Source organism: Ictidomys tridecemlineatus, chromosome 12 (genome assembly GCF_052094955.1).
Source record: "Ictidomys tridecemlineatus isolate mIctTri1 chromosome 12, mIctTri1.hap1, whole genome shotgun sequence".
Lineage (NCBI taxonomy): Eukaryota > Metazoa > Chordata > Mammalia > Rodentia > Sciuridae > Ictidomys > Ictidomys tridecemlineatus.
Window position 1 is genome coordinate 5,033,766 of NC_135488.1, and position 72,089 is coordinate 5,105,854.

The window sequence follows — 72,089 nt, forward strand, 5'->3', positions numbered from 1 at the left end:
GAAGGCCCTTGGCAGCATGTGTCACAAGTCCAGTGCTGAACAGGATATACCCTCTGTGAGAACATGACTGAGTCGACTATCTCCATGTACAAGGGTGGTTCCCTCTGCCCAGAAATTCTCCTGGGCATTGCAACAGGGGAGGGCACTGGGGAATTCTTCTGGAGTAACAGCTCTGGGACATTAGTTTTAGACTTCCTCCTCCACCTTGGAAGAAAAGGAACCTTTGTGATTTTGGTCTCCAAGGCTGAGCTGCTTTTCCAGGCAGCCAAGGACCTCTGACACACCTTCTCCACAGTGTGGGATCTTGGTGTGTGGGCCCCAGCAGCTGAGGACCCTGTCATAGTTTCCCTCAGCACCAAAAAACATCAGTGGCTGTCCTTCCTGAGTGAGCAGCTGCCCTCTGCACACTGTGAGAAGCAGGTGTGTTGGCATGGTGGCCTTTCTGGGTTCTGAAGACCCAGATCTCCATCTACCTTATCTTAATAAGCAGAAGCAAATGGAATGACATAAAATGGGTAGAATCTCAGGATCTCATTGGAGCAGGCACAAAGCCAAAACTTAGAGTTTATCAATGATACCAAGGACAGGACGACTTGTCAGAAAGGGTTTCAGGAGATATATGTCTTTTAACAGGATTATCCTCAAAAAAGAGTATCTTCCTCAAGCAACATGCTGTGGGGTTCACAAGTTGTGGTTTCTTGCAGTTCCAGGGGAGTTTGAATTTGGTTTAATAATTCATTTTACTATTTTATTACTAAAAATATGATGTCACACATTGTCCATCTGAAATAAAAATAAGACACTGATTAAATGAAAAAAACTAAAACATATATTTAGTTGTCAATATTATTTCTGGATCAATGCTAAAATTCTAGGTCAGTTAAATAATAGGCTTTGGATATCAAATATCCTCACGTGTCAATAATATCCAGTTTGTTATTAATGTGTTTTTTTTAAAGAGAGAGTGAGAGAGGAGAGAGAGAGAGAGAGAGAGAAATTTTAATATTTATTTTTTAGTACTCGACGGACACAACATCTTTGTTGGTATGTGGTGCTGAGGATCGAACCCGGGCCGCACACATGTCAGGCGAGCGCGCTACTGCTTGAGCCACATCCCCAGCCCCCAATGTGTTTTTAGAGTTTCTATTACTTTGCCTATCATGTCAAGTTTATGATTTTTTTTCTTATCCTTTCACATTTCTAAATCTGAAGGGTGGGGACATTTGGTTCCTTGTGTATGATCTTCTAGTTGACTACTGTGTTTTCCATTCACAAAACTACAGTATCTGTGATGTTATTTTTGGCTCTTTCTTTTCTTATTTGTCAGATATATTCCTGATTCCCCTCTCATAGTCCAGGCAATTTTCTTCCCTCTTTGCTGATGGCTTTGCCGAGGCCCCTGCAGTCCCATCCAGCTGAACACATTTAATACATCAGGACTTTGACAGGATACTTGAGCTTCCTCAAGCAGGCAAAGGCAGCAGGATGGTGTCCTACACACAGGGTTGCATGTTCCGGAATCTCTGGGCTTCACATGATAAATTTAACTACTGAAGTATTGTCAGATAAATATGTTGGTAAAGTTGATGCTCTAATGTTAAGATATAGTGGGAATTAATGACTACTCCCCATATGGACCTAATTCTGTGCTGATTTCCACACTAATAGGAAATTTTAAAGGACATATTTCAATGTGCATATGAAAAAAATTGTGTGTGTGTGTGTGTGTGTGTGTGTGTGTGTGTGTTCATGATCCATTACTGATTTTTCTGACTGCAGGTGCCTGTGGGGACAAGTTGATGACCCAGTCTCCAGGCTCCCTGGCTGTGTCTGCAGGAGATATGGTCACCATCAGCTGCAAGTCCAGCCAGAGTCTCTTATCCATCCACAAGTACTATGTGGCTTGTCACCAGCAGAAGCCAGGACCAGCTTCTGGGCTATTCCCCTCCTGGGCATCTGCATGGGCAGCTGGCATCTCCTGGAGTTTCAGGGGTAGAGGGTCAGGGGCAGATTTCAGTCTCCTCATCAGCAGCCGCAGGCTGAGGACTTGGCAGATTGTTCCTGTAGCAGCACCACAGTGCTCCTCCCAAGAGCCTCAGCCTCAGACCAAGCCTCCACCAGTCTGAGGGTCAGGGAGCCTTTGCTCAGCTGCATCCTCCTTGCAGGGTTCTGGGCTTCCTGTCTCCTCTGTTTTGACAGGTCACATTTTTTGATTGATTCTTTGGAGGGATTTTAGGGTCCAAGAGAAAATAAGAACACAGACATTCTGAATAATTATTAGTTCAGTAGGAGATCACCAAGCTCAAAGACTGCAAAGGGTCTTCTGGAGACAGTGTTTTTTCAGCTCCCAGGAATCTGCATGTTTCCATGGACAGATGGCATGACTGATCCAACCATTAGTCCTCACCCTCATAGGACAATCTGGTGATGTTCACACTCAGAAGATCACACTCATTCTGACTGTGGAAATAGACAGTAAAGTGTTTCCCTAGTGAGCAAACTCCAGTGAGGTAATAGCCCCCCAATTCCCAGGATTGGAATGTCCAGAGATTTCTTGCTGAGGCTATTAGAATAACTGTGTGGATGCACTACCTGGTATACACAGTGACATCTCGTGAAGGAGAGGGGCTCTTTTGGCATCCATCTGGACCTTATTTCAATGAGCCAGCACTCAGTGTTAGAGGAACACTAGCTGAAGGGTCGTCACTGGTGGGAGCAATATGTAACTTTTGGGTTATTAAAGATATGGCAGAGAGCAGTAAGCACCACTTTTGTCTACCATCCTCTGTCTGTCTGCACTTCCCTGTGTGTCTGTCCTTTGAGCCCCTTCTCCACAGGTGTCCCTGCCCAGGTGCTCCTTACAGAGGACTGATTCTCCCTTTGCCTGCTCCAATCTGAACTTTGTCCGTGTTCATTCCTTGTCCTCCTGGTCTTCTTCTACACATGTGATCTCTTTCCACCTGGATGCTTCCAGGATCAGAGGCTCTACCCAGCAGTTGAAACCCTTTCATGCAGAAAAACCTCTCTCTCTGTGTCTCTCCTTTGTCACACTTCTACTCTCCCTCTTCCTTTGCTGTTACTTTCCAAGCCTCTGCTTCTCAGATGAGCCATTCTGGTGACATTAAATTAAGTGGTCCCTGCTCTGCCTCCTCTTCTGGCCTCCTCTATTTTGTCAACTGTTCTAATAGTTTTCTTTTCATTTTTATAATTCACAAAAAATTGCAGAACAATAAATTCTTGGGCCGTAACTGAATGGAACCCACTCAGATTCCTTAGATTCTTTGCCAGACTCCTGCCCAGGGCCCAGGTTCTGATCCTCCTGCAGTGTCCATGCTCATTCTCTCTGCTCATTCAGAAGGTCCCTGGACACCTCTGTGTTGTCCTCCACATGCCAGGCCAGGCTTCTTCAGCTGACAGGGCCACTCGTGGGTGTGCCCTATGCTGTGACACCAGAGCTCATGTGGCAGCTGGGCCACCCAGGCAGGGAGGTTTTATTTTGGGCTGCACCACTGTGGGAGGATCATGTGTCCCTTGATAGCAGTAATACACCCCAGAATCCTCAGGCTCAATCCTGTTGATTCTCAAAGTGAACTCTGTCCCTGACCCACTGAACCTGTCTGGAACCCCAGTGTACTGGTTGGAAACCTTATATATTAGGCCCTGTGGAGCTTGGCCTGGCTTGTGCACAATCATGTTCAAATACACGTTTCCATTACTGTGTTGAAGGCTCTAACTGGACATGCAGGAGATGGAGGCTGACTGTCCAGCCGTGACAGGCTCAGAGAGAGGAGTCTGGGTCAGCACAACATCCCCACTGTTTCCTGAAAAAAGAGGAAAGCATAATTATTGTCAAGTATTATGAGACATATTTGTATTTCCTTATATATTTCCATAGAAGTAATATTTGTGATTTTGATTTATGTGGCCTAAATATCAGTTTTTAAGAAAGGAATCAAGTTTTCTAAGCCATAAGTGACTGGAGAATTCACCTATAGCATCCCCCTTTTTTCATGCAAAAATATTCATCACAGGCAGGTAATTGCTCTTTCTGGAATGTTCCTCTCTCACACAGACCTACCCAGTGCAAGCACATCCTAGAGGCCAAGACTTGTACCTCTCTAATGAGGACACAAAATCCATGAGCAGAATGGGGGTCCAGGGCTCCCCTCAGTCTTCTGCCTCCTCATCCCCTCTGTCCTCACCAGGGATCCAGGGCAGCAGCAGCCCCCGGAGGTGAGCAGGGAGCCTCATTTTGAGAAGCTGAGCTGAGGAGTCCTGGTGAGTCAAGGCCAGGTTAGAGCTGAGCTTTTATGTAAGCTTTGCAGGAAAGCCGTCCCCAGGGAGCAGCATGCAAAAGCCCTGGTGGGTGCTGAGTGGGGAGAGGGAGGGAGGGAGGGGCCTCATTGTGAGGCCAGATGTCAGTGTTTTTAGAGCCCCTTCTTCCACTCTTTCTTCCTGACCTCTGAGAGAGATTGGGGTTCATGCCCTGACTAGGAGGAACAAGAAAGGTAAAGGTTGACTGGCTGCCTGCACCCAGCCCTCTCTCACTGGAGGACAATCAGATGCACCAGGGAGAACAGTCAAAGCAGGATCTCCTTTTTTGAGAAAACACACACAGTTAATATAATGTAAAGGAGCCAATCAGGGTAAAGGTCTGCAGGGTGGAGAGAATTCAAACATACACCCATCCTTTTTTTTTTCTTTTTAATTTATTTTTTTGTTGGTTGTCAAAACATTACAAAGCTCTTGACATATTTCATACATTAGATTCAAGTGGGTTATGAACTCCCATTTTTATCCCAAATACAGATTGCAGTATCACATCGGTTACATATCCACATTTTTACATAATGCCATATTAGTAACTGTTGTATTCTGCTACCTTTCTTATCCTCTACTATCCCCCCTCCCCTCCCCTCCCATCTTCTATCTCTACCCCATCTACTGTAATTCATTTCTCTCCTTGTTTTTATTTCCATTCCCCTCACAACCTCTTATATGTAATTTTGTATAACAATGAGGGTCTCCTTCCATTTCCATGCAATTTGCCTTTACTCTCCCTTTCCCTCCCACCTCATGTCTCTGTTTAATGTTAATCTTTTCCTCCTGCTCTTCCTCTCTGCTCAGTTCTTAGTTGCTCTCATTATATCAAAGAAGACATTTGGCATTTGTTTTTTAGGTATTGGCTAGCTTCACTTAGCATAATCTGCTCTAATGCCATCAATTTCCCTACAAATTCCATAATTTTGTCATTTTTAGTGCTGTCTAATACTCCATTGCGTATAAAGACCACGTTTTTTTTTTATCCATTCATCTATTGAAGGGCATTTGGGTTGGTTCCACATTGTAGCTATTGTGAATTACGCTGCTATGAACATCGATGTGGCAGTATCCCTGTAGTACGCTCTTTTAAGGTCTTCAGGGTATAGTCTGAGAAGGGCAATAGCTGGGTCAAATGGTAGTTCCATTCCCAGTTTTCCCAGGAATCTCCATACTGCTTTCCAAATTGGCCGCACCAATTTGCAGTCCCACCAGCAATGTACAAGAGTACCCTTTTCCCCACATCCTCACCAGCACTTGTTGTTGTTTGACTTCATAATGGCTGCCAATCTTACTGGAGTGAGATGGTATCTTAGGGTGATTTTGATTTGCATTTCTCTGACTGCTAGCGATGGTGAGCATTTTTTCATGTACTTGTTGATTGATTGTATGTCCTCCCCTGAGAAGTGTTTGTTCAGGTCCGTGGCCCATTTGTTGATTGGGTTATTTGTTATCTTATTGTTTAATTTTTTGAGTTCTTTGTATACTCTGGATATTAGGGCTCTATCTGAAGTGTGAGGAGTAAAAATTTGTTCCCATGATGTTGGCTCCCTATTTACCTCTCTTATTGTTTCTCTTGCTGAGAAAAAAACTTTAGTTTAAATAAGTCCAATTTCTTGATTCTTGTCATTAACTCTTGTGCTATGGGTGTCCTATTGAGGAATTTGGAGCCCAACCCCACAATATGTAGATCGGAGCCAACTTTTTCTTCTATCAGACACAGAGTCTCTGATTTGATATCAAGCTCCTTGATCCATTTTGAGTTAACTTTTGTGCATGGCGAGAGAAGGGGATTCAGTTTCATTTTGTTGCTTATGGATTTCCAGTTTTCCCAGCACCATTTGTTGAAGATCCTAAATTTTCTTCATTGCATGCTTTTAGCCCCTTTATGAAATATAAGATAGTTGTACCTTTGTGGATTAGTCTCTGTTTCCTCTATTCTTTACCATTGGTCCACCCGCCTGTTTTGGTACCAGTACCATGCTGTTTTTGTTACTATTGCTCTGTAGTATAGTTTGAAATCTGGTATCACTATGCCGCCTGATTCACACTTCCTGCTTAGAGTTGCTTTTGCTATTCTGGGTCTTTTATTTTTCCATATGAATTTCATGATTGCTTTATCTATTTCTACAAGAAATGCCATTGGGATTTTGATTGGCATTGCATTAAGCCTATGGAGAACTTTTGGTAATATTGCCATTTTGATGATGTTAGTTCTGCCTATCCATGAACAGGGTATATTTTTCCATCTTCTAAGATCTTCTTCTACTTCTCTTTTTAGGGTTATGTAGTTTTCATTGTATAAATCTTTCACCCCTTTTGTTAGGTTGATTCCCAAGTGTTTTATTTTATTTATGAGGATATTGTGAATGGGGTGTTTTTCCTCATTTACATTTCAGAAGTTTTGTCACTGATATACAGAAATGCCTTTTATTTATGCGTGTTGATTTTACATACTGCCACTCTGCTGAATTCATTTATTAGTTCTAGTAGTTTCTTTGTAGACTCTTTTGGGTCTTCTAGGTATAGAATCATGTCTCCTGCAAATAGTGATAATTTAAGTTCTTCTATTCCTATTTTTATGCCTTCAATTTCTTTTGTCTGTCTAATTGCATTGGCCAGTATTTCGAGAACTATATTGAATAGAAGTTGTGATAGAGGGCATCCCTGTCTTGTTCCAGATTTTAGAGGGAATGCCTTTAATTTTTCTCCATTCAGAATGATGCTAGCCTGAGGCTTAGCATAGATAGCTTTTACAATGTTGAGGTAAGTTCCTGTTATCCCTAGTTTTTCTAATGTTTTGAACATAAAAGGATGCTGTACTTTGTTGAATGCTTTTTTCTTCATCTATCGATATTATTATATGGTTCTTACATATACCCATCCTACAGGAAGTAATGGGACACAAGAGCTGTCCATGAGCGCAGAAGGGTTCTGAGCCTATCCTAGAGGTGGCCCCATTATTCATCACAAACCAAGGCATGCCTTCTGGACAGCAAGTTAAGTTTCCTCTTTTCTGATGCAACATGTCCCATGTTACATCATGCCCTACACCCAGAGACATCAGATGTTTTCTATAGTTGGAGCCAGTACAATAGAGAAACATCGCAGGCTCTCTGTGGTCTGGGTAGAAGGCCCTGTCATGGACGCCTGGCTCTGTGTTGGTCATGGTGTCCAGGGCTGCCACCTAGGACAGTACTGACCCTAGGCTAGGGAGTTTGTCTCCAGGTCAGCCTCTGGGTGAGGATTGCCAAGTGGCTGGCTCTCTCTGAACTAAAGAGAGAAGGTGAAAAGTGCCACCTGACAAGGATCCATCAATGGATTTTCTTCCTGCCACCGCAGGCAGTTGAGCCAGCTGCAGATCTTCTGTGTCTGCTGTTACCTGCAGAAACAAGGGAGTGTCAGGGACAGTGTTTGATGGCAGCTTTTTCTTGCCTAGTGAATGCAATAAGGGCAGAAGAGTTAAAAGAAGAAGATAGGGAAGGATCCTGTGTGTTGGCTGAAGATCCAGCAGCCCTGTTAAGGCAAGAGGAGAAGGGACATGTCCACCTGAGGCAGTGTGTGTGAAATTCCTGAGAGAAAGGTCTGCAAAGTCGTGGATATTCTGTCTTTGTCAACTTCATGTGTGTGATACTCAAGAGTCTTTCCATCACTTCCTCAGGGAAGAACCCCTTGTGGCAACTGGGCAGAATGGACAAAGGGGGACATTCTATGTTTATTCTTTCTCAATGATGAGAGACCATTTATTTCCCCTGCAGCTATTTTCTTTCAGAGTCACTGGACAGCAGGTGTCACAAGTCCTGGGTTTAACAGGAGATTTCCTTAGTAGAAGAGGACTGAGTCCAGGTTCTCCTCGTGTCAGGGTGATTGCATCTGCACTGATGATCTCCTGGGCCTTTCTCCAGTGGGTCACTGGTGAGAGGGTTCTGGACCCACTGCACTGGGACATGGATTTCAGACTCCTTCTTCCCTGGCTGGGATAGAGTGAGCCTTTGTTGTTTTGGCCAACAAGGCTGTGCTGCTTTTCCAGACAGCCCAGGTCCTGACACTCCTTCCACACAGTGGGGAAGTTGGTGTGTGGGCCATGACCAGCCAAGGCCTCTGTCATGGTTTCTCTAGTACCAATAGACCCCTGGGGCTGTCCTTCTTTCTCAAGTGACAGCTTCCCTGAGAACACTGTTAGGAGAGGTGGGTTTGCATGGTGGCCTTTCTGGATTTTTGAGGTGCGGTTCTCTGTGTTTCTTATCTTAATGAGCAGAAGTAAGTAAAATAAAAGAAAATGGGTTGTAGATCCTTTGAGGAGAAAGAAAGCAAAAGCTTTGAGTTTTACAGGGTCCAGAGGGCTGAACACCTTGGTAGGAAGTATGGAGTTCAGGGAGATTTGCTCATCTTTCAAATTCTTTCCTTGGGATTATGGGAATGTCCTCCTGCCTTGGACTGTGGGGCACTCTTATTGCAGAAGCAGATGGGCTTTAAATCAGTCTCTCTCTCTCTCTCTCTCTCTCTCTCTCTCTCTCTCTCTCTCTCTCTCTCTCTCCTTTTTTTTTTTTTGTGGTGTGGGGTATTTTACACAGCACCTTGTGCATGTGAGGCAAGTACTCTACTAACTGAGCTATCACCAGCCCCCAGGTAAAGTGTGAATCTGATTGATTATAATGTTTTATAAATAAAAAAGTGATGTCACCATATTATTTCTCTTGGGTAAAAATGATTGATCACGTTGAATAAATGAAAATATTAACATTTACTTGGTTGTTAATAACATTTCTGATTTAATGCTAAAATATCATGAAATGTTAAATAGTTTGCTTTGGATATTAAATGTCCTCTGTTGTCAATAATATTTAGTTTCTTAATGTGTTTTATGTTTTTTGTTCCATGTCCTGGCCCATCATGTCATTTTGTAATTGTTTTTTAAATATGCTTTTATAGCTGCAAATCTGACATCTGGGAGGAATCTTTACTGTATTATTTCTGTTATTTTCATTTCTACTCAAGTGCTCCTCCTGATTTTGGATGTAGAACTTCTGACTCTGTGGTCTTGTGTGAGGATTCAAGAGGACTTGGGGTGGCTGTGCCTCCTCAGAGGCTCCACATGTCTGCTCAGCAGTAAGGCTCTAACTGAGGCAGGCTGGTGGCCCTTCCCCTCTCCAACATGCACCTTGGAATAGCAGCCTTTGCAGGGTGGGGGCCAGACCCTCTTCACAGGGATTCTGCTTCTCCCTTCCCCTCCTTACTTATTCAGAGTCTGCTGCAGTCCTGGCAGTCCTGGAGGATGGTGTCCAGGGTTTTGGTCACACTGAACCTAGCTGAGAGCCTGACACTTGGCTTCAATGGGGCCCTGCAGGGCTCCCAGTAGTGGGATCTGGGCTGCCTTCTGGCTGTGGCTACAGAGCCAGGTTCTGAACTCTGGTGTAAGCAGTGCTGTCAGGGCCTCAGGGCCAAGGTGACCACACCTCAGGCCTTTCCTGGTCACGTGGGATGGAAACTGGCCCCAAGGTTTTCACTTCCCTTTGTCTCCCTGTCTTTTTTAGCCTTTCCTCCATTTTCCTCCCTTCTTTCATCTCCTCATTTTTGTTGTTGTTGATGTTTTTCTAGAATTTTAATATTATACAGTAATTCTTGATGTTAGGTGTCACTTCTGCATAACTAAACCCTTTTAAATTCACTTCCTACCGTTTCTGAACTCTATCTCCCTACTTATTTACATATTCAGTATTTTAGTTTGTGTTCATAGCCTACCATTTCTCTGAAAATCTATGTATTAAAATCTATTTCCTCTTACTTCTGAAATCAGTCTCTCTCTCTCTCTCTCTCTCTCTCTCTCTCTCTCTCTCTCTTTCTTTCTCTCTCTCTCACTCACTCTCTATCTCTCCCTCTCATCATTTCCTGTTTATTTCCATAATTTAACAAAATTGTGAAACAACAAAAACCTGGGCCAAATCTAAGTGTCCACTGCAGGTCAAGGTCTTTGGCTCCTAGTGAGGATCTTCCCATTCTTCACATGTTTTCCTGACTTCAGCTGTGCTCATTCTCCCACAGGCCATTCTCTAGTTCCTTAGCTCTGTCACCATAGACACAGGTGGTGGCATATTCCTGACCTTTCCTCATCCTTTGTCCACTCTCTATTCAAGTCCATTCGTGGGCAGTTATTACTGATGTTGTGACTTGAGGAGGTCACGTCCCTTCCACCTTGAGTGTCAAGACAGAATTTGATCCAATTTTAACTGCAGGGCAACAGCGCACCACCTTGCTAGCCTAGTGACCTCTCCATCTCTGATTGTTCCCAGATGGGGGGTGGGCTCTACAGGGTGAGGGACAGAAAGAGTGGAGTGTGCAACTCACTGCATCCCTGCTGGGTCCTTGGAACAATAATGGAGAAGCACAAGACTGAGGTCAAGCACTGGCAGCCATTTCTATGATTGTCCTCTATTAATGGTTGCAGGCTAAGTCATCTATATGAATTTGTGATTAGGTTTGAATCCCAATTTCAAAAAGAACAGCATTATCAAGAACAAGTGGAATTCTAGAAGTTCCCTAAACCATTGCCCTCCCTGGACCAGAGTCCTTCCCAGGGCCCAGGTCCTGCTCCTGCTGCAGTGTCCACACTCATCTTGTCCTGTCATAAGGGGCCTGGACACCTCTGTGTTGTCCTCCACATGCCAGGCCAGGCTGCTGCAGCTGACAGGGCCCATGCATGGGTATTCCCTGAGCTGTTGCTGACCCAGTTGTGGTCCAAAGCCCTCAGCTGCACCTGTTTCTCTTTTCTCAGGATTAGTGAGTGTGAACTCCAGCTAGTAGGTATCTTGAGGAGGAAAGATTTCTTATTTTGATATTTTAAAAACTTATTTCTCCAAAATGGTCCCTGTGAGAAGACCATTAAGAATAGACACTCCTTCAGGTGAACAGCATCAGAAATGTACCTCCAGGTGTTTTCTAACTCAGTTTTCCAGGTCCTTGTGTTTCTCAGTTTCTTTTCAAGTGAGAGAAAATTTAGATTTTCTATTGCTTTATGGACAAATGTAAACCCATGAAGGAACAAGTAATGTAATCATAGGACTTTCAATGTTTTTAATACTAAAGAACAAAAAAAGTTTAAAATAATAGTCCAGTTTCTCTAGCAGCAAATTAATATCAGAAGAGCCTACCAAACCCAAATAAAGCAGAATTAAGGATGTCAAATTATAAATATCAAATCCTGAAAGAGGTTCTCAAGATGGTGGGTCAGAGGAAGGCAGCACTGTCCACCTGCCCCTCAGCTAAGAACTGTCAATGGGAAGCTGTAACTACCCACAGGGACTCTGCCTCAGAGCTCCTCTGGGAGCCACACATCCCCTGTGAGCATTCTGCAGCCTATAGGACCCTGTACTGTGAGACAGAGCTGAGAGCTGCTGCAACCAGCTTTGGCTGAACTTTTCCTGAACTTCATGCTCATACCACTTTTGGAGAGCTCACAAAGCTGTTTTGTCAAATGTCTTTCAATTAGGATGTTTGTCTACCACTCATGGTAGAAGTTAGCTGCAGCATCTCTGGTAGGAATTTAGAAATGATGCTCTTCTGTTAGTGCTCCCTAGTAGGTGGTGCCTGATTTCAATCTGTCTCACTACTACAGATGTTCACATTAATTTCTGGGTTCAAGGAATGTTCCAGACTTCTATCCTGTAGTTCTTCTTTGGATATATGAAATGAGCATGAGGTTGGGGTGTGACTGAGTGGCAGAGCACTTACCTAGCATGCCCAAGGTCCTCACTGTGATCCCTCTCCAACAATAGAGCTCAAAAAGAGTTAACATGAAATTGTTGAAAAGTTCCTCAATCCTTTACAGATATCCCATTCCTCTTCAAAATATCAGTATCAGGCTAAACTCATGGATAATCTTTTGTTTAATGGGTCAATTTTTCATAATTAAAATCTTGATTCTCAAGATTATTCAGACCTGGCCAGTGAGAGGCTCAATCCATGTAGTTTCTCTTAACTTTTGCCAGGGTCTCATCATTTTTGGAGGTCATCTAGTGTTCCCAACTCAAGGTGGTGGAGGGGTTTCTTATCCTAAGATTCTTTTAGTGGCAATTAAATCTGGGCACTGTGAGTACGTGTTGGGAGCATGGGCTATTGTGCCTGGGTTAAAGAGGATATGTACATAACTCTCTCCATCAGCCCACCTATGTACCTCAACATCTATGATCTCCTTATCTATCTGCATGCACACTCCTGTCTATTCTTACATACAATTCTCAGTTTATTCTGATATTTCTGATTCTAGTCAAAACCTTGTTTGTTCTAGTGATGTCCCTTTTTGTTTGGCATCCCTTCCACCTAAGTGAGAATCATGGCTCTGATTGTCTCTAGTGCATTGTTTCCCACCAACATTTCTCTGACTGAAAGCAAACTCTTAACATGGGCATGCCTCCATTAGACAGCCTCATGCCCATGTGTGAATGTTCCCTGATCCTGCTCTGATACCCCTTGCCAGGACACAGCCCACTTTACATACAGGTACAGATGCTCTGTCAATTTCCATTTGTCACTGTGAAAAAAAAAAAAAAACATTTGTCACTGTGAAGAAAACCTTTAGAGGAGGGAAGAGTTACTCTGGTTCATGGTTTTAGACCATGATCAGCTGGCTCCAAGGCAGAAGTATCATGGCAGAAGGGCTTGGTGGAGGAAAGCTGCTCAGCCATGAATCCAGGAAGGTATGAGGAAGGGCTCGGGGTAAATAAGCACCCTCCAGGGCACAATCTCAGTGACCTCCTTCTTCCCACAGGGTTCTATCGCCCCCCCAAAAAATCATTTAAATTATTCACCCATCAAATGGATGAATATCTTATTGAGGTCTTCACCCCATGGGACTTTGGGGGACCCTTTATATGTAAACTGTAACAGAAGCCCTCCTCCCACTGCCTATGTCAACCACCTGCCCACTGGGGCCACACTGCAATGTGCTTTCTTTATCATGCTCCACATTTGACCTGCACAGGGGCCTGCACTAACACCATCTGCATGACAGGACATTCTCCTCACCTTGCTCAAGTGTCCCCTCCACAACCCAGGTGTCCTCTTTGCTTCAGCAGCTTGGAGGGTGTTCCAGTCCAGTCCTCAGACACACCTTTCTCCTCACGAATCATGTGACCCCAGCCTTGCACCAGCCTCTGGGTACAGTGTTCCCTTAGGACCTGGGTGAGATTTGGTGACAGAATAAAGACAGGTTAGGAAACACGGTAGACTCAGGGCAGAGGAGCACCTGGTCCAGGAGAACTTTAGCTTCTGAAGCCAAACCTCAGGTGGAGGTGGGGGAGGGACACATGCAATAATGAGAGGATCTCAGGGAAGAGGTGGCCTGATGGGTAATTCAGCCTGCAGACAGAAAGAGAGCTGACCTTTCAGGTGTGGAAGGGCCACCTCCTGACATTGGCAGCCAAGGTCAGAGGAAGTGTTGGTGCCTTCAGAATGGAGCAGAACTAGAGCTCAACTGGGATGAAGGGACAGAAAAGGCACATGGTCAATGTTCTTCCCTTCCTTACCAACCTTGTTTCCTGCCCTTGATGTGTTTTGTCCCTTTTTGTTGCTACCTCTTACCCCCCTTTGCATTTCTGGATGGTAACACTGAGGATTTTTCATTCCCAGGTCTTCAAGGAGTCAGGTGTAGAGGATGCCTCTCTGGAATAAATATTGTGCTCAGGTATAAAAAGGAAGAGGTCAGATACTCCTCTTGCAGGGTGTGGGGCTGTGACAGAGCTCAGAAATCTCTTCTTGGTTGGAGAGTGAACAGGAGAAGTGTGTCCTGAACCTTAATGAGACCAAGAGGTCTCCCTGCTCACAGGTATTAAGGATGGTTCTCTCTTGTGCCTCAGGAAACAAATTTTCTCTAGGCAAATCTGTGATGCCCTGGCCTATGCTGGGACCCATGGGGACACTTGGCCAAGCATGAGAGGAGCCTCCCTGCAGCTGCACCCAGCCTTCCCAGCCCTGCTGATTTGCATGTGCCCACAGCACAGCCCACTGCCCTGAGGACTTCTTAAGAGGTTGCTCACACCCTGTGCAGGAGTCAGTCCCTGTCAGGACACAGCATGGCCATGAGGGCCCCTGCTCAGCTCCTGGGGCTCCTGCTGCTCTGGCTCTCAGGTAAGTAGGGACAGCACTGGGGATTTGCTCAGACCAATTTCATCATTGCTGTCTGGTGTCCAGGAAAATCCTCTTATGACATTATTAATTGTGTGCATATTTCTTCTCATGTGTTCTATTCTAGGTGCCAAATGTGACATCACAATGACCCAGTCTCCAACCTCCCTGTCTAAATCTCAAGGAGAAACAGTCGCCATCAGGTGCCAGGCCAGTGAGGGCATTAGCAATTACTTAAACTGGTACCAGCAGAAACCAGGGCAAGCTCCTAAGCTCCTGATCTATTATACCAACAGTTTGCAATCTGGGGTCCCCTCGAGGTTCAGTGGCAGTGGATCTGGGACAGATTATTCTCTCACCATCAGCAGCCTTGAGCCTGAAGATTTTGCCACTTATTACTGTCAACAAGGTATCAGTTTCCCTCCCACAATGACACAGGCCATGACAAAAACCTCCCAGGGAGCAGAAGTGTGAGGCCAGGCTACACCAGCTGCTCCTCCTGCTGACTCCACCTGCTGAGGGCACTGCTCAGAGGCAGCCAGACTCTGAGGGCCGCTGGGGGGGTGGGGTTCTAGGCCTGGAGAAGTTCCTCTGCACCCTGTTTCTTTCTCCTTGTTAGGCCCAGTACTCAGCCATCAGATCAGGCCCGCATGAGTGGGTGCCCCTAAGGTGTGTGCCCTACGCTGTGCAGTAGTGCTCCACCAACCAGTGAGTGACAGGAAGCTAAAAGAAGGCAAATCAGGAGAAGCACCATGAGGAGTTCCTACCCTGTGGGTGCAGAACTCTGGTGCTGGGTGAGCTCAGCCATGCTGCCCAGGGGAACAGAATTGGTGTTCAGAGACAGAAAAATGAAGACAGTCAGTTTTTATGATAGAGATGATACTATAAAAACTGTTGAAAGACCTCTCCATAGGAAATGTTCTCTGTCAGCCTCATATGCAAATAGTCACCTGGTGCATAAAGTGTGCTCAACATCAGGAAACATCAGAGAGTGAAAGTTGTAACAAACCACCAGAAACCTTCAACAGAAATACCGTAAAACTGACCCATAAATAGCATCAAGCAGCCTGAGGAATGATTTAGAATATGCTCATGTGTTTGGAAATGTGAAGTGGTACCTGAGTTTGACCATGTATGCACCTGTGATCCAGGCCTTCCACTCAGAGTACATGAAGATTTGCACAGATTTTATGTACAGGGACCACACAGCATTATCTGTGATAACTGAAACCTTAGTCATCTAAATGTTAATCAATAGTAGAATGGATAAATAAAAAAAGGGAAGTCCATCCAATGAAATAGTATACACCAGTGAAAAAATTTACTGCATTCAGCAACCCATCAAGAGTACACAAGAAATAGATACACAAGAGCTCATTACCCATAGTTTTATTCTTTGAGGATGAAAAACTGGCAAACTTTTGATAATTATTTAAGGTTAGCTTAGAAATTGCATGAGAAAAAAGGGGATCAATGACTGGTTATTCTTGCTTGAGAGTCTTGTACCTAACATTTTGCAGACTTTATTCTCTTTTCCTCCTCCTGAGAAATCTCTGATAGGCACATGGAATTTCCCTTGTATGTTATGAGTTGCTTTTCTCTTGTGGCCTTCAAAACTATCTCTATAAATTTCCATATTTTGTTTATGTTTTACTGTGACCATCTTTAGCTTTGTTCTATTTGGAAACTTCAAGCATTCAGTTAATTTGAATGTCCATATTCCTCCTATCGTCTGGGAAATTTTCAAGAATTATTACTTTTAACAATTTTTTCCTCATTAAATGTCTCCTATTTTTACGGATTACATATATGCCTTTCTTGTTTTTTTTTTATCTTTCCCACACAGCTAGTATGTTTTATCCATGCCATTTTTTTATATTCTCTTATGAGGGTATAGTTTCACCCACTCTAATTCACAGGGCCTTTCTACTTCAGGGTGGAGTTTGCTTTTGAGCTCTCTATACCATTTTCTCATCTCAGTATCTTCTTCAGCTCTGGAATTTCTTTCTTTCTTTTCTTTAAGAGAGAGTGAGAGAGGGAGAGAGAGAGAGAGAATTTTAATATTTTATTTTATTTTTTGTTATCAGCAGACACAACATCTTTGTTTGTATGTGGTGCTGAGGATCGAACCCGGGCTGCATGCATGCAAGGCGAGCATGCTACTGATTGAGCCACATCCTAAGCCCATAGCTCTAGAATTTTTGTCTGAAGGAAAAATTAATACAACCATAAGATTTTCTTTGTAGCAAAATAGATTTATATATGTCAGAACAAAAGTGAGTTTGAGAAGCCTGGAATGATTTGAGGCATGCCAAGACAGGAGGGTGGATGGTGTGTGTGGTCACTACTTTGACATGTGTCTCTTTCTTACTTTATCTTGTTTTTTTTCAATGCTGGGCATAAAATCCAGGGCCTCATGCCACCCGGGAAACACTCTACCACTGAGATACACCTAGCTCATGGCTCATAACTGAAACTCCAGGAATGTGGCTGGGCAGACATAGATTTCATGGATCCGTCCTACTTATATCTTGAGCAATTAGACAAATCAAGAGAGGAGAGACAATATGGCCCTGCCCTGCAAGTATCCTAGAGAAGGACCATGACAGTGGGGTGGGGAGAGGAAGGAGGAAAAGAATCTGACATGTAGGCCTTAACTATGGGGAAACAGAGTCAGAGACAAGGGATCCAATGAGAAATCCCCTCAGCACAGCCCTCAGGTTCCAACAAGCAGAGAGGATTTTATTTATTCACATCTCACTGAGCTAAGATAAAGAAACCAGAATCCCCATCTTGAAGCATCTGAAGAGATATATTCAGAGAATTTAAAATACTTCTTTTATTCTGGGACTCTTGTCTCCTGCTTTTTGCTTGAATCAGGACTGAGAAGGAGGAAGGACACAACATTAGCCCTTGACACCTGGTTTAGACCTCAGCTCTGCCTTACCTCATTGAGTAACCTGGGTGAACATTTCTGCTCTGGCTTCTTCCCGGTTCCCAGGAGTGACAGCTGGTTACTGGGCTTCTGAGTATGAGTGTCTGTGTCATGGGGTGGACAGGTGGCTGAACTGTCTTTATGGAGCTGCAAGACATCAGAGTTGAGAGCAGAGGGCACAGGACCTTGTGGACACAGGCGAGGCTCACCTCAGGTTCCTATCACTGAATTATCTGCTAGGATGTTCCATTCGTTGCCCACCAGAGGGCGATGTGCATCTGCAAATAAACTCACCAGAGCCTCAGCCCTGGAGAGGCTGATCTAGTTTGCAAGCATAAATTAAATTTCACATTTTAACTGGTTAGACGACAACATTATAGAAAATTAAGACACCATGGTCTCTCAAAGCTGACACTCAGATTTCCTTTTATCCACTCATGGCACTCTGGTCCGGTGGATGTCACCACTTCCCATATGTCATAGCTTGTACCAAACAATCTTGCTCAGGCTGTGTTCTGGAGGGCCAGGCAGGGACTATTACACAGAGTCACATGGGGACTCACACTGAGGAGGCGCCATCCCCTGTGTTTGCACCACGTGGAGCACATGGCCTCTACCTGATGCTGTGGTAAATGAAGACTGGAAAGTGAGTGACTTATTGAAGGTCATTTTACCTGTTACAAAAAACTCTTTCTTATGGAGAAAAAGATATCACTGTTTACCAAGAGAAACAGTATAAGAAATAACAAGGAACAACTCTGTAGTTTGCCAGAAAAAAAAAAAAAACTATACCTAACCTCCTCTTCAAGCTGCTAATATAAGCACAGGACTTCAGTGTGTCTGCTCACCCAGTGCAGCACTGTTGCTCTCCATAGACAACAGAAAGTGTGGTTCTCAATACTTAATTGACAGTCTGGCTATTTCTCTGTGTTCCCCATGTTCTTCTGTGTGAACTAGTGCCCTACCCAGCAGCTTAATGTGTTAGCATTTTACTGTTCCCCATCTTTCTGTGACAGAGGAATCAGGAGGGGCTTCCCTGGTAGTTCTGGCTCAAGGTTTGTCCCCAGGTGTTGTGGGCTGTTAACCATGGGGCAGCCATGTAAGGACTTCTCTGGTGGGTCTCCAGGGGCCTCCCCTATGTTGGCCAGCTAAGGCTGCCATTGGCAAGGCCTTGGGTTCTCACTGTGGCCCTGCCTTGGGCTACCTGGTGTTCCTCACCAGGGGTCCTCTGGCTTCCTCTGGAGCAGTTATCCTCCCAGAGTGGTCAGCAGGCAGGAGTCTCAGTGTCCTGACCTCTGGAGTCACTGACTCTACTTTTTGGTCCTGGATTGGTAACAGACCAGCCCTGTCCTGTGTGTGGGGAGAGTGTTGAGCAGCAGAGGGGACACAGGAGGCAGGCCACTAGAGCCTCCTGGTGGCTAGATCTCTTTCTGACTATCCCCCTGGAGGCCTCCTGCCTGGAAGATCCTCTCAGCTTTCCTAGCAGCAGGATTCTGCAGGAAACAGTTGTCAACTGTGCTGTCCTCAGGCATTTGACTGTGATGTGTTAAACAACCGATGATCCCTGTTCTAATTTTGAGTACACAGTGGATTACATATTAAAACAACATTTAAATAAGGAAAAAAATTCACAAACTCAATCTTATATTTCAATCCTCTGTGAAACTGAGCCTTTCCTCTGCTGCCACCTGTCTTTACATGGAAGAGTCATGTGGTCATTCCTGTCCTGTGAAAGGGCAGATGACATGTTCTCCAGGTTCTGTGTTTAAAGGTTTCTACATTTTCCTTGGAAATGCTGATTTTCTTACTATAGAATTTGGTTGGACCTGGTTTTTCAGTACTCTCAGGAGGGGTTTCTGTTTCTCTCCCTCCACTGCCTTCCTCTCTTCCTCCCTCCCCTCCCTCCCTCCTCCCTCCTCCCTCTTTCTTTATCTGCTTTGTTGTTTCCAGCTTGTTTCATTATTTGACCAGGATTATTAATCTAGGATAATTAGCTTTACATTTTTAGTACTAAATCCATTCAAGTAATTTGAGTTAGAATAAAAGCTCTTCCTTAATCCTCTGCCTATGCACAGTGTCAGAGGCTCTGCTCAGCCCCACAGTCCAGGAAGTTTGCTCCTCATGAGCTATTGTCTTCACAGAGGCCCCTGCAGCCCTGTTAGTGCCCGCATGTCATAAAGGAGGACTTTTTCATGAGACCTGAGCTTGAGTCAGGCAGGCAGGGGCAGCAGGATGGTGTCCCAGACCCTGGTGTGCATGTTACTGTGGCTCTGGGCCTCATGTGAGAAACTTAAGTACTTCAGTGGCCTCATAGTAATACTCTGTGGAGTTGGAATACCAATTATCAGATGGAGCTGGAAACAGCGGCCACTTCCATATGGGTCTTACTGTTTGCTGAATCACAAGACCCTGGCAAAGGGATTGTAAATGGTATTTCAAAATAAAAATGATATATTGTGTGTGTGTGAGTGTGTGTGTGTATGTGAGTCTGTGTGTGTGTGTGTGTGTGTGTGTGTGTGTGTTCATAGTTCATTGTTTCCTGATTACAAGGCTCTCTGGCTGTGTCTGCAGGAGATATGGTCACCATCAGCTAGAAGTCTAACCAGAGTCTCTTATCCAACCAAAGCACAACAGGGCCTGGAAGCAGCAGAAACCAGGACAGGCTCCTGGCCTGATCCTCTCCCAAGTGTCCCCATGGACAGCTGGGTTCCCAATGAGGTTTAGTGGCAGTGGGTCAGGGATAGCTTTCCTCCGCAAGCTCCAGGGTGTGGCAGAGGATTACTCTTAGCACCACCACATGCTCCACACACAGAGCTTCAGACTCAGATGTCAACCTCCTGCCAGGCCAAGGGTCAGCAAGTCTTTGCCAGCTGCTTCCTCCTCAGAGGACATTCAAGTCTTCTTTTTGCTGAGATGTCACATGTTTCTGATTCAATCCTTGGATAGTTTGTGGGGCCCAGGAAAAATAAAACTAAGAAAACATGCCTGTTTTAGATCCTAAACAAATTAAAAATAGGACTACTCAGTGACCCAACTATCCCTCTGATGGACATTAACTCAAGAAACCAGGTCACCAACTGATAAAGATGACAACACTGCCATGATCACTGCAGAATTCTCCACAGTGTCTATGAGGAGAGAGAGGCTGACTTGGTGGTTGACAGGACAAAGGAATAGGCTCTTTGCAGGACAAAGACAGTAGAGGCACAATTAGGAGGTCATTGCCAACACCCAGATGGGTTGGTGGGGTCCTTGGTGCAGGGAGATTAAGGTGGGTGAAGCAGCCTTTGGTGCAGGCGTGCATTTTGGAGATGGAGGTGAACAGCCTGCTGTGGTTAGGTCAAGGAATGTGAGAGAAAGAATCTCAACATGACTCTGAGATCTTGCTTTGAAAAACTAGCAGGGTGTAGTTGTCATTTGTTCTGAGAGAGAGGACTGTGGGGAGAGTGACATTGGGGAGGAGATGAGACATGTGGCACTGAATGTTCGGGCTGGCCATGTGCATTAGACTGGCAGTATGTTGCTGAGTAGCCCACAGAGTGATTGAGGCTGGTGTTCAGGGGTGAGGTCTGCCCTGGGGACTGAGCTCTGATGACCACTGCAGTGAGGGCTGAATAGAACAGAGGCCCAGGGCCTGAGTTTTGGGACAGGTGGATAGGGAGGACCAGGAGGGTGATTGGGAAGGTGCAGTGGAAAGGAGAGCAGCAGGAAAGAGTGATGTCCTGAGGCTCAGGAAGAAAGTGCCTGGAGGAGGATGGTGCTCTCATGTTGTAAGTGACATTGGTGGGTCTAGTAGGATGAGGATTGGTGTGGAAACTGGGCTGGGCAGTGTGAATTTCTCAGGTCAGCTGGTAGAATTTGTACTGCCTTAGATCCATCCTGCTAGATGGGAAAACACAGGAATAACATGAAAATCAAGGGAAAGACATGGCCCAATCAAACTAAGATGCTCCAACAGCAGAATCCACTGATAGCACAGTAGAATCAATATCCAAGAAGAAGTTCAGATTGCACATAGGTAATTTGATCTGTGAGGTAAGGGATAGTGTAAAGAGTGAAATTGAAGAAGATATACAGAAAGAAAACAAATCACTTCATTAAAGAGTTAGAGATTGTGAGAAAAATATAAGTAGAAATCCTAAAAATGAAGAAATCAATAAACCAAATTTCATATTCAAAAGAAGGCATCACCAACACAGAGCCCACATGGAAGACTGAACCTGAGACAATGAAGACAAAATATAATGTCTTGAAAGTAGAATGGAGAATTTCCTTGATTTCTTTATTTTCTTTGCATTAATCATTTCTTTATGATTGTGTTTCCTCATAGTAGCTTGTTAATTATACATGAGTATATATTCTTGCAGGGAATGTTACCTCATATTTCTTTAAACAATATTACAAATCTAAGTTTCAGGTTGAGTGTGGGGAAGAGAACCCAGCTGACCTGGGCAGTGGCATGGAGCCTCCTTGACAGGACAGGAGCTTAACCCTGGCACCAGGCTGAGATTCTCCCTGGACATGTGCTGTGCTCAGGGAGAAAAAAGGGGCTGGGTCAGAATGCGGAGGATACCACCCCCATTTTCAGGGGACTGTCCCAGGATTCTGCCTGCTCTGGTTTCTGTGGACAGTAGATGGCACCTGGGCTCCCACTGCATCTCCTGCTGACCTTCCCACCCAGCTCTGCCTTTGGGTCAACATCATATTCACCTTGACCATAATGGCTCTCCTGAGTGACCATCTCCCTCCAGTCATGCCCAGGCATCTGAGGTGGGCAGATGCTCTCAGGTCCCCTTGGACAGAATGGGAACCCCGGAGCTCAACCTCCTTCCCATTATTCTTACTCATTTCTTCTGTCCTCACCTGGATTCAGAGCATTAGCAGCCTTGGTTGCCCAACTAGAAAACTGTGAGATGACCTAAGGGGCTTCTAGCCAGGATAATTAGGAATTACTGAGGCAGTAAAGACCCAGCGTTTGCAGGACGCCAGGGACAACCTTCCACCTCTGGGAGTCTAATAAGTGACTTTTCCAACTCTGATCCTTCCCCCACATGGAGACAGGCAGTCCAGTGGTTCCAGGCAGGAATACTGGAGACTGTGTCATCACTGTACCACTGCTGAATTCTGTAATTGTGGGGACCACATTGAGTGACCTCGCTCCCAGTCCTGATCACCACTGGAAACTGAAAGATCATTGTAGTCTGTCAGGGTAGTGCCATGACTCCTAACTTAGTCTTTTCTCTTTGTGGGGCGGTTCCCTAGGGTTGAGTTACACTCACCTGTTTCCTTTGTAATCCTACCCTTTGCCCTGTTAGGGATAGAAGTTTCCATGGAAACTCCCTTTGTGTGTCCCCTTCTTTTGCTTTGCCTTTGGGTGTAGCCTTCCTAAATAAAAGTCAATCTGCTGACAGAAGACACCACAAAGCTGACTCCACACCCTGAATCATGACCCCTTACCTCATTTAAATGGTTTCTTCTCAATAAAAGGGTTCAGAACTTGCTCCTCTCTCTCATTTTACAGATGCCTAAGATCAGAAAAGCTGCCATAGGACACATAGAAAAAGGCATTAATCTGTTCTGTGTGGTTATTTTGTGCAGCCCAGTTCACCTGGATTGACCTTGAGTGTTTAGTTGTGGAATGTGACATGTAATAATGAGAGAAATACAAAATTAATAAGTTAATTTTATGCTTTTCATTTTATTAATTATTGCTGGGTCAGAAGTGCACTCAGGTACTCTCCCCATGTTCAGGGGGTTCCATGTGCACTACTATTCTCCTGGGACTATTCCCAAGGTGTCTTGGGGAGAAGGTCTTTTTCCCTACACAGGGACATTTATTTCAGCCCTCCTCATCCACAGGTGGGACAGAGGGAGCCTGTGTTGTGTTGGCCAACATGGGTGTGCTGCTCTTTTCCCCAGCCCAGGACCTCTGACACACCCTCTCCACTGAGTGAAACATGGGCCACCAGCAACCAAGGACCCTGCCATGTGTCTCTTAGTTTAACTGAACCTCTGTGGCTGTCCTGCCCTGAGTGGACAGCATCCTCTGAACCTGTGAAACATACCTGTTTTCAGTTTCCCCAGGCTGCGATCTTCCTGTGCTTTTTCTGAATGAGCAGAAGAAAAGGAAATGAAGGAGAATGGGTTGGAACTCACTGGGAAATAACAGGAAAAGTGCAGAGTCTCAGAAAGTTCCAGAACACAGGACCCCTTGGGAGAAAGTAGTGGGCAGATCACTCCTCTGTCTTCTCCTTTCACTAAGGACATCCTCAGGGTGTTACTTGCGGGTTCTCATGATGGACCTGAGCCATCTTAGGTGCAGGTTAAATCTGGTTATCTCAACTGATTTCCATAGTTTATGCCTGATTTACTGAAAAAGATATTTTCTAGGTAAGTAGATTTCCTTTTTTCATGACTCTACTTCAGTGCCCTATTTACTGTTTCAAATGCTCCTATTGGTGCATTGGAGTTCTGCAAAACAGGTGGTTCCCTGGGCACAATCTGCAGGCATGGGATTCACTGTGCTCCATCTTAGTCCCTGGTGCCCCTTCTTTCCCTTTCTTCCATCCCCACTTCCTCCCCCTCTTCTCTCTTGTCTTCCTTCTGTTTATTCATCTGTTCCTTTGTCATTGGTGGGCTCTAGAACTCTGTGGATTTGGGCTCACTACTGTGTTGTGCTATCTGTGTCCAAGCACATGTTGTCATGTGGTGCATTCCTTCCACATTTCCTCCCTGTCCAAGTCCCCTGACCCTCCATCTCTGTCTCCTTTGCCCTGGTTGTCCTTCTCTCCTATGACACATCACAACACTTTCCCCTTCATTTGCTCTAGCTTTTGCACAGGAGGGTGATATTGGACCGTCACCTTCCAGAATCTGTCTCTTTCACTTATCATGATGTTCTCCATTTCCATCCATTTTGCTGAAATCTCACCGTTTCCTTCTTCTTTAAGGCCCCGAGTTTATCCAGGATTTTGTGTGTGTGGAGAGATCAGGAGGATCTCTGTGGCAGAAGAAGGCAGAACCTGACCACACTGCAGAGAGAGCAGAGAGCTGAGGGTCCCCTCAGCCATGAGACACGTGGGACAATTGCTTCTTGTGTTTAGTTTTCTGATCCTTCTGATCAGATATGGCAGTTTGATGTCTCTCCTAGTTTTCTGTGGCTGAGCAACAAATCCCCCCCCCATTGAGCAGTGTATTCCTGCCCAGGCCTGTCCCTCAGGAGTCCCTGCTTTGTCCTCAGCTCAGCCTGAGAAGACTGAAAAGGAGCAGTCAGTGGGCAGCTCTCCTTGCTGAAGTTCAGGGTCTTCTTTCAGGTCCAGGGACTGAGGCAGAGTCATGTTTCCAGAGTTTTAGGTTGAGGTCCCAATTTCCCTGTGGCCATTATCACAGAGCTCCTTGACACTTCCCTAATTTTCACCTCCAAGAACAGCATTAGAGCATGTCCTCACATCCAGCGTTCATGGCCTAAGATCCTCATTCTTCTGCCTCCATGTGCAGATGGACAGGCTTCAGTGATGAAGATAGATCTAGTATGCACTCTCTCCCTCTTTTAAATTCAACTTTTTTGATAATGTTGCCAAAATCTTTCATTTGAAATTCCTGTTTGAGCACCTGAGGAATGGGATGATATAGGACCTGGGGTTTGGGGCCAACAAGTTGGAATCCTGTCCACATACCATCATTTTTTTTTCACTTACCATAATGACTAGATCCCTGTTGGATATTCAGAAGCAGGTGCTGTTTGAAGGAATCAGTTTTAATAAGATCAGATGATTCCAGGTAAGCAGAAGATAAAGGTAACCTGCAGTTGGCACAGGAATGACAATGGCTTCCCCCTTCTTCCTGTGTGTCAGCTGCACCAGGCACTAAGTACTCAGGAACACATGGCCTGCTTCTCTCCTGGACCCACAGGTGCTCATTGCCCTCAGCAGAGGCCTCAGGCTCCCTGGCAGAGCTCCATAGCCTCCCAGCCTCAGGCTCTATCTGCCTCCATATACTGACTCATGTCTTCTTTCCCCAGGACCAGCCCATCCCTCTCCCCACCCTGAGCAAGGCTGGGATGGGGGAACAGGTCATTGAGTGGCCTCCTATGCTGCCCAACCAGGCATCAATCTTGGTCAGTTCACCTATGGATTTCCACCTTAGACCTACAGGCGCATACACCTTGGTGCTTTCTCATTTCCAAGTTTATCCTGATGTCCCATGCTCATGTCTTCATAGAACCCAGACCTCTGTCCTTACTGGGGGCTGGCTGTAACCTCTTCTGGCCCCCAGGTTTGTTCCCAACTGGAAAAGGCATGGCACATTCAAGTCAATCCCCACCCTCCCAGAGATGATTAAAAACTTGATTCTGCAAGGTAAGGGTTGTGTGTGATTTGGATTAGGTCCTTCACTTTCCCCACACCTCAGTTTCTCATCTGCACTGAGAAAGTAATGACATCTCTCTTAGAAAGTTGCCTGAGGAGAAACTCATGTAGCATATGTGAATTAGGTAGCTTAGGGCCTGGGGACATACTACAGTTCTTAGTAATCACTGGTTTGTGCTGTTAGATCTTTTTTCATGGGAAGCAAATAAATATGTGGTTGATGGTCGCTGGTTTTTTATAATATTGTCCTTCATAGAGTAACCAGCATCATCTTAAAATAACAAAGCAGCTGAGCTTGTTCATGTACCTGAATCCCCATTGACTCAGGGTGCTGAGGCCACAGGATCACAAGTGAGAAGCCAACCTGTGCAACTTGGCCAGATCCTTATCAAGGTAAAAATAAATAGCAAAACCCCAAACACGTAACCTCCCTACAGTTTTCTCAGTGAGCTTAGGAGATTTCTGTCTTCCTAGGCAAACATCTGTGGTTCCCACCCTTGACCTCTTGGTTGGAACCTCATGGATCACTCTGTCAACTTCTGTTCCCTGGATCTGAGCTCCCAGAGTCAGAAGAGACTGATCTATGAGGTTGGAAAAGGCACTTTATTATTATTACTATTAATATTTTTGAAGTTCTGAGGATCAAACCCTGAGTTTCCCACATGCTAAATAGTACAGATCACCAACCACAGCCTGACAACTGGGAGGTTAGTGAGCTCTGCAGGTGGCTGCAGTGATCAGCCCTGCCCCCTGCTGCTGCCTGGTGGTGTTCCTCAGGAGGCCCTGTCCCTGGAGCCTTCTGCTTCCACCTCCTGTGTGACCATGAAGTGTGCTGAGTTCTTTCTCTCTAAGGACCTCAGCCTCCTCTTGCAGAACACAGTGCTACTGACCTTTTCCTCTTTTCCATGAGATTCTGGCCCTATTCAGAGTCCTGGAGCTCTCTCTTGAGAAGTCTGGTTGGAGGGTTTGAACTATCAGTCTTTCCCTTGGGGGATCCAGAATCCCTTCATCTTCCATGTGGAGGGTGTTGTTTCCAGGCCACACTCCTCTTCAATGAAGACTGGGGACTCTAGTGTTTAGAACTGAGCTGTGCTCTTGGCATCCTAACACACACTCCAGATTATGCTGATGCCAGGAAGGCATTTGCCTTGGAGGCCAATTTTTAGGAAGTTCCAATGTTGGTATTGGCATGAATTGTATGTTAATGCAATAGTGAAATATCTAAAGTGAATCTAAAAATATTTCAATATTTAAAAAGTAAGACTTTAAAGAAACTCAAGATCTATATTGTGCACAAAGACATATCAATAACTAAATTTTGGATTGTGGCATTTTGGGTTTGAAGGACACTTTCATTTGTGAAATATCTTTTCTCTGTCACCAGGAGATGGAAGGTGAGGGAAGAGTAGTAAGCCTGTAGTTAAAGACCATCTCAGCAGCAGAAATCACTGCTGCAGTGCACAGATCCATGAGCTGTCAGGGGTTGGTCTCCCAGAGGCCAGAGCTCTAGGAATCCTGTTGGATGAACAAAGCCCTGGCCCTGGCACACACATGTTCTATGTGAGCCTGCTTCTTGCAGGTAATATGAAGACAAAGGACAGGCGAGGGGGAGGGCTCTTTCATAGCTCAACACCCTGAGATACTGAAGCAGCTCTGCAGCTTGGCTGAGATCATAGTCCTCAAAAAGAGGAAGGCAAGCTTCCTGGAATGTGCCACCTTTAGGAAAACATGCAGTTTGAAGGACTGGCCAGCTGATGGCAGTAGTGAGCACTCATCTTTCAAGATCCCCTTCAGATCCTGCAGCTGTTCAGGGAGCTCTCTGACCCTGCATGAAAAGGTTTCTGGAACATGCCAGGAACATGCTGGTGAGCTGGAGAGTGCAGCAACACTGGGCATTGGTGGACTCGAGATGCTGCTGTAGACTCTGGTCCTGGTGCTAATGATACCGTTAGAGGGAGGTTTCTTTATGCCTCTTCTCATGTAAGGGTAGGCAAATTTGTAGCTCACTAGGTGGTGTGAGCTGGGCACCATGAAGCCACCCGACCTCATGGAGCATCTCTCTCGAGTAGCCTCTTACTTGGATGTCTCATGGAAGAAGTGTTATGTGTAAGTTAACACACAGGTACAGGATAACAGGCATAGATTTTTCTTTATTTGCTATGAGAAAAGGGACAAAGTTTACAAGCTAAGCTTTAAACTGCTCCAATAGGCAAGAGTGAGAGAGGAAGGTATTTATTTATTTTACAGTGTTGTATGAACAAAAAGTAAGGCCCATCTTAGGCATCTAATAGAATAAATTCAGAGTATTTACAGAGTATTTATACTAGTTTATGTCGGACACCTTTTACCTGCAGTTTTTCTGGACTCCAAACTGGAGAAGGAGTATGGACCCAAGATTTGCCCTTGACACCTGGTTTTGGCCTCAGCTATGCCTGAACTCAGAGAGTGACCTAGATAGACTTATCTGGTCTGGGCTCTTTCCGAGTTCCCAGGAGTGACAGCTGGTTTCTGGGCTTTTCTCTGAGTGTGAGTCTCTATCATGAGGTGGACAGGTGGCTGAGCTGTTTTCGTTGAGTTACAGAACATCAGTCTGGAGAGCAGAGGGCACAGGACCCTGTGGACACAGAGCTGGGTCACCTCCAGGTTCTTCTTATTTAATTCTGTGCTGGAATGTTCCACTTCTTGCCCACCAGAGGGCAACATGAACCTGCAAATAAACACCATAGCCTCAACCCTGGAAATGCTGATCTATTATACAAGTATGAATTTTATTTTAAATTTTAACTCATAAGACAGCAACAATATAGAAAATGAGAAGGACTCCATGGTCTCTCACTGCTGTCATGCAGGTTTTCTGTTGTGCCTTCATATCACTCAGGAAATGTTGATGTCCCCAATTCCCACATGTCATACCTGGCACCACAGAATTTTGCTCATGCTGTGTGCTCCTGGACCAGGCAGGGGCTGCTCCACAAAGTCCATGAAGTTACCCAGGCTGGGGAGGCTCCATCCTCTTGTATTTGCAGAATGCGGAGGCCTCTAGGTGCAGCTGTGGCAGAGGAGGCCTGGAAAGGGAGTGGCTTATTGAAGGTTAATTTTAATTGTTAGAGAAAACTGGTTTCTTCAAAAATTACTCTTCAACAAGACAAACTTTGAAAGAGAATACAAAATAACAACTCTTTATTTCTCCAGAAGTAACTCATATCCAGGATCACCATTAGATTCCACGGACAGGTAAGGAACTGTTCAATTCTAGAATCCACTGCCCTCCTGTATATGTGTTAGTATTATGCACTGTACTTCAGTGTGTATGTCCACACTGTGGCATGCTGTTTATTTATGCAGTCAATAGAAGATAAAGTCCTACCAATACTTTAAGCAACTTCTTATTATTTCTGTGCATGCACAGCGTGCATATTGCCTAACCCAGCAGCTAGGCTATAAGCATTTTACTCTCTCAGCTCTTCCTGGGAATGAGGAATCCCACAGTGGCTTCCCTGGGTGGACTTAGCTCATAGGGCTTGTCTTGGGAATGTTGGAGGGATGTTAGTCAGTGGGGGAGCAAATGCCTTGCGGGCACAAGCCCTGGTTTCCATCCCCTGTGCCATAGAAATGATTTTTTTCACTTTTTGTACAGTGTAATCTTTTAATTACATTTTCTGCTCTTTTTACCTGCACTGTTTCCAACCTCCCCTGGTGTATATAGACCTCTGTCTGCACAAAGTCCTGTCTTGCTGACATGCAGCCAATATGAACTTCCATTCATCCCCTAGCTGATGCCTTCCTGTGTCCATCCTTCAGCCCTCCTCATATCTCTGTTTTAGGGATTGGTTCCTTTATGAGCAGAGTCTTTAGCATTTCCTCCATGGAGAAGGGACATCTAACTCCCTGGTTTTAATCAAAATTTTCCTCCACCATGATTTCTTTTCCTTCACCTCTGGGATTGCAAATATTTTTAGAACTACTTACTGAGAAATTTTTATTTTAATTTTAAACAATTGTGTTTTCTTTTTCTTTCACATAAATAAACATCCTCATATGAAATTAAATATGTAAAACAAAAAACAAAAAAATAGGTACGTTGGGATTTCAGTGGCATTCACTATGAGCCACATTATGTTGTAGTCAACTTCACCTGAGATACCATTTTTCTTTTTACACATAAGCAGGAATATTTTGTATTTTCCAATACAAACCTTCACATATGTTCCCAAAGCATAATACCATGCTGATATGCCCTGTTATTGGAACAAAAAATGTAATAGAGAAGTTGTAAATGAAATATATTGAAAAAGAGTATTCTATATACTTATAATGAATATTAATTTATAAAAATCACATTCATTATTTAATATTATTAACTAAAAATGATTACTGTCACTTTTTAGTTTTCATTAATTTTCAACATGATGTAATCATGGGATGTACATTCATCGATTGATGTGCCCTTTATGTTTTTTGATTCCAAGGCTTACATCCCCACATTATATTATAATTAAAACCAAAAGAAACTTCCACTTTCAATTACAAAGGAGTAGGTCCTAAATCAGGCATTGCATCATCTTCAACAGAGAACCAAAGTAAAATCATATTCATAATAATAGTGACCCCAGGGAGATGAAGTTGGTGTGAAGATGAGAAGTTCCAGAGAAGGAACAGCCCATTATAGGTCAGTTGCTGCTCAACTCTCATTATAATTTTCAGATAAATTTTCCAAATTTGATAGTCCCCAGAGATGGTTGTTGGTCTATGCGGTGGACTCTATAGAAGAACAGAGTCCAGTGGACTTTTTCAGTGGCATGAAGCCTCCTTAATCGATGGGAAAGAAGCTAAGCCCTGGACACAAGACTGGGATTCTCCCTGGACATGTGCTGAGGACAGGGAGGGGAATGGGGATGGGTCAGAAAGCGGAGAAATATTTCCCCATTCCCTTGGGTCTCTCCTGAGGATGCTGCCTGCTTGTGGGTTCTGCTGGCCAGTGGTTTGCACCTGGGCTCCATCTATATCTCCTGCTGACCTTTGCAGCCCAGCTCTGCCTTTTGGTCAACATCAGCTTCACCTTGACCATAAGGGCTCTCCTGTGTGACCATCCCTCTCAAATCATGCCCAGGAATCTGAGGAGGGAAGAGACCCCTTTTGGAAGCTAATATGTGCCCTGTTGATCTGACTGGGACCATGTGAAATGACCTGGGGGTGTCTACACTGTACTTTGAAGAATCATGGAGACAGTAGAGACCCAGAGTCTGCATGATGCCCTCTTCCTTTCCACCTGTAGGGCCCAAGAACAAAACCTTCCATCTCTAGGTGATTAGCTCCTTGGTATCTGCTCTGAGCCTGTGTCTTCTCCTGATCCATCTTACTCCATTCCCCAGAGGGTTAGACTCTGGGGCAAATGGATGCTAGAACCACACTTATTGTGAGTTAAAGTGTTGAGTGAGGAAGGTTAAAGGGAGGTTGGGCTGCTCAAGGTGAAAGGAGAGGAGGTTGAGGCAAGGCTGTGGGGAGTCCCTGAAGAGGGAGGCAGTGAAGCAGATGGATATCAGGATGCTTTGCTCTTAGCGGAAAAGTTGCAGATAGTGAGGGCAATGAACCAGGCAACAAGTAGAGTCAAAGGACGCCAAGAACCAGGATCAGAAAATAACTATAAAACATAAAAAAGAGAAATGAAACACAAAAAGCAAAATAACAGAATGAAACACAACCCCCAAACAAACCACAAAACAATGAAAAAAAATCATTACCAAGAAAAACACAAAGAACGAGTAAAGGAGTAATGGAAGGGACAGAAATTATGCAATTGGGACAAAACCTGGGAAACATACTGAAGTGGCAACCCCCTCTCCACCGAAAATCTTAACTGAGCTCCTCCAGAAACCCTGACCATGCCTGCTCTTAGACCATCAGGAAAAATTCTGAAAAAGGTTTTCAGGCAGGAAACATGTTCCTAAATCAAAGTGTGGTAAGAAAGTGCAACCAGGCTTTGCAGAGGCCTTTGCACCTCAGAGAACATGGGGTCCTTGAAAACCAGAGGGAAGGAGAGGGGAGAAAACCTCTCCCCTTCCTGGGCACTGCTTTTCTCAGACAGTGTTCTTGATTTATTTTTTTCCAGGCCTGGGTTAACTGCCAAGGACAGTAGGAAAAAGAAAAAACACTACTTCTATGGGGACTTCTACCCTCCCCCCAGGCACTGGGAAGAGAGTTCTGAACATATCAGAACTCGGGGTTCAGAGGAAGAATCCTTAGGCGAGAGCCATCTCTGAACCCCGCAGCCAATAAACATGCTTCTTATATTCCTCAGTGTTCAGTCTCATCCATCCCTACAACAATATTATACTTGTACATAGATGGACCAATCAGCAAATGTAGCCACAATAACAGTTAAAACATACATAATTAAAAAAGACAATGAAAAAAAGGACAATTCTAAATGAAAATGTTTAACTGTTTCCAGGGTATAGCTGGAGTTGAGTGTTTACAGAAGAACAGAGACCATTTGACTTTTGCAGTGGCATGAAGCCTCCTTAATGGATGGCACAGAAGCTAAGCCGTGGACACCACATTGGGATTCTCCAGTGCTCCACATTGTCCTTCTGTCAGCTTCTTCTTGGGCTGTGCACCTTGTAGAGGGTGCCAGGGCTGGGCCATGTTAAACCAAACCTCCCTTTGTGATGTTCTCCCTCCCCATGCTGAAGAGATTGGAAGTGGAGCCAGCTGAAAGGCCTCTCTTGCTCTCTGTTCTCCTGTACAGAACTGGAGTTACCTTCTGTGGGGATTTTTTTCTGACATCTTAGATTGTTGCTTTTCCTGAGTGGATTTAATGCAGAGATCCCTTTGGGTGGTTCTGGCTGCTGGGGACTGTTCTACATGGAGTCATGCTTGGTGCTTGTCCTCTAGAGTGTTTACATCACTGCACCCCTGGGACTGAGGAGATATCAGGCTCAGCTGGGTGTCCGGGCTTTGTGTCTCCTCATGGTCCTTATACTCTGGGTATAAGTTGTATGAAGGTTTTCTGTCACCTGCCCACCACCAAAATATGTGTATCCACATTTCCATCCCTAATGGAATCATGTCCCTCTGGTCCACCTCCCTGATTACTCTCAGTGGGTTGTCACACCACAGGGCTCCAAAGTTGATTGAATGTCACTCTCCTGCCCACAGTGTGATCCCATCTGCAGGGACAATTTCTCCCATTATTTTAGGAGGTCATTCTCCTGCTGCAGGATTCAAGGAGGAGCAGACTACAATCACCTCTGTACCTCTGAGCTGAATCCCCCTGGGTCTGCTATTTAGTGACCATCTTGTGACTGTTAATCCCCAGGTGGCTTCAGGTCACATGGTAAAACTGGAAGTGTCTGTTAAGGCCTCTTGAGTGCTCATAGAGACCAGAGGGTCATAAACCTGGAGCTGGACCTGCACTGGAGTTCTTCATTCAGAAGGTTAGGACCACAGAGCTCACTTTTGTGCTGTGCTGTGTGTGTGTGTGTGTGTGTGTGTGTTTCTCTTTCCTCTGTGTTGGCTTGTCTCTGTGGTGACCCACAGCACTGTCCCTGCTGAGGTCAGGTGGATTTGCTTACATCCTCTGTTCACTGCCCTCTATCTTGGGACTTCTCAGAATCTCTCACTTTTAATGATGATATTTAATGTTTGTCTTTGAGCACCCACCACACTGTGAACTGTATCCCTGTCATTCAAATTCCAAACAGCAGATGTCTTTCTCTGACATTCCATCTGCTGCTGATATTACCTCTTCTAATGTTAAATTGACCTGTATTGTTTGTGGTCCTTTCTTTTCTTGTCTTTTTATACTGCTCACATCTCTTTCCAGCTTTGTGAAACTGTTGTGTTATTGATTTTCCCCCCTGCATATTTAAATTGCTCTTGTATAGTTCCAAAGTCTCTCTTTTGTGGAGAAAGACAATATTAACAGTTCCCAATATCAATAGTACATCATTTAAGCACAAGTTTTCATTAATACATTCATAGCTAGACTCTATGTCTACAGATGTTGGCTTCAATTATCATTTAAAACTATAATCATTAGTTTTATAAAATGTTTGTGGTAGCATGTGGAAAACTGAATTTCAGGTGTGGGATGTTATGTTTAGGGGGAAAGGAGTGAGGGTATGGGGTTAATCTAACTTAGCAACTGGTTTGAGCTCTAACCAAAGATGGGTAATTTATGGAAGAATGTACAGATTCAAACTCCTAAATGTATTTAGAAGATTGCCCTATGTATAAATAGTAAAATTTAGGGGTTTGAAAGTGGGATAGAGGGAGTAATAAGGAAAAAATAACAAGGAAAGAAAGAGAAAAAATGGAGAGGGAAAAAGAAAATAAGAGAAAAAAGAAAGAAAAAATGGGTGGTAGGGAGGTGGGGCATATGCAATTCCTCTATATTATATTATTCTGGTGATTCAGTTGTTAAAGACCTTTGTCATGCACAATTCTTGGTTTCACATATGTTGAGATTATGAGGACCAGAGGGGGAAGGGTAGAGGAGACTGCATGAATGGATGAAAAGAGAGAGAGAAGAGAAAGCAAAAAAATAAATAAATAAATAAAAAAGTCTCTCTGAACTCTATTTCTTTTCTTCCAGTAGGTGGACTTGTCTATTCCTAGCTTGAGTCTCAGCATTCAGGTTGGTGGAGGTAGCCAGTGTGAGAGGACTTGAGCTTTCACCTGTAGCCTCTCTATTCTTAGTCTCTGAGATGGAAACCAGGTGCCTGTACAGTTGTTGTTTTGCATTGGTATCTACATCCCACCTCCAAAGCTTGTGGGAAAAATTTTGAGTTATTGCAGCTTAGGGTTGGGGAGTTGGAAACTGGGTACCAGATCCGCTGCAGAATCACGCTGGTAGCCACGCCCACCGGTTGATGGTTTTAAGGGAAGGTGGGATTTTCCAAGATGAGTTCCATCCGTTTTTCTCGTAAGGTGTTTGATGAGGTGGGGGGTGTTGGGGAGACCTTATGTTTGTCCAGAACTTGGTCTGGTGACCCCTAAGCCAAGCCTCTGCTTTCTGTGCATCCTCAGGTCTGCACCCCAGGGCCCCACGCCAGCCCCTCCTCAGGGTCTGCCAGGCGCCAGAAGCAGCTGGGCCCTTCCTCCAGGTCTACCACAGGCCAGAGGCAAGTAGGCTCCTCCTGCCTCCTGGTCTGGTCTGGTCTGCCTACCACGTGGGCTGGCAGGGCTGGCCCCTCCTGCCTCCTGGTGGGGTTTCAGTCATTTGTCTCTTAAGGGAAAGGTTTGTTGTAGCACATACTTGTTTTGCTTTAATGGGCTCCATGCTTATGCCTTAGCTTTTCCTAATCCCATTGTAAAAGTAAAAATTATTTTTGCATACTGAATTATTTTCATCATTTTCAGTTTGCTCTGTGAAATTTCCCCCTGATCTCAGATTCATGGATAATATTTGAAATATCATCTCCACATATCATGAATCAATCCCTTTGTGGAAACATAATGAGAGTGGGATAATAGTGCCTATAAGAGGGTACTGTTGTCTGTTGTCAGCTGTCCATGCTCACCATCACCTTGGGGAGCATAGATCACAGAATCCATTTTTCTTTTATGGGTTCCCATAGAATTGCCCAACTGGGGCACTCGTGTGATACAGAAACCAAAGTGAAAAATTCTACACCCACAAGCACTTATTGTCAAAGGCATAGACAGAGGAGAAATCAGTTGAATCACCAGGTTATAAGGTACAGGATGCTGAGAGGATCATCTGCAGTTTGGACTTTTCTGGAGGACTCTGAGAATACAAAATTAGGCAGTATTTTGGGGGGGAAACCAGGAATTTAACTCAGGAGCACTCAACCACTGAGCCACGTCCACAGCCCTATTTTTGTGTTTTATTTCGAGATAGGGTCTCACTGAGATGCTTAGCACCTTGCTTTATTTATTTATTTTTTGAGGCTACGTTGAACTCGAGATCCTCCTGCCTCAGCAACCCAAGCCACTGGGATTACAGTTATGTACTACCATGCCCAGCACAAAGTAGGCAGTTTTTATAGACAGAGGAGATATCAGCAGAATTTCCAGGTTATGAGGTGAGGAAAACGAGGCTAAGAGAACCACCTCCAGTATGGAGCTCCCCAAAGCACTCTGAAAATACAAAATTAGGCAATCTTTACCTACACTGACAGATGAGTTCAGGATTATGGGGACAAACAGAGAATCCCCTATTTCTAAGACCAATATCCCTAACAGCCAGAACTGCTAATTAAATTATTGTCTACTAATACAGTCCTGCTTTGAGTATCTGTTAGCTGTATAATTGCATGTGATATTGTACCACTATGTAGACTGCCAACATACAGAGTAGTCTCTGTGTCATTTAGGAAATAAGGAGAGACACACTCTGGTCTGCTCAAATGGAGCTGAGGGGAAGGAAAAATGGTGAATACATAAAGGGGTACCCTCTCCACTTCCAGGCAATGTGCTTCAGCACCTGGCTGCCTCTGAGGAGTACCCTCAGCAGGTGGAGGCAGCAGGAGGAGAAATTGGGGCATCCCAGCCTCACACTTCTGCTTTCCTGGGACATTGATGTCATGGCATGTGTCACCTTGGGCAGCAAACTGCTATGCCATTGACAGTAATAAGTGGCAACATCTTCAGGCTCCAGGCTGCTCATGCTGGATGTTAAATCTGTTCTGGATCCTCTGCCTCTGACCCTGGATGGGACCTCATATTGGAAAAAGTTTGCAGAATACATCAGGAAATTCGAGCTATGCCTGCTTCCTGTTGATATCAGTGTCATAACTAAGGCTCTGACTCGCCTGGTGGGACATTGTGATTAACTGTAGACCTGAATTCTGATTATCTATATCCACATTTGGTGTTCCTTGGATTTACACACTATAGCTCCTCCTCTGTATTCTTTAATAATCAGATCAATATCTTCAGAAAGAGAGGTCCCCTCTCTGCCAAAGCTCCTCAATGACACCCTTGGATATACAATTGTCTTCTTATATTTATGGAGAATTACTACTAAATTCTTCTTCCATTTATGAAGACTGTGTCATCTGGATGTCACATCGGACATCTGAGATTGGAAACATAAAAACCAATATCCACATACTGAACCTTGTTATGAGAGAATGCATTTATAGACCAAGTACAATGAACCTCACTGTGCTGGGTAAATCTCCAAGGGTTGAAACTTACTGCTTTAAAATAAAAGTAGCAGGATCCCCAGGAGTCACATTGGCACCCTTATGTCCATGCTGTGTTCTGACTGGAACTGACTTCTGCACAGATGTTGACCATCCAAAGAAGAAGTACTCAGGGCTGTATTCTGGACACATGCAAATCCACAGGGCTTGGCAGGGTTTGGCACAGATGCAGGACCAGCTCTTCTCACTCATTCAACAGAAATTCATTGTCTGCCCTTTCCTCTGGGCATCACATATTTGCTCACAGAATATGTTCTAATTTGAGGGGGACAAGAAATAGCCTCAGTCTTGCCCCCTCTGCGTGGCCTGTTAGTTCCCTCTCTTTCAGTTTCATCACATTCTGAGCTTGCTAGATTTCATCTATGACAGAAACTGTCCATTATGACACAGTTCCATCATATGCATGAGTGTTCTAGCTCCTTTTCTTGGTATTCATCATATCACTGAGGCCAGAGCAGCTTCCTTTTGACTCTGATTCCCTGAAACTGTGGTTCACACAGGGAAGCATTAGGAAAACATGGAGAGCCACAATCTATTTTAAAGTGTGTTACCTACCTGATACAACTGTTATGTACAGCTAAGCATCTTTCTTCTTCCATCTCTGAAGGCTTGTTCCCACTGCTTGCATCAAAACCATCCAAGATCAGGGATTTCTCCCTTCCCATCTGAGCACTATGAGCTTCTGTCCTAGCTGCTCATGATTACACATGTCCATGACTGTTGTCCCTGGATGCTCAGGTTCATGCTTCTGCTCACTATAGTCCCATAACCCAAGTCACTGTCTTTAGAAATGGAGGTCCTTCTTCTAACAAATGCTCATTAATGCCCTTGAATGTCCTGTGATTCCTAAGTGAGAAATTCTGCCATCACCAAGTATCTAGCAGTTCCTTAAAGAACCCAATTCTAATGGCTATTTTAGGACTGCAGGACTCAAGAATGGTAAGGGAGAAACATGTGTGAGTGCGGTCTCATTGGTCCTGAGGGTTAGTTTTACTTTTGGCTCACTGTGGGCATCCAAGAAAGAGTAAAGGGCAAAGTACTCAGAGGGATGATGTTCCTATGTAAGGATCAGAGTCCAGACATGGGGACATTCTATGAGGCACAAAGTAGAGATGGCTGAGAAGTGGTGTCAGAGTGCAGCAGATGTGTGGGTGTGTTGGGAGGAGTGGGGACAATCTCCAGAACCCACATTTCCATTCATTCCCTGCTGAACTCTTTTTCACTTGCTTACCTGCTTCTTTATCTCTTTACTCTGCTTAAATCCAGGGGCCCTGCATGCAGTCATTAATACCTCTGCTCCATTCTAAACTAGAAGAGATGGACAAAATTAGAATATGCAGGTTTCAGGAACTTTGTAGATTCAAGGGTATCAATGAGGAGCATTGCAGAGAGGGAACCTCCCTTTCTGAAGACTTTGATTTGATTACTATATAATACAGAGGAGGAGCTGTGATCTGTGAAGATAAAATGTGGATATAGGTAATCACAAGCAGAGATAAGAAGGTCACTCTTATTTCTCTGGTGGACAGAGACACTTCCTGACCTGGGATGACATGGATGACAGCATTCATGGACAATCTCTTGCTTAGCTGGAGATGAGAAGAAGAATAAGAATGCTCATTCTTATAAATTGTGATATCCCCCACTGTATTTATATTGATTTTTCTCATTCACAGTAAGGTCACCAAGGAAATGGAGCAAAAAGAAGCTGATCTCATCTCACTAATATCTGTGGGTGCTGAAGCAACCCTCATTTAACTTTCTTGCAGTTATTGGATTTCTTTCCTGACTGACAGCACCTCTTAGGATGAAAAGGAGGCCAAGGAAGCACATGGCCACCTTCCAGAGATCAAATAATCCTCTACACTCAGGGCACAAGGAGGATGCTGTCCTTTGTCACTCAAAAGAAACACATTATCCACAGCCAAGTCCATGGTGACCTGTTTACTCTAGTGACACTTGGGTATGCTGGACCTGTGCTGAGTGACTTGCAGAAGCCTGCCCTGGACCTGTGCCCAACTCTGCCAAGCCCTGCTAATTTGCATGTGCCCACAGCACAGCACACTGATCTGAGGACTTATTAATATGCTGGTCACATCTTGTGAAGGAGTTGGTCTGAGACAGGACACAGCATGGCCATGAGGGCCCCTACTCAGTTCCTGGGGCTCCTGCTGCTCTGGCTCCCAGGTAAGGAGGGACAGCACTGAGGAGTTCATCAGCCTACTGTGTTCAGGGTTGCTGGCAAACATAGAAGTGCCTTTTAATGTGAATATTTTTTTGTTTGTTCATATGTTTTCAATATCAGGTGTGAGATGTGACATCCAGATGACACAGCCTACCTCCTCCCTGTCTGCATCTCAAGGAGACAGAGTCACAATCACCTGCAGGGCCAGTCAGAGCATTAGCAATGCTTTAGCCTGGTACCAAAAGAAACCAGGGAAAGCTCCTAAGCCCCTCATCTATGTTTTAAACTGTTTGCAACCTGGGGTTCCCTGGAGTTTCAGTGGTGGTGGATATGGGACAGATTCCACACTCATCAGCAGCAGCCTGGAGCCTGAAGATTTTGGAACTGATTACTGTCAGCAGTATTATAGTTCCCCTCCCACAGTGACACAGGCCATGACAGAAACCTCCCAGGGAGCAGAAGTGTGATGCTGGGCTGCTCCAGCTGCTCCTCCTGCTGCCTCCACCTGCTGAGGGCACTGCCCAGAGACACCAGGGGATTTAATAGAAAGAGCCAAAGAGGATTCTCTGTACCCCCATTCCTTGCTTTTTCTCTGCCCAAGGGAAACAGACATGAATATGCTCCCCTGAAATCAATGAAAGCATTTGTTAGACATGGGGAATTGGGTAATGGTTTCCATTTGATTCATATAACAAAACACAAGCCTCTAATGGTGTCCCAAGTGAGAATTTTCTAGGTGATACAAACAGACATCTAATCTGCCCTGTAATGTCTTGGGGCCTGGTAGTCAGAGAAGCTGACACAAGAAACTGGAATCCTTGCTCTCACCCAGAATCTAGAGAGAATATTCTACTGAAATTAAAGAGTGCCCAACCCTGGGGTCCTCAGAGCTGTGCAGAATGCGTGAGGTTGTGTTCTGAAGCTTCCCATGGACTCTAGTACTCCCCCAGGTGATTCTCCTCTTCCCCTGCCTCCATGTGAGACCTGCATAGACAATGAATGATGGACTTTTATGGCTTCCAAATGTCAAGGAATTGCCTCCACTGAGACATTCTTTCGGAAATCAATAAACACCCATGTTCCGATCCTGAGATTCTAGGAATATTACCTTACATCAACAAAGGGAGGTGGGATTATGGTAAAGATTCACGACATGGAGATTTTCCTGAATATTTTTCAGGAGACCAATATAATCACTAGGGTTCTTAAAGTGTGAAGAAAGGATGGTCACAGTCAGGCGGTGGGACAATGATGAGAGGTCTTGAGAGAAGGAAGAAGGATAAGAAGAAGGAAGTGAGAGAAGCCAGGAGCTGGAAAGCCTGGAGCTGGATTCTGTCCTCAGGAGTCTGCAGAAAACACCCAGACCTCCTGCTCTGGTTTCAGCTCACTGGGAATCTGAGCTCCAGGTCTGTGAGATAACCAGCTATGCTGCTATAAGCCTGGGAGGTGATGGTGGTATGTAGGGACAGCAGTAGGTACTGAGGCAAGGGAAGGGACAGAGACCCCCTGACAGCCATCCACTGCCCTTCAAACATTGTCACATTACAGTCATTTGGTTTCTACTTTGACATGAGACAGAAAACCTTTTACCCTAAGAATGGATCTTTCCAGAGCTCTTCTGAGGTGGAAATTCCTAGATAAATCTCCCCCCATGTGGGGTCTGCTCATAGCTTGAGAGTTTTGCTTGCTCTCTGCTTATTGGTCTCCATGTCAGCCATATGGATTAGATTCACAGGGGAGAGTGAGAGGGGAGGAGTAGGCCAGCATTGGGGACAGAGTGCAGGAGGGAGGGTCAGGTCAGTGCAAGGCACACCCCTGCCCACTTCTGGAATGAAGGCAGGTAGGGCAGGGAGGGGTGCAGGGCTGTGTTTTGCAGAAGAATCTGCAGAGGCCTGAGTTTCAGGTCTGGTCAGCAGGGAGTGTGCAGAGGCAGCAGGAGCAGAGATTTCCTGACTTCAGTTTGGATTCTCTCCTCCCACCTCACAGGCCATGCTGCACCTTTGGGAAGACTGTGGCCTCATGGAAGACATACCTGGGTTCAGAGCCAACCCCAGGCCTCACAGTCCACATGACATTGTTCACCCCGCTGTTCTGGGATGTCTGCTTCCCTCCTCTGTGGAAAGCCACAGCAAAAATATCAGAGGGTGTCCCAGGATGAACCAAATGACTCACCTTGAAATATGATGCTGTAAACACACAGTAACAGAGTCTGTGTTAAGCCCCTTTGAATATCTCAAAATGAGGACACTGTGTGATGTCCCAGTAGTGAGATGTCTTCTTCAACTGGCCACCACCACTGTTCATTCTACAGAAAGCAGGAGCCTCTCTGCACTGTAGGATTCCACGTGAATGGAGTTTTGGGACTATAGTGAGCAGAAACATGAACCTGAGCATTCAGGGAAAGCAGGCATAGACATGTGTAATCATGATCAGCTAGAACAGAAGCTCATAGTGCTCAGATGGGAAGGGAGAAATTCCTGATCTTGGATGGCTTCAGAAGCTCTACATTTCTGATCCTGGGTGGAAATCAGGCGGCCAAACACCAGGGTCATTTAGTCTTGGTTACTGTGAATTTCTTCACTGTGAACCCACCCATGAGAACACTTCTCCTTGGTACTGCCTTCTTATCTCAAGGGTGTTCTCTTTTTTTGTAATCTTACTCCTTGTGGTCATAGCCAACAGAGGGGCAACAGAGAAAACACTAGGCTTTTTCCCCAAAACATTCATTGAAACCTATCCTTGGCTTTATGGTCTTAGGGTTCATTCCTAGCTGCTATGGAGGTCCCACTGGTGACTGCAGGAGCCAGCCCAGGATCTGCTGCTGTCCTTAGGATGGCTAATCTCTTTAACTTCAGAGATACTACAGTCTTAAGCATTTTGGTTTAAAAGGTGATGATCACTGTCCATCTCTCTGGCATCCTTAGCACTATTGAGAGGAACTCGCAGGACAGAGGTGATGGTCAAACAGGAGCTCTGGTCCTCTTGCTCTCAGTTCTGACTGGACCTCACCTCTAAGGGAACAACAGGAACTCTCCCAGTTCTAGCACCAGCTTCACAAATCATTGTATCTCCAGAACTTGCAAAGAGTTTAGGTTAGACTCTCCAATTAATACAGAAATATATGGCTTGGGTTGTGAGAAGGAGATGACTCAGGCTTCAGTGGTGAAGCAGAGAATCAGTACCTTCCAGGATCTGCATTTATTCCCTACATCATTGACCTCCGTACAATAAGATAATGAAAGACTTAAACTTCCTTTCTTTTTCTATAGTATGAAGTTCCAACTCAGAATACCTAACATGGCTACCCCATACTCTATGAACCCCCATTCTCCTCAGATGTGATGATCTATTCAATCAGAAGTGGAATTGTCATCTAAAGAGGGGATGCAGATGAGCCTCACTCTCCCTTTCTCCAAAACCTCCCTGTGACCTCAGAGCCTGGTGCCTCTGAGCAATGCCCTCAGCAGGTGGAGGCAGCAGGAGGAGCAGTTGGGGCAGCCCAGCCTCACACTTCTGCTCCCTGGGATGTTGTGTCATGGCCTGTGTCACCTGGAGCCTGAAGATGTTTCCAATTATTATTTTCATACTATAGACAGTAATAATTGGCAACATATCAGACTCCAGGCTGCTGATGGTGAGAGTGAAATATGTCCCAGATCCACTGCCTCTGAACCTCAAGGGGACCCCAGATTTCAGATTGAATGCACCATAGATGAGACACTTAGGAGCTTACCTGGTTTTTGCTGGTAGTAGTTTAACTAACTTCTAATGGCCTGACTTGCCAGGCACATGATGGTGACTCTTTCTCCTCAAGATTTAGACAGGTAGGATGAAGACTGGGTCATTGTGATGTCACATCTGGTACCTGAAGTTAGACACATGAAAAAAATATATGCACAATTAATAGTGTTATAAGAGGATTTCCCTCAAGATCCCATCAGCACTGACCACACTGTGATTAGTAAATCCTCAGTGCTCTCCCTCCTTACCTGGGAGGCAGAGCAGCAGAAGCCCCAGGAGCTAAGCAGGGGCCCTCATGGCCATGCTGTGTCCTGACTGGGACTGACTCCTGCACAGGATGTGAGCAGCCTCTTAAGAAGTCTTCAGGGCAGTGGACTGTGCTATTCGCATGTGCAAATCATCAGGGCTGGGCAGGCTGGGCACAGCTTCAAGGCAGGCTCCTCTCAGTCACTCAGCACAGAAACATCATCCCCCCTTGTTGCAGGGCAACACAGATATTCTGCTTCTCTCTGGGGCCACAAGACCACCTCTGTCTAGTACCCCTGAGTAGCTTATTTTCTTGATCTCTTCCAAGCTTAGTGCTTGCTTTCTCCCATCTATGACAGGGGCTGTCCTGATGGCACAATCCCAGACACTGCAGGACAGTTTACCAGCTACTTTCCATTACACTTTCAGGAACCACTGACACAGAGAAGCTTTCTCTTTGCTCTCATTCCCCAATGATTATGATTTGAAGTAGAGAGGCAATAAGAAAATATGGGAAGTCACACTTTATAAGGGAGGGTGTCATCTTCTTTTATTCAATCTCATGACTACAGCTAAGAAAGTTGTCTTCCTCCTTTTATAAATTCTCTGTCCAACTACTTCCACCTAAAGCCAAGGATTATTTTCCTTCCCATATGAGGAGCATGAGCTTTCTCTCTAGCTCAGCTTGAGATGATATATGTGCATGACTTGTGTTCCCTGGCTGCTCAGAATATTGCTCCTCTGTCAACCCAAGTCATTGCCTTCAGAAGTAGAGATTCTATGTCCACCAAGTGCCACTGATATTCTTTTGTGTTCCCTAAACTGCATATTCCACATCTCAAATGTCAGTCAGCTCCTAATAGAACTTGATTATCAGTGTCTAGTTTAGAACAATGGGGACCAGGCAGTGTGTAAGGAAAGCATGTGGGTGTGTGAATCCCTGCATGGGGACTTGCAGTCTCAGTGGGGTCCTGCGGGTGTCCCCACATGGAGGAGTGGTAGTTTTGTCCAGGTGTGGGTGTCCAAGAGGGGTGAGACAAAGAGGACACTTGGAGGGATAGGAGTCCCCTGCATAGGAGACAGCGCAGGCATGATGAGAAAGACACCCATGCAGGGAGACAGATATGATGGTGGCCAAAGAGGGATGTCAGAGTGGAGCAGGTGGTGGGTATGTTAGAGAGAGTGGGTGCAAGGAGGGGTAGGTGAGAATGACAGCTGGGGACTGGTTTTGAACAGGGGGAATCGTTATGATTTGGATGTGAGGTGTTTCCCAAAAGTTCACTTGTGAGATAATGCAAGAAGGTTCAGAGAAGAAATGATTAGGTTGTGAGGCTCTTAAGCCAATCAGTAAAATAATCCTCTGTTGGGATTAGCTGAGTGGTAACTGTAAGCTGGTAGGGAGTGGGTGGAGGAGGTGGGTGATTCAGGGAATGTATTTAGTGTATGTATTTTATATCTGTCAAGTGGAGTCTCTCTCTCTCTCTCTCTCTCTCTCTCTCTCTCTCTCTCTATCTATCTATCTATCTATCTTTCTCTCTCTCTATCTCTATCTCTCTGCTTGGGGATCATCATGTGAGTTGCTTCCCTTTGCCACACTCTGCTCTCAAGTTGTTCTGCCTCTCCTCAAGTCACAATGAATGCGGCTGCTTGAGACCTCTGAAAACATGAGCCCGTATGTAAAATCTTTCTCCCATAAAATTGTTCTAGTCTGATCCTTTGGTCACAGCAGTGAAAAAGGTGATAAACAGGAATTGATCAAAATGCCAATTCATTTATGATAACTAGATCCAAGATTCTCAGTGTTATAGAAAGGAGTTACTTACTTGAAAGGAGGCTACTTGAATAAAACCTATGATTTTAGACCATAATCAAAGATATCACTGTATACTCACTACTCTGGTAGAGTATAACATAAACACCTTACAGAATTAGATATATATGTCTCTGTCTGTTAGTGCATACATAAATAGATAATTTTCCTAGACTAGAATAAATAGTATTTTAGTCTCAAAAATACCTATGGTTTCTAAATATCATTATTCTTTTGTAAAAAGAACCATCAATCCTTGAAGAAATGTCTATCACAGAATCTAAAATAGGACATGGAGATGGAGCTTGTCCATCTGAGAACTAAGGTACACTAAAGGAACAAAGTGGTAATAGCCTATCAAAAGAGAAATCAGTTTCAATGGGACTCCAACTAGCTACACTGGAAATATTTGAGCATGAAAAGAATTAATGATGAATATATGTTATAAACCACTGAATAAAATATAAATCTATGAATTGATACTTCTATCTTAATAAAGAAATGGATATTCAAGAAGCATCAAGGATGTTTGCTGCGCCCCTCCCCTGACTCAGGCAATGGCAAGGCCCTACTGAGGTGGATGGTGCAAGGCGTCCATCCTCTGGAGGAGCACAGTATGTTTCTGGGAATGGGCTGGTTTGTTTTTGTATTCCTTTAATAAGTATAGTTGCAATTTCTCATATGACCTTTAAGTATGAAGGAAAAATCATGACTTTGCCAATTAATGCAACTACTTCTAAAGCATAGATTTGTTTGCTCTAAATGCAATGATTCAGCTGTGGAGTGTAAATTGTTAATGTCTAATGAAAAACTCCCTGTATTCCTGTCAAGGAAGTTTTCTAGAAATTAAATTAAAATCTAGAGAAGAAAAATTAATGTTAAGAAGACAGATTAGTGCTTAGTACTGGGCAACTTGTTCTTGTTCCTGTGCACAATGATTTGTGCTCTTATTCCTGTTTGATTAAAAGTAACAAGTCAACCACTTGCCATAACCATGGCAACGGTTCCAGTCAGTAAGTCAAGAAAGAATAGTCAAGGTATAGGCCAATAGTTTGGGACATTTCTAACTATTATTAAAAGTTAACAAAGCAGAAACAGTTCAAAACAAAACTCGAACTGAAAGTACAAATGCTTGCTAATGCATAAGCCAAGATACATTCTTCTATTCTAATTGTAGCTACGTAATATTTTGTTTCTTTGAATAATGATTCCTGTTTTGTAACCACAAAGTACTGTAAGCCTGCCAAAATGAAAAGTGTATATGATCAACTTCACAAGTAAAGATTGGGATCAACACCTTCACTTTGGTGTCTGTGTTGTTTCTCCACCACCTCTTTCGCTGACTCCTCACCATCCGTTCGTCTCCTGAGACCCCCTGTTGGAGCTTGTCTCCGACAGATGTTGTCCACAAATCCCTTCTAATTGTGAAGGATAAAGGTCAATGTGCAGCAGAAAATTCAGGTGACACCACCTGAATCAGGTTCACAGTGTTGCCTCTGGACATTCCTGTGTAGTATAGGCTGAAATGTTGGGGTTGTGACCCCAGTGACACAGGGCATGACAGATTGGAGATAGGGTGCTAGAAATAATAACTATGTAAAGGGAGATCTTCTGTCTGGTTTAATTCAATATACCTGGTGGCCTCATAGAAAGAGGAACTTAGATCTGAGATACACCTGGGAAAGACCATGTGACACTCAGAAGGACAACCACCTGAACTCAGAAAGGCCTCCGAGGAGAACAGCTTGCTGGTACCTTCCTCTCTACCTATGGATCGCACAACTGCTAGACAATACATATTTGCTTTTTAAACCCCAGTCAGTGGTCCTTGCTCAAATCAGTGCAGCAGGTACACTATCACAGACTGACTAGTAAAATGTAATCAAAAGGGGACAGCAATTACTACAGGAGACATTCTACATGGCAATTGGTGTTCTCTTCAAAAGTGACAAGGTCCTGATGTTCAGGGGAACACTGCAAGTGTTCCTGACTGAAAGAGTCTGGAGACCTGCCACTGAAGCTTGTCTGTGAACTAAAACAGCAGCACATCCCGACCAAAGGCAGATGGGGACAGTGACAGGATTTGAGATGAACTTAATAACTGGATGCACAATGTGCTGAGGATGATCTTTCAATTCCTTGTGGTGTTGGATTGTGTAGGAGGAAGTCATCAGGAGGAGACACATGGTAAAATGTGGTGGGCCATCAGGTCTAAGCTGACTCTCAAACAGTGTCAGTGGGAAAGAAGAACTTTGTGCTGCTCATAAATATCTGTAAGTTTGAAGTTTCCTCAAAAATATTCAAATATGAAACATCTATTCCTGAAAAAGAGAAAGGTTTTTCTTATCACTTTAAAATAACCCTGATCAGTTCTTATTGCAATCTGCTATTGTCTGTTACCAAGAGATAAAGCTGGAGTCTTCATCCCCAAACTGGTGATATTAGGAGGTGGTAGAACATTTAGAATCTGTACCTACTCTAAGCTCCCTAGATCAGTGGGGGCACTGCACTCAGAAGGAGTGAAGGCCCTTCTCATGTGACCACAGCTAGTTCCCAGGAGGATGGCTTATGTAGGCCAGCCTGCCTACTCCCTCACCCATCTGTCCATTGGACCAGAGATGTTATCACTGACAGGTGAAACTTCTTCCTCCATTGCATCTTTGGAATAAGACTGGGGTAAATGTCTCCCAAAACTATAATTCTGCCAAACAGCAATTGAGAGCTTTGGAAGGGGAATTCAGCAGCTTGGAACAAGGGGGTACGGGTTGGCTCTCCCACTTCTAACTGGGACTCTGATTTGAAGAACCCACAAGCAGATTATAGTTTAAGGAGTACTGAGTACAGATCAGGGACACAGTGAAAATGATTCACTCCCCCTCTTTTTCTGGAAAAAATCTCATGTTTTAAGAAAAAAAGTTAAGGAGGAAAGATTAAGGAAGAACAGAGTGATCTCTACCAAAAATAAATATTAGAAGAAGTACAAGATGGTCTGCTAAAAGTGGGTCCAGTTTGTCCTTCTAGATGGTGACATAGCACAGATTCTGGGCACTGGCCTGTGTGTTGTGTGGACTCATGAAGCAGGAGCAGGATGGAGTGAAAGACAATGTCCTTCCTAAATAGATGGGTCATGGGACAAAGGCCCATTAATAATGCTGCATGTGACTTTGTTTCCCAAAAAAGTACAGGAGTTCAACTGCACTTGCTTTTCCTCTCTTCCTCTGAGTCTGTCCTTGCTGAAGGACAGGACCTTGACACTCAGTGCCCCACTTGCCCTGAGTGAGCTCAGTGCTCCAGGGCAGGGTGTCAAAAGAGCAGTGTAAAAAATGCTATTTACTCTTTATTGCCTGCCCATCATATTAAAATAAAAATTCCACGAGGCTAGGGTTTCTGCCTGATTAGTTCAAGGCCCTAGGACCAGCACTGGTCATGAGGCTGTTTGTGCACAATGTTATAAACAGTTTTCATCTTGGGTAGGGATAAGTGAAGATCCATCTACCAGAAGTTGGGACATAAAGTTGTTACCTGTTACCCCAGGAGGAACCATTGGAACCTGAGATCCATCAGTGACAGAGGGACTGTGGAGGACACAGGATGCCATTGAGAAGCCGGGGGAGCTGAAGAGCAGTGACAAGGGTGATTCTCACTCAGGTTGTGGCTCCTGTTCTGAGAAGTATCTGTGCTAAGGGAAGCACCAGAGGGCTGGGTGGAGGTGTCCCGATGCCTTCTACTGGCCAAAGAGGAACCTGAAGCATGTATTTGAAGTTTAGAAGAGATCTGGGAAAGAGACAGAGGTTCTACTCTCTGTCCTCATTGTGTCCACTGACAGGAGCATATTCCATGCACCAACACCACATGTAAATGTTTCAATAATGATTGGAAGTTTGTGCTCACCTGCACTGAGAGTGTGATGTAAAACGACTCATTTCTCCCAACTGGAATAGAGTTGAAAGTGGACATTGATGAGAACATTTCATTGGGAAGGTGGATGAAAACCACAGCTGCACCTGGATTTCTGGTCATTTCCTTGGCACATAATCACTTCTCCTTTGTTTCTGGCTCTATTTTATCCTCTCTGACACCTGTCTTCTGGCCTCTCCACACATGCACTTTGCTTGGACACTCTGGTGTTTGTCAGGGCCCCAGGGGCTCAAGGCCAGTTACTCAGAGCTCTGTAAATACACTTTCCCTGGAGATGGGGGCTGGGCACAGATGCTGAGCATCAGCAAGACAGTGACACAGCCAAGGTCCTCCTCTGCATGGTGCTCTCGGGCTCAGCTGAGAGGGTCAAGTGTAATCTTTACAAAGGTACACAGTGACTGTAACATGCACAAAGAAAAATCATATAAACCAACCTGATTCTTTGTTAAGAATCAGAAAATCTACATTTGAGAAATATTTTAATACACTGGTAGTGGGTGTGTGGTCCTTGTACGTTCTTGATTGCAGGGACCTGTGGGGACCTTATGATGATCAGTCTCCAGGCTCCCGGGCTGTGTTTGCCCGAGAGGGGGTCACCAGCAGCAGCAAGCCCAGCCAGTATTTTTATTTTTAATATTTATAGATGGACACAAGATCTTTATTTTATTTTACGTGGTGCTGAGAATCAAGCCCAGTGCCTCATGCATGCTAGGCAAGCACTCACCTCTGAGCCACAAGCCCAGTCCCTCCAGCCAGCATTGTATCCAACCAGAAGGAAACCTTGGACTAGGAAGAGCTGAGACCTGACCCTAACTGCTGACATCCACCAGGGCCCTGGGGCCCCATGGAGGTTCTGTAGCACTCACTGTCTTCAGAGATGGAAGTCCTTCTACCAAGTGCTCATTGATGCCCTTAAATGTTCTGTGATTCCTAAGTGTTCATTTCTGTCATCACCAAGTATCTAGAAGTTCCTTAAAGGACCCAATTCTAATGGCTGTTTTAGGACTGCAGGACTCAAGTAGGGTGAGGGAGAAACATGTGTGAGTGCAGTCTCATTGGTCCTGAAGGTGCCACTAAATGGGGTTAATTGTACCTTTGGCTCACTGTGGGCATCCAAGAAAGAGGGAAGGGCAGAGTACTCAGAGGGATGAGGTGCCTATATAAGAAACGTAAGGAACGAAGTCCAGCATGGTGAGGGGAACACTCTATGAGGCACAAAGATATAGATGGCCAGTTAGTGGTCAGAGTTCAGCAGGTGTGTGGTTGTGTTGGGAGGAATGGGGAGAACCTCCAGAACCCACATATCCCTTCATTCCCTGCTAAACTCTTTTTACCTGCTTACCTGCTTCTTTATCTCTTTACCCTGCCTAAATTGAGGGGCGCTGCATGCATCCATTAATAACTCTGCTCCATTCTGAACTAGAAGAGATTGGAAAAGATTAGAATATGCAGGTTTCAGGAACTTTGTAGATTCAAGGGTGTCAATAAGGAGCATTGCAGAGAGGGAACCTCCCCTTCTAAAGGCTTTGATCTGATTACCATATAATACAGAGGAGGAGCTGTAATCTGTAAATCCAAGGAAGATTAAATGTGGATATAGATAATCACAAGCAGAAATAAGTAGGTCACTCTTATTCCTCTGGTGAACACAGACACTTTCTGACCTTGGAGGATTTGGATGTATGTAGAGGGACACAGCATTCATGGACAATCTCTTGCTTAGCTGGAGAAGCCAGTAAGAGTAAATGAAGAAAGATCCTGCTCATTCTTATAAATTGTGACCCCCCCATATTTACATTGATTTTCTCATTCATAGTAAGGGTATCAGGGAAATGGACCAAAGAGAAGCTTGTGTCATTTTACTAATATCTGCGGGTTTTCAAGCAACCCTCATTTAACTTACTTGCTGTTAATGGATTTCTGTCCTGACTGACAGCCCCTGTCAGGATTAAATGGAAACCAAGGAAGCACATGGGCACCTTCCAGAGATCAAGTAATACTCTACACTCAGGACACAAGGAGGATGCTGTCCTTTGTCACCCAAAAGGAGCATATTATCCACAGCCAAGTCCATGGTGACCTGTTTACTCTAGAGACCCTTGGGAACCCTGGACCTTTGCTGACTGACAGATGAGACAGCCCTGCATCTATACCCAGCCTTCCCAGCCCTGCTGATCTGCATGTGCCCACAGCACAGCCCACTGCCCTGAGGACTTCTTAAGAGGCTTCTCACATCCTGTAAAGGAGTCAGTCTCTGTCAGGGCACAGCATGGCCATGAGGGCTCCTGCTCAGCTCCTGGGGCTCTTGCTGCTCTGCCTGCCAGGTAGGAGGAACAGCACTGAGGAGTTCATCAGCCTACTGTGTTCAGAGTTGCTGGCCAAACATAGACATGCCCTTTAATGTGAATAACTTTTGTTTGTTTATTCATATGTTTTCAATGTCAGGTGTGAGATGTGACATCCAGATGACACAGCCTACCTCCTCCCTGTCTGCATCTCACGGAGACAGAGTCACCATCACCTGCAGAACCAGTTAGAGCATTGGCATAGGTTTAGCCTGGTACTAACAGAAACCAGAGCAAGCTCCAAAGTTCCTCATTTATGCTTCAAACACTTTGTAATCTAGGGTACTCTTGAGGTTCAGTGACAGTGAATCTGGGACAGATTTCACTTTCACCATCAGCAGCCTGGAGCCTGAAGATGCTGCCAATTATTACTGTCTACAGTATGATAAGCTCCCTCCCACAGTGATACAGGTCATGATGAAAACCTCCCAGGGAGCAGAAGTGTGAGGCTAGGCTGCCCCAGCTGCTCCTCCTGCTGCCTCAACTGCCCAGAAGGACCAGGTTCTGTGTGTCACTGGGGGGTTTTGATTGAAAGAGCCAAATAGGGTTCTCTGTAGCCCTACTCTCTGTTCCTCCTCAGCCCATGGGAAACAGACATGACTATGCTCCCCTGAAATCAATGAAAGCATTTGTTAGACACAGGGAATTTGGTTATGGTTTCCATTGGATTCATATATCAAAACACAATCCCCTAATGGTGTCCCAAGTGAGAATTTTCTAGGTGATAAAAACAGACATCTAATCTGCCCTGTAATGCCCTGGAGTCTGGTAGTCAGAGAAGCTGACAAAAGAAACAGGGATCCCTGCTGCTCACCTGTCACAGTCTGGTTGGGCACAAAATCATGAGCCACTCACAGCCTTGTAGATTCAAACAGCAATTCTTTATTCCCGAACTCACACAGGCACTCTACAATCACGTTCTGGGGAAATCACGTTCTCTGCCAAAATCCACCTGGGCTCTGCCAGGCTTTTTATCCCAAATACTCTCTGAATCCCATCAGACCTCAACGGGAAATCAAGGATCCAGCATACCTGAGGCAGCAGGATACTCCCTATTCCCAGCAGGATATACCCTAAACCTGGATCTGCTCTGGTCCTTGAGCAAGGTCACCTTACATGCAATGCCACTGCAAATGATCTGGGTCATGCCATGCATCATACCTACTTGGCAATGGCCCTCAGCACTCACCCAGAATCCAGAGAAGAATAGTCTACTGAAATTAAAAAGTGCCCAACCCTGTGGTCCTCAGAGCTGTGCAGAAGGCCTGAGGTTGTGTTCTGAAGCTGCCCATGGACTCTAGTACTCAACAGGTGATTCTCCTCTTCCCCTGCCCGCATGTGTCACCTGCAGGAGACAATGAATGATGCACTTTTATGACTTCCCAATGTCAAGGAATTGCCTCCATTGAGACATTCTATAGGAAATCAATAAACACCTGTGTTCTGATCCTGAGATTCTAGGAATATTACCTTACATCCACAAAGGGAGGTGGGATTACAGTAAAGATTCAGGACCTGGAGATTTTCCTGAATATTCTGCAGGAGACACGTATAATCTCAAGGGTCCTTAGAATGGGAAAGAAGGATGGTCACAGTCAGAGGATGGAACAATGGTGAGAGGTCTTGAGAGATGGAGGAAGTGGCCAGGAGAAGGAAGTGAGAGAACCTAGGAGCTGGAAAGCCTGGAGCTGGATTCTGTCCTCAGGAGCCTGCAGAAGGCACCCAGCCCTCCTTCCCTTGTTTACACTCACTGGGAATCTGAGCTCCAGGACCCTGAGATAACCAGCCTGGGCTGCTCTAAGCCTAGGAGGTGATCGTGGTCTGTGGGGGCAGCAATAGGAACTGATGCAAGGGAAGGGACAGAGATCGCCTGACAGTGGCCATGCACTGCCCTGCCAAACATTGTCACATTACTGTCATTTTGTTTCTACTTTGACATGAGGCAGAAATACTTTTACCCTAAGAAAAGATCTTTCCAGAGCTCTTCTGAGGTAGAAATACCTAGATAAATCTTCCCCACTTGGGATCTGCTCACAGCACCCAAGGAGAGAGGGGGGTTTTGCTTGCTCTCTGATCACTGGTCTCCATGTCAGGGGTATGGATTAGATTCATAGGGGAGAGTGAGATGGGAAGACTAGGTCAGCAATGGGGGCATAGGGCAGGAAGGAGGTTCAGAGCAGTGCAAGGCACACCCTTCTCCACATCTGGAATGAAGGTAGGCAGGGAAGGGAGGGCTGCAAGGCTGTGTTTTTCAGAAGAACCTGCAGAGGCCTAAATTTGAGGTCAGATCATCAGGAAGTGCACAGAGGCAGCAGGAGCTGAGATTCCCTGCCTTCAATTTGGATCCTCTTCTCCTACTTCACAGGCCATGCTGCACCTTTGGGAAGTCTGTGGCCACATGAAATAAATACATCTAAAGTCAGACAGATCTGGGTTCAGAGCCAACCCCAGCCCTCACAGTCCACATGACATTGTTGACCCCACTCTGCTGGGATGACTGGTTTCCCCCTTCTGTGGAAAGCCACAGCAAAAATGTCAGAGTGGGTCCTGTGATAAACCAAATGACTCACCTTGAAATATGATGCTGTAAACACACACACAGAGTCTGCATTAAGTCCCTCTGAATATCTCAAAATGAGGACACTGTGTTATGTCCCATTAGTGAGATGTGAGAAATCCTTCTTCAACTGGCCACCACCACCGTTGATTCTATAGAAAGAGGAGCCTCTCTGCACTGTAGGGTTCCACATGCTGTATTTCCTACCAGAGTAACATCCAGTGTCCATTCCTGTGGAGCATTAGGATGTTGATGAGGACACCCAGAGCCATAGTCTGGTGTTCCCTGGGACCCATGGGTGTGAGTTCCCAACACCTACTATAAACACCAGAGATTGGTGGTTACAGCAGCATTACTACTGTGCTCCACAGTGCTGTGGGCCAGAGTCCTGGTAGCCATCACCAGGTGTAGAGGTGACAGGGGACAGTCTGTTCCTCCATTTCTAGCTCTGGTGGCTACATCCCATGACTCTGTCTCATCCTTTATCACCTTTGATTTTTATCCTTCCATCTATGTTAAGTGTCTCTTTACATTATTACCTGATTTTTATGAGGACATTGGGCCTGCATTTGGGTCATGCTTGGTTAAAACAGGATAATCTCTAATATTTAAATAGCCATATTTTCCATTTGCAAAGGCACTTTTCCCATATAAGGTGTTTACAAAACCTTCATAAAGTAGGACCTAATACCATGGAAACCACACTCAATCACAGCCCACTCAAAACCAACACCTATGTGCCTACATACCTTCCACTCCTCCCTCCCTTTCCCTGCTCCACCCCTGCCCTCAGGAGGAAAGTCCCTTCCCTTCCTAGTGTATCCACCCCACTGTGAACACTCAGGCTAACACAGGAGGACCTTGCTTGGGATTGGCTTAAGTACCTGCTCTGTCACAGTCATCATGCAGAAGGAAATACAGATCTAAAGTGGCTCTTACCCACCTGAGGATCAGCTGTTTCTCTGGAGGCCAGTTTTGCTCTCTAGGGTCACTTGGAAATTCCATGGTCATTTGTCCCCCAGGCCTCAGAGAGGGTTTGCATGACCCTAGCTCAAACAGGATCCACCTGTACTTTACAACCTAACCCTTCAGTTCACTGTGCACAATAGAGTGGGTGAGGGTAGAAGGACGTGAGTAAATTTCCCAAACTACGGTACGGTAGTGTCTCCCTTGGTCAAGTTAATGGGTTGTTTTGGAGCATCTTAAGAATGTATTTTCTGGGCATATCCTAGTTCAAGGGATTGAAGACATTCCTAAATTATGAGTACCATGGTCACTTTGGCTAAAGTAAATATCCTTTCACATGAAGCTTCCTTGCTCATGTCCCTGGTTCCCAGGTCAGTGGCAGTAGCTCGGGGGCTGAGTCATGACTCCCAACCCCAGTGAGGAGCTTGGGGATGCTGCACAGAACTTCTGTGGGTGGGACACTCAGTGGGAACCAACATTGTAGAGCAGGCCTAACAGCAACACTCACATAAGGTCAGCCCTGCTGCTCACTGGAAGTGTAACTCCATTATAGGTATTGCTCTGAGTAACCAGAAAGAAATATGTGTCAACTAATCATGATGCCCATAACAAACTTTATCAGTGACAAAGAACCTAGAGATACTGAGAGTCATCATTGCTAGCGAGAGTGGCTCGTGGTCCTCTGCACCCCTCAACTGGATCCTAGAGCAGCAATACCTATGCAGGAGAGCCCTTGTCCCCATCTCTGAGAGCTGACCTGCAGGCTGTTCTTCGCAGGTCCTAGAATGTTGCCTTTCAGATGCTCCAGACAACCTAGGTCCCCAAATGATGCAACTTGTGAACCAAGTTAAATATCTTATGCTGTTATTGCTCTAACAAGACACCTGTTCCTGCCGCATCCAGTGACAAGTGGGTCTGGCCAGATACTACCTGGTGAAACTCAAGCACTTCTCAAGGGACTTTGTGACTGCTTCTGTTGAATTTCCTCTCTCTGTAAGATGCTGTGTGGGGAAAGGTTCTGTGGCTGTCCTATTGTAGGGATGTAGGTCATTTGGGGAGTTATTTCCATCCCTTAATGTTAAGGTTCTATACCATCCCAACCAATAATGCATGTGAAGTTGTGATCATTGTCAGATAGAGAATGCAGGTGGATTTTGTATAAGCAAGGGATGGCATGATGCAGAAGGACACAAGAAGTTTTCCCCACTGAGGGGATTGCTCTTTAGCAGGTCTGAGAGTGTCACCAGAAACTAGAAAGAAGGAGTGACATGAGCCTGGAATGTACCTGCTGCCTAGGGATTTAAATATACTCCCTGGTGTGGGTCAGGCAGGGTTTCTGTCTGCTCAGTCCAAACCACCTGAGTCCCCAGAGGCCACAGAGGCAGAAGGGTCATCATGCTGGGTCTTACTCTGAGCAGGGAACAGTCAGTGCTCAGCTTCCAGGTGGGTCACTTAACTTGTCACTGAGGTCAGAGCTGAGAGACCCCAAGTTCTCTTCCAGCAAGTCAGGCTGACCTGAGTACACTGGTGTGGTTAAATGAGTGGGTGACGTTGGACTAGGCAGGAAATGAAATATCTTTTTTATGGGATATATTTTTTGAATGATAAAAAGTAAAAAGAATATAGTAAGAGTCATTTATTGAAGGAATCAAGTATAGTCATGTCATTGAGAGAATTCAAAGATATTTTAATTCATGAAAAATGGACCCTTTTTTAGATATAAAATAAAAATTAATAGACTTATTGTTATATATGTTTTGTTTATGTTGAGATATATATATATATATATCTCAACATAAACAAAAAAACCATATATATGGTTTTTTTGTTTCTTTTGATTTTGTTTTCGTGGTTTTGGGGCAATTGAAACCAGAACTTCTTGCATGGTATGCAAATGTTCTGTCACTGATTTACATCTGAACCTATAGCTAGATACACTTTCAAAGATATTTTAAAATTCTATAATATTCTGTTGCTACTCAGTGATCATAACTTGGGTGGGTCTCTAAAGTGAGAAGGTCATCATCAACTCTAAGGACAACAAAGGAGCTGGAGACTAGTCACTCTGTCCCTGTGCTCACAGCAGGCAGGTCTGAATCTAGGGGTTCTGTCAATCAGCCTCCTACTCGGCAGCCCAACTCAGTTCTGAGCAGAGGATCAGATGTCCTTTCACCATCTATACTCCCAACAGTGGGGAGGCTGGCAAGTGCTTTCTGCTGTATGTGAAGCCATCCCAATCCCCACAGAGTCACAGTCCCAAACACAAAGCCAGTCCCTCTGTTGGAAGACGGATGCCCTGATGTTACTGTGCTACTCCTCATGCAATTTACCTTCTCAAGCTCGTTCCAGGAGACACAAACCTCTGACTCCCCTCAGAATTTATCTCCAGGGTCTGGGAATATCTTTAGCACTGATGCAAATTTTACTTTTTATGGGATGTAGACAAATGACTGTATTCTGTTTTTGCCTCATTTTTGATGACAACTGAATGCCTGAGACTCTATATATCCCATCTTACGCAGGAACTTTTTGTGTCTGTGATCCATTTCAGTGACCCAGGGTGCCATGGAAGATCAATAATTTTGGTTCATAATAGAATTATTTTTTTACAATGTAAGAGAATTTGAGGAAAACACTCCTTGGACAACCAACTAGTGACATCATTTGTGTGTCATGTCCCCTGGCTTCTTTCATGATGTCACAATTTCTTCACTGGGTCTTTATTATCCCTCAGCTTAAAAAATCTTGCAGGATGCTACTCCACACCCTCAACCTAGGCTGTCACATGAGCAATCTGGAACCTGGATCGGCCCAGGTGCTGTGTCTCCAACAAGGGCCAAGCAACAGAGAAGCAGCTGTGATAATTAACCTTCCATATAACTTTTAACTGTAAAGTCAAAAGATAATGTAAAATAATTAATGTTTTCTCCATGTTGCTCAATTTACTACAAAGTTTCAAGAAGGACTAGAGAGTTTGTTTTCATTTTTATGCTCATAACTAATCTTTCCTGGAACACTGACATAAAACACATTAATGGATCCAGGAAAATCAGAGTCTCTTTGTCTTAGAAAATCAGAGTAATTTTCCTAATAGAAATGATGCCAATGGAAAAATTTAATAAACAGGCCTTTATTACTTAATTTTCACCTGTTTTCTTTTGACTTTCTGTACAGAAAACCTCTTATTGATCTTTTTCTCTAATCCTGACCTATATCCAGCCTGCATCATCTCTCACCTGCACGACTAAAGTTTTTGTAATTCTTGAAGGTTGTTCACCACTACCATATGCATCTCCAGTACATGACCTTAACGGGAAAGAGATTGGCCATGGGAGAGTGGAAAGCCACAATTATATTTCCAGTAGCAGCAAAGATGGAGTAACTGTTCAGCTTACTGTACCTCGTGTTGCAACTCTAACTGGGACAAATATAAGAGTGAACTGCCTGAGTGTGCTGCAAAGAGGACCTTGGCTATGGGTGTAGAAGGACAGGAACATGAGAACAACCAACTTATTGTGAGCTGCCGAGGGACTGCAGCCATGGTCACTGGTGGTTCTTTGTTAGAGTGGACAAACTATTCAAAAATCCAAGAGAGTCTCTCCTAAAAAACCAATAGAGTCTCTCCTTCCAGTTGTAGAACTAAAAAAGAGCTACTGGGGGATGAAGAAGGGACCTCACTCATTTTTCAAACTTTCTCTCCCTTTTCTGAATTTATCACAGAAAATACCATAGATTTTTCAAATCAAATTTATTTATTAGGAACCAGAGTGTTTCATGATGGACTGAAGTTCAGACTCAAGAGAGTCTTGTGAGCAATATGTATTCTCCATGTACAAAATTACCTAATAGTTGGAGAATTCTGAACTATCATAGAGCATAGAGCATTTACATTTTAACAGCACCCCAAGTTATTCTTCTGTTGTATGAACATGAGTTAGCAAACTAGCATTTGAAGAAAGCATTTTCACCACATTTCCATATTCACATATGTATGAGACACATTCCAGGCCTTTTTTATTTTTATTTTTTTTATTTTGAGGCAGCATCTTGTTAATTTTCTTAGAGCCTCTTAAACTTGCTGAGGCTGGCCTTAAACCTACCATCTTCCTGCCTCAGCCTCCCAAATAACTGGGATTATAGGCATGCACCACATATCCAGCTCTGTCTACCTATATTTTTAACACAGTTAATTATTTAGAGTGGTGCAGCACACATAGGAGACCATAACCCAATTCCGTGATTATGTGTCCTAGAAACTAGTAAGGTAAGACCAGGCAAGATAAGGGTGGAAAACTGACCACAGGGCTTGAATTTCAAGTCTGGATGTGACCCATGATTGACAGACAAGTCACAGGCCTGAGGCACTTGTGGATGCAGTTAACAGAGCAGGCTGAGGGCAGTGACAGAGAGCACCACAGGCTACACTCACTGAGAAAGCCTTCACAGAGGAAGTGGGACATGAGAATACTGAGACCTTAAGGAATAGAAAGGAGGAAAAGTTCAATTCTGAAACAGATCACAGTGCAAATGCAAAACTCAGAACAGAAGCAGATGACTGGAGGGGCTGCTGTACAGGGGTGGTTAGAGAGGCTGACTAGGTCTGGTGGAGACAGCTGGAAAATAAGGTCCTGTGCATTGAGCCTGGGGGAAGCTCTTGGGTGAGGGAGCCATGGGGCAAGGTGACATCACCAAGTGCAAAATATTAAGGGCAGCGTCATCAGGCACAGGAGAAGAATTGCTCTGTCAGGGCCTGAGCACCCTGGCCCTGGGCCATGAGACGCAGCGGGAGCCCCACGTTGGTCAGAAATGTGAATCCAACTGTATGGAGATGTCAGGGAAGCAGACATCCTGGACATCTAAGAGCAAGTTTTCAACAGTCACCACAGAGATGCAGTTCAAGGCTTCCTGGTGCTGCACACTCAGGGTGGCTGCTCTACTCAATCTTCCCCAGAGTTGCACATTCTCCCACAACCATGCTGGAGATGAGGCTTTGATACAATGATGAGAAACAGGGCTGAGCGGGAAGGAAGCAGTGTGTGCAGCTGAGACTCCCTGACCTAGGGGGGACATGTGTGGGAGGCCAAAGCACTGTGGCAGGAGCAGAGAGCACAGGGGACAGCAGGAACCTTCCAGGTCCTCAGCTTGGGGCTGCTTCTGTCACTGAACCTCCATGGGGCCCCAGGGCCTTGTGTGGGTGTCAGCAGTTAGGGTCAGGTCTCTGGTCTTCCTAATCCAAGACTTCATTCTGGTTGGACACAACACTGGCTGGAGGGACTGGGCTTGTGGCTCAGAGGTGAGTGCTCACCTAGTACGCATGAGGTATTGGGTTTGATCCTCAGCACCCCATAAAATAAAATAAAGACATGTGTCCACCTATAACTAAAAATAAATATTAAAAATAAAAATACTGGCTGGACTTGCTGCTGGTGGTGACCCCCTCTCGGGCAGACACAGCCAGGGAGCCTGGAGACTGATCATCATAAGGTCCTCACAGGTCCCTGCAATCAAGAACGTACAAGGACCACACACCCACTACCAGTGTATTAAAATATTTCTCAAATGTAGATTTTCTGATTCTTAACAAAGAATCAGGTTGGTTTATATGATTTTTCTTTGTGCATGTTACAGTCACTGTGTACCTTTGTAAAGATTACACTTGACCCTCTCAGCTGAGCCCGAGAGCACCATGCAGAGGAGGACCTTGGCTGTGTCACTGTCTTGCTGATGCTCAGCATCTGTGCCCAGCCCCCATCTCCAGGGAAAGTGTATTTACAGAGCTCTGAGTAACTGGCCTTGAGCCCCTGGGGCCCTGACAAACACCAGAGTGTCAAAGCAAAGTCCACATGCAGAGAGTCCAGAGGACAAGTGTCAGAGGACAGGTGTCAGAGAGGACAAAATAGGGCCAGAGCCAAAGGAGAAGGATGACTTGCCAAGGAAATGACCAGAAATCCAGGTGCAGCTGCTGTTTTCATCAACCTTCCCAATGAAATGTTCTCATCAACTGCCCGCTTTCAACTTAGCTGCAGTTGGGAGAAATGAGTCATTTTACATCACACTCTCAGTGCAGGTGAGCACAAACTTCCAAACATTATTGAAACATTTACATGGGGTGTCAGTGCATGGAATATGCTCCTGTCACTGGACTGAATGAAGTCAGAGAACAGAACCTCTGTCTCAGTCCCGGATCTTTCTGGACCTCAAATAGATACTTCAAGTTCCTCTTTGGCCACTAGAAGGCACCGGGACACATCCACCCTCTGGTGCTTCCCTCAGCAAAGACACTTCTCAAAACAGGAGCCACCACCTGAGTGAGGATCACCCTTGTCACTGCTCTTTAGGTCACCTGGCTTCTCAATGGCATCCTGTTTCCTCCACAGTCCCTCTGTCACTGATGGATCTAAGGTGCCAATGGCTCCTCCTGGGGTAACAGGTGACAACTTCAGGTTCCAACCTCTGGTAGGATGGGTCTTCACTTATCCCTACTCAAGATGAAAACTGTTTATAATGTTGTGCACCCACAGCCTCCTGACCAGTGCTGGGCCCAGGGATTTGAACACATCAGGCAGAAACCCTGGTCTCATGGAAGTTTTATTTTAATGTCATGGGCAGGCAATAGAATAGCAAATAACGTTTTTTCTCTGCTGTTACACTGCTGCTTTGACGCCCTGCTCTTGAGCACTGACCTCACTCAGGGCAAATGGGGCACTGAGTGTCAAGGTCCAATCCTTCCACATGGACAGACTCAGAGGAAGAGAAGAAAATCCAGTGCAGTTGAACTTCTGTGCTTCCTGGGAAACAAAGTCACATGCAGCATCATTAATGTTCCTTTGTCCCTTGACCCATCTGTTTTTGAAGGACATTGTCTTTCACTCCATCCTGCTCCTGCTTCATGAGTCCACACAACACATAGGCCAGTGCCCAGAATCTATGCTATGTCACCATCTAGGAGGACAAATTGGACCCACTTTTAGCAGAACATCTTTTACTATGTGTAATATTTATTTTTAGTGAAGATCACTCTGTTCTTCCTTAATCTTTCCTCTTTATTTTTTTTCTTAAAACATGAGATTTTCCCAGACAAAGGGTGGGGAGAGTGAATCATTTTCATTGTGTCCCCTGATCTGTACTCAGTACTCCTTAAACACTGATATCTCCTTGTGTGTTCTTCAAATCAGAGTCCCAGTTAGAAGTGGGAGAGTGAATATGTACTCTCTTGTTCCAAGTCACTGCATTTCCCTTCCAAAGCTCTCAACTGCTGTTTGGCAGAATTATAGTTTTGGGGGACACTCACTCTAATCTTATTCCAAAGATGAAATATGGGGCTGATATTTCACCTGTCAGAGAGAATTTTTCTATGCCGGTCCAGTGGCCAGATGGTTCAGGGAGTGGGCAGGGTGGCCTGCATGAGCCATACTCCTGGGAACTAGCTGTTGTCACATAAGTAGGGCCTTCACTCATTATGAGTGCAGTGCTCCCACTGATCTAGGGACCTTCCAGTAGGTCCAGACTCTAAAAGTTCTACCACCTCCTAATATCACCCGTTTGGGAACCAAGACTCCAGCTCCATCTCTTGGGAACAGACAATAGCAGATGTCAATAAGAACTGGTCATGGTTATTTTAAAGTGATAAGAAAAACCTTTCTCTTTTTCAGGAATAGATGTTTCATCTTTGAAATTTTTGGAGGAAACTTCAAACTTACAGACATTTGTGAACAGCACAAAGTTTTTCTTTCCCACTGAAACCTTTGTGAGTCAGCTTAGACCTGATGGCCCACCATATTTTAGTATGTGCCTCCTCCCGATGATGTCCTCCTACACAATCCAACACCACAAGGAATCAAGAGATCAGCCTTAGCATGTTGTGCATCCAGTTATCAAGTCCACCTCAAATCCCTTCACTGTCCCCATCTACCTTTGGTCAGGACATGCTGCTGTCCCAATTCACATGCAGTCCTCAGTGGCAGGTCTCTAGATTCTTTCAGTCAGAAACACTTTCAGTTTTCCCTGAACATCAGGACCTTGTCACTTTTGAAGAGGACACAGCAATTGCCTTATAGAATGTCCCCTGTAGGAGTTGCTGTCCCTCTTAATTACATTTCATGAGTCAATCTGTGGTAGTGTACCTGCTGTGCTGATATGAGCAAGGACCACTGACAGGGGGGGTTGAACAGCAAAAATGTATTGTCTAGCAGTCGTGGGATCCATAGGTAGAGAAGAAGTCATCAGCAGGCTGTTCTCCTCAGAGGCCGCTCTGAGTTCCAGGGGGTCATCCTTCTGGGTGTCACATGGTCCTTCTCCAGGTGTATCTGAGTTCTAAGTTCCTCTTTCTATGAGGCCACCAGGCACATTGAATTAAACCAGACAGAAGACTCCCTTTATATAATTATCCTTTCAAGCACCCTGTCTCCAATCTGTCACATCCTGTGTCACTGGGGTCACAACCCCAACATTTTAGCCTATACTACATAAGAATGTCCAGAGGCAAAGCTGTGAACCTGATTCAGGTGATGTCCCCTGAATTCTCTGCTCCACATTCACCTTCCTCCTTCACAATTAAAAGAGATTTGTGGGCAATATCTTTGATACTTCATGAATATCCCTTTCTTCATTAAGATAGAAGTATCAGTTCATAGATTTGCATTTTATTCAGTGGTTTATAACATATATTCATCATTGATTCTTTTGATGCTCAAATATTTCCAGTGTAGCTAGTTGGAGTCCCATTGAAATTTGTTTCTGTTTTGATAGGCTATGACTACCTTGTTCTTTTAGTGTACCCTTAGTTCCCAGATGGACCAGGCTCCATCTCCATTTTCCTATTGTGGATTCTGTAATAGACATTTCTTCAAGGAAAGATGGTTCTTTGTACAAAAGAATAATGGTATTTAGAAACCACAGGTGTTTTTGAGACTAAAGGACTATTTATTATAGACTAGAGAAATTATCTATTTATGTATGTATTAACAGAATAGACACATATATTTAATTCTGCAAGGTTTTCATATCTTATTCTACAGGAGTTGTGAGTATACTGTGATATCTTTGATTATGGTCTAAAATCGTAGGTTTTATTCAATTAGTCTCCTTTCAAGTAAGTAACTCCTTTCTGTAACACTGAGTTCTTGGATCTAGTTATCATAAATGAATTGGCATTTTCATCAATTCCTGTCTTATCACCTTTTCCAGTGCTGTGACAAAAGATCTGACCAGAACAGTTTTATGGGAGGAAGATTTTTCCTAAGGGCTCATGGTTTCAGAGGTCTCAAACAGCCACTTCCTTGGTACTTGAAGAGAGGCAGAACAACTTGGGAGGAGAGTGTGGCAAAGGGAAGCAGCTCACATGATGATCACCAATAAGAGAGAGAGGGGAGAGAGAGAGAGAGAGAGAGAGAGAGAGAGAGAGAGAGAGAGAGAGAGAGAGAGAGAGAGAGAGAGACTCCACTTGCCAGATATAAAATACATACCCTAAAGACACACTCTCAATGACCCACCTTCTCCACCCACTCCCTACCACTCAGTTAATCTCAACAGAGGATTATTTTACTGATTGGCTTAAGGGCCTCAAAACCTAGTCATTTCTCCTCTAAACCTTTTTACATTGTCTCACACATGAGCTTTTGGGAAACACTTCACATCCAAATAATCACGACCCCAGCTGTCATTCTCACCTACCCCTCCTTGCACCCACTCTCTAACATACCCACCACGTGCTCCACTATGACACCCCTCTTTGGCCACCATTATAACTGTCTCCCTGCATGGGTATCTTTCTCATCATGCCTGGCTGTCTCCTATGCAGGGGACTCCTATCTCTCCTAGTGTCCTCCTTGTCTCACCCCTCTTGTACACCCACACCTGAACAACACTACCACCCCCTCATATGTGGGGACACCCTCAGAACCCTACTGAGACTGCAAGTCACCATGCAGGCTTCACACATCCACATGCTTCCCTTAGACCCTGCCTGGTCCCCACTGTTCTAAAACAGGCACTGAGAACTGAGTTCTCTTAGGAGCTGACTGACATTTGAGATGTGGAATATGCAGTTTAGGGAACACAGCAAAATATCAGTGCCACTTGGTGGACATAGGATCTCTACTTCTGAAGGCAATGACTTGGGTTTTCAGAGGAGAGAGAATAGGAGCATTTCTCTGAGCAGCCAGGGAACACAGTAATGCACATATATCATCTTGAGCTGAGCTAGAGAGGAAGCTCCTGCTCCTCAGATGGGAAGGAAGAAAATCCCTGGCTTTGGGTGGAAGTAGTTGGGAAGAGCATTCATAAATGGAGGAAGACGACTTTCTTAGCTGTAGTCATGAGATTGAATAAAAGTAGATGACACCGTCCATTATAATCTGTGACTCCCCATGTTTTCTTATTACCTCTCTATTTCAAATCAAGAGTATTGGGGAATGAGAGCAAAGAGAAAGCTTCTCTGTGTCAGTGGTTTCTGAAAGTGTAATGGAAAGTAGTTGGTAAACTGTCCTGCAGTTTCTGGGATTGTGCCATCATGGACAGCCCCTTTCATGGATGGAAGAAAGCAAGCACTAAACTTGGAAGAGATAGAGATAACAAGGTACTCAGGGGAACTAGACAGAGGTTGTCTTGGGTCCCAGAGAGAAGCAGAGTATCTGTGTTGCCCTGGAACATGGGGGGATGATGGTTCTGTGCTGAGTGACCTATAGGAGCCTCCCTGCAGCTGTGCCCAGCCTGCCCAGCCCTGCTGATTTGCATGTGCCCACAGCACAGCCCACTGCCTTGAGGACTTCTTAAGAGGCTCTTCATGGCCCGTGCAGAAGTCAGTCCCAGTCAGGACCCAGCATGGTCATGAGGGCCCCTGCTCAGCTTTTGGGGCTCCTGCTTCTCTGCCTCCCAGGTAGTGGGGGACAACCCTGGGGATTTACTAATCACAGTGTGGTCAGTGCTGATGGGATCTTCAGGGAAATCCTTTTATAAAACTATTAATTTGCATATATTTCTTTTCATGTGTCTAACTTCAGGTGTCAGATGTGACTTCACAATGACTCAGCCTCCATTCTTCCTATCTAAATCTCCAGGAAAAAGAGTCACCATCACATGCAAGGCAAGTCAGGGCATTAGTAGTTACTTAAATTGGTACCAGCAAAAACCAGGTCAAGCTCCAAAGCATCTCATTTATGATGCATCCAGTCTGCAATTTGGTGTCTCCACAAGGTTCAGTGGCAGAGGATCTGTGACAGATTTCACTATCACAATCAGCAGCCTGGAGCCTGAAGATTTTGCCACTTATTACTGCCTACAGTATGATGAGTTCCCTCCCACAGGATACAGGCCCTAACAGAAACCTCCCAGTGAGTAGAAGTGTGAGACTGAGCTGCCCCAGCCTCTTCTGGTGCCTACACCTGCTGAGAGCACTGCTCAGAGGCTGCCAGGCTCTGAAGGCCACTGGGAGGTTTTGGTAAAAGGGACCAGCGTAGCTCCTCTGCAGCCTCCCTCTCCCTCTTCTTCAGGTGCAATAGCACATACTTGGCCATGTTTCTTCTGGTTTAAATAATAAATTTGATCAATGCACATTGTGTATCTGAGTTACAGTATCAGTCTTGATTCATACAGCAAAACTGAACCCACTTCAGATTTCCAAATGGTGCTTGCTTTATACAGTTAGTTAGAGTCTACATTATAGTCATGATCTGCCTTGGCAGGTCAGGCAGGCTGCTGAGATGATATGACAAAGAGGGCATTGTCTGGTGCACCTGATCCACACCTTGTCTGACCCTGCAGGCGTGGGCCTCCTGACCATGGGATTAGTGAATGCGTATATCTGGTTCTCTCAGCTGCCTGCATCATATAACCTCATGATTCTGCAGAGCTCACTTTACCTCTGTCCAGTCAGAACTGAGAGCAAGAGGACCAGAGCTCCTGTGTGACAATCACCTCTGTCCTTCAAATTCCTCCCAATGTGCTGAGGATGCCAGAGAGATGGACAGTGTTCACTGCCTTTTAAACCAAAATGCTGAAGACTGCATTTTCTCTGAAGTGAAAGGGATTAGTGATCCTCAAGAAAATGAAAAATTGGCCAGCAGATCCTAGACAGCAGCAGATCCTGGGCTGGCTCCTGTAGCCACCAGTAGGGCCTCTGTAGCAGCTAGGGATGCACCCTCTTGACCATAAAGCCAAGGAAAGGTTTCAATGAATGTTTTTTGGGAAAAAGCCTAGTTTTTTCTCTGTTGCCCCTCTGCTGGCTATGGCCACAAGAAGCAAGATTACAGAAAAAGAGAACACCCTTGGGATAAGAAGGCAGTACCAAGGAGAAGTGTTCTCATGGGTTGGGTGGGTTCACAGTCAAGAAATTCACAGTAACCACAAGACTCAGCGGCCCTAGTTTTGGCCACCTCATTTCCACACAGGGTTGGAAATACAGAGCAGTCTTGTTGGCTTTGGCCTGTAGCTGTCACTTTACTATGTCTCTTGCTCCCTCCCTCCCTGCCTGCTCCTGCCCTTATGATTAATTTAGCACATCTCAGATTATTTATTTTCTCATGCCCCAAAAATGACTAGAAGTGGTCAGTAAAAATGCAGTGGAGGAGAAGATAAGCTGAATGGCCTGGACCCCAGATACGCTAACTTCACAGTCACTCAGCTTCTTACAGAGAGTGTGGGACAGCAAAGGGTCATGTGGCCCTTGAACTCCAGGCTTGATGGCAGAGTCCTGACTCATGGCTCTCATGTCTCCCTGGAAACTGTGCACCACCACCTCATGTAATCTCAGCCCTGTACAGTGTGAAAAAACATGTGTGGTTGTCACATCTAAACAAGCCAGGAAACAACACCACACTGTGTTTGAAATGTATAGGAAAGGAACATTTCACTCTCACCAGGTCACCAAGAGTAAAATCCTCAGGGTATCTCTTCACATGTGGCCATAATAGGGGGCCCATGAATGGCCAGTATGTCCTGGAAATAGTGTCCTGAGTACCTGAGGGGCCTGTGAAGGCCTTGCTGCCCAGGTCCTGCTGACTCCTGCTGCTCTCTGAACACCCTGCCTGCCTGGGGGGCTGCGGGGCAGGGACACAGGTCACTCTGGCCACAAGCAGCCACACTTCCTTCAAGGCACATGAACTTCCTCCTGTCACCTCTAGGAAACAAATCTCTCCCAGGATTCTGATTCTACCAGGGACTGCTGGCAGTCTAGTGACCTCTCAGTGGAGCAGGTTGGGCACAGCTCTGAAAGCACACCATCTGTCCCCTCCCATTTCTTGTGTGTTGGTCCTGGGATCCTCCCCTACATTCCTGTTCGGGCCTTCTCTGCTCTGTCCCCTTCTGCTCTGAACTCACAGTCATCTAGTCTTTCACATGGATGTCTTCATATGGGCCACAGTACTGTTCTCTTGCACATCCTTACCCTTGTCCTGCCCTCTGACTGCACTCATTGGATTCCCATTGGAAAGTAAAAGATGGTGATTACTATCTTTAGAGACCAGAAGGAGAGCAGCATATGTTCTAAAGCTGCATGTGTGGCTGACATGGTCCACTGAGAGCAGAGGCTCTGCATCATGTGAGTTGTGGAATTGTCAGAGACATCTGTCCAGTCCTCTGTCCAGTAAGAAGTGTGGCCATCAGCAGCTATGGATGGCTTTGTCCTGTGGCTATGCAGTCACTGAGCTAGCTGTTCTGCCCTGTGTTGGGGAGGGCAGTTGGAAGGAGCAGCCCATGCCCAGCTCTGGGCACAGAACTTCTGTCCCATTGGGACCCAGAACCATTACTCAACTCTGTGACAGCTGCTTCTATGTATAACTAGAGCCCCTCAGGGCACCCATTGTCCTGCAAAATGGGATGGTCACTTTTCTAGGCAGCAGAAGCACAGGGGCAGGCCTTGAGCTTCATGGTGCTCAGTTCTCTGGAGTGGAGAGAGAGCCACGGGTTGTGGGACAGGTGTTGGCGGTAAATGTCCAAGCTCACTGTAGCCAAATAAGGTGATGCAGACTAGTGTGCCACAGCTCTGCAATCCCAGCTAATGAAGAGGCTGAGCAAGAACAGCTGCAGAACTGAGGCTAGTCTGGCAACTTACATACAGGCTCAAAAAAAAAAAAAAAACAAGGAACCTTGCAGTGTAAGTTCTAGATTTCCTGCCAAGCAGGTGTCCTGACTGGATCACCAGAAGTGAAATAAGCAAACAAACAAAAAAGCAAAGAGCAATTCCATGAAAACAATAAGTCATTAAAATAAGCAAACTAACATGTACATGTATGCAAATATTTGTATTTCTTATGCATATTTATACAGATATATCAGTACAATTTGTGTTTTATATAGTATATACATGGCATGTAGTACTCCTTTTATTTCTAAGCATGATTAAACTGTGGGTGAGACTAGTCTCTGGGGGGTGTTTGCTGACCCTCCTCTTTGGCAACACCAGGACCTCTGTATCAGGACTAGTGAGCTCAGCACTGAGCACAGCCACCCAGAGAGCCAGGCCCAGTGCTGACTCCTGGTCTTCTCCTCACTCTGGCTGTGGGCTCTCTGCTTGGCTCAGCCCACAGGGTGTTGGGCACCTTCCCTCCCTGCATTCCTGTGTGGCAGCCTGATGGCAGGGCCTGGGTACTGCCAGGCCCTCAGCAATATTTCTCCTAAGATCAGGTGCTTTCTCATATCCCAGGGCCAGAGCCCACAGCTCTTGGAAAGCACCAGCCTGAGCTCAGCCCTGGGTGACCCCTGCTGCAGCCTCTCCCAGTTAGTCCGCTGCCTGAAGGACTGAGCTGGTTTATAATGCACAAGCCTCATTTTTACAGTTGCAAACCAAGGTTGTCATGAGGAAAATCAGAACATGGTTCCATTTTTTCTCAGGGCCTAGCTTGCTCCAAACCTTCAGAAAAAAAAAATTGCCTTACGATCTCACTTTCCTACTGAATCCCACTTAGAACCATAGTGAGGCTTACAGAGCAAAGCTCTCCACCATGCACAGTGGCCAGCCCCCTCCTCCAGTTTACTGAGAACCAGCTCTGTGCTGCTGTGCATGGTGAAGACAGGTGAGCCTCTCCCAGCCCAGGCAGGAGCAGGAATTGGGGCACATGGGATCAGCTCAGGTGCCTATGAGAGCAGACAGTGGTGGATGTGGTTTCTCAGAGGATTATGATTCCTCTTGATCAAAGTGGAGCTGAAGCCCTTGGCCACTCTTCTCCATGGCCCAGACATGGAGGATGTGACAGTGAGAGCCACTTAGCCTTCATAGGCCCAGGAGACATCAAGCCCAGGTTTGACAGCTAATGTGCTGAGGATGAAAAACACAGATAGAGTGAACCTGGGTCCTTTCTGCTTTCACTGACCTTTTCAAATCCCCAAAAGTTTGACCTCCTTGGCTTATTTGTTAAACTGTCCCTAGAGTGATGCAGGAAACTAAAACTTCCTTCCCAACTCTTACTTCTCCAGAAAGGACATGGGGGCGGGGAGAGCCTGTCTGGGCTTTAGCCCTGCTGCTCTGGAAAGAGAGGGAACATCCCGTGTTAGTGTTGGAAAGACTGAGGCAGGAAGGGCTGGAATCATGATAGGACTTCTCCCCTGACCTCTCAGTCAGGGTAAGCCACTCTCAACTGAAACCCCAAATCATCAGAGACTTACAAATTCAACTCTCTTTCTGTCTTCATAGCTCTGTTTATACCCTATACCTGAAATGTTCTCCCTCTTATTCTAAATTCTTTCCTTCTCAAGGGAATGTAATAGAACTGTCCTTAGAAAATATTAAAGCTGAGTGCAGTTGTGCATGCTTGTATTCCCACCAGCCAGGGAAGTTGAGGAAGGAGAATATCAATTTCAAAGCCAGCATCAGCAATTTAGCAAGGCCCTAAATAACTTAGCAAGACCCTGTCTCAAAATTATATATATATGGCTCGGAATGTTGCTCAGTGGCTAAGTGCCCCTGGGTTCAATCTGTGAAACTCCAAAAAGAAAGGAGAAAGAAAGAAAGAAAAAAAGAAAGAAAGAAAGAAAGAAGAAATAAAGGAAGGAAGGAAGGAAGAAAGGAAGGAAGGAAGGAAGGAAGGAAGGAAGGAAGGATAAAGAAGGGAGGGAGTTAGGAAGAGAGGGAAAGAAAAAGAAGGAGAGAAAAAGAATTACTATACACCATTTTCAGAACCATAAAGACAGCAATAGGTGGCCACTCAGAGGACAATGGAATGAATCTTTCCTGTGGACCCTGAGGGAAACATTTTCTGCAGGCAAATTTATACTGTCCCAATCTGACCTGGGTCACCTGAAGACGTGGGGTCTGCACTGAGTGACAGATGAGTCAACCCTGAAGCTGTGCCCAGTCTGTCCAGCCCTGATGATTTGCATGTGCCCACAGCACAGCCCACTGCCCTGAGGACTTCTTAAGAGGCTGCTCACATCCTGTGCAGGAGTCAGTCCCAGTTAGGACTCAGCATGGCCATGAGGGTCTCTGTTCAGCTCCTGGGGCTTCTGCTGCTCTGTCTCCCAGGTAAGAAAAGACAACACTGAAAATGTACTCAATGCACTGTGGTCAGTGCTACCTGCCTCTGCCCAGAAGTCCTCATAAGGCATGTCTAATAGTGTGCACCTTTGTTTTATTTTCTTGTTTCCAATATCAGGTGCCATATGTGACATCCAGATGACTCAATCTTCATCCTCCCTATCTAAATCTGTTGGAGACAGAGTCACCATCACTTGCCGGGCAAGTCAGGACATTAAAAATTCCTTACACTGGTACCAGCAGAAACCAGGGCAAGCTCCTAAGCTTCTCATTCATTGGGCAACTAGTATGGGATATGGAGTTTCATCAAGGTTCAGTGGCAGTGGATATGGCAAAGATTTCACTCTCACCATCAGCAGCCTGGAGCCTGAAGATGTTGCCACTTATTACTGTCTACAAGGCTAAAGTTCCCCTCCCACAGTGATACAAGCCATGACAAAAACCTCCCAGGGAGCAGAAGTGTGAGTCTGGGCTGCCCCAGCTGCTCCTCCTGCTGCCTCCAACTGCTGAGGGCACTGCTCAGAGGCAGCTGGGCTCTGAAGGGCCCTGGGAGGTTTTGGTAGAAGGAACCAAGATCTCTTCTGAAGCCTCACTCTTTCCTCTGCTCAGCACTAACAGGCAGGCATGAAAATGCATTATCTTGTTTAATAAAGGACATGGATCACTACAACCAAGGACATGAGTTATGGCATTGGTTTAGATTCAGGCATCACAGAAGAAGTTGCTATAAATATTAAAAGCAGAACATTTTAAAATAAAGATAATGAGAGTCTAAGTGACAGTTTCCTATATTTTTTGGATAGAACTAAAAATTGTAGGCATTTGTGGGTTGCAATGTGAGGTTTCTATACCTATGTACATTGTGTGACGATGTGGAATGTCCAAGTCGAAACCATAGTAACGCTGTATTTTTTTTCCCTTTTTTTTGGGGGGGGCACTTTG